The sequence below is a fragment of the Oratosquilla oratoria genome, chromosome 1 (genome assembly GCF_046742065.1).
Source record: "Oratosquilla oratoria isolate Oo_2021 chromosome 1, ASM4674206v1, whole genome shotgun sequence".
NCBI lineage: Eukaryota > Metazoa > Arthropoda > Malacostraca > Stomatopoda > Squillidae > Oratosquilla > Oratosquilla oratoria.
Window position 1 is genome coordinate 16936152 of NC_134777.1, and position 72089 is coordinate 17008240.

The 72089-nt window shown below is 38.8% G+C and overlaps 2 protein-coding genes across 4 annotated transcripts in view; both read right to left on the reverse strand.

Moving 5' to 3' along the window:
* Nucleotides 1-1159: 1159 nt before the first annotated feature.
* Nucleotides 1160-55076, reverse strand: LOC143032251 (4'-phosphopantetheine phosphatase). 3 transcript variants are annotated; one of them, XM_076196731.1, is made up of 16 exons: nucleotides 54776-55076; nucleotides 39263-39345; nucleotides 38736-38944; nucleotides 38431-38614; nucleotides 36807-36975; nucleotides 36373-36471; nucleotides 28449-28540; nucleotides 28066-28228; nucleotides 22334-22550; nucleotides 20229-20381; nucleotides 19291-19387; nucleotides 15230-15422; nucleotides 13137-13291; nucleotides 7526-7695; nucleotides 5548-5706; nucleotides 1160-2707 (listed from the first exon to the last, which is right to left on the reverse strand). In XM_076196731.1, the coding sequence occupies exons 1-16, from the start codon at nucleotides 54870-54872 to the stop codon at nucleotides 2623-2625; spliced, it is 2325 nt and encodes a 774-aa protein (XP_076052846.1). In that variant the 5' UTR covers nucleotides 54873-55076; the 3' UTR covers nucleotides 1160-2622. The 3 variants fall into 3 exon arrangements, with proteins under 3 accessions (XP_076052846.1, XP_076052839.1, XP_076052854.1); XM_076196724.1 differs by having other exon boundaries at nucleotides 28449-28549; nucleotides 54776-55074; XM_076196739.1 differs by lacking the exon at nucleotides 36373-36471 and having other exon boundaries at nucleotides 28449-28549; nucleotides 54776-55075.
* Nucleotides 55077-60995: 5919 nt separating this feature from the next.
* Nucleotides 60996-72089, reverse strand: part of LOC143032269 (uncharacterized) — a 77343-nt gene continuing 66249 nt past the window's right edge. Inside the window, exons 4-7 of the mRNA XM_076196742.1 lie at nucleotides 67453-67575; nucleotides 62109-62248; nucleotides 61788-61924; nucleotides 60996-61649 (exon numbers count right to left, since the gene is read on the reverse strand). Coding sequence (XP_076052857.1) covers nucleotides 61463-61649; nucleotides 61788-61924; nucleotides 62109-62248; nucleotides 67453-67575 — 587 coding nt within the window. The 3' untranslated portion in view covers nucleotides 60996-61462. The remainder of the gene's footprint in view (nucleotides 61650-61787; nucleotides 61925-62108; nucleotides 62249-67452; nucleotides 67576-72089) is intronic.

Sequence of the window (72089 nt, forward strand, 5' to 3'; positions counted from 1 at the left end):
ATGATCAGTATTTTTGTTTTTCACAAATTTGACAGTGTTGGTTTCGTGCTGTCCTACAATTAGTCAGTGTCAGTTTTGAGCCAACCTACATCTGATCTATGGGTCCTATTCCTTTCCTAATTCATGCTCTTCCTCCCCATTACCATTCATCCCTTTGTTCCCCTCTTATTTCTCTCAATTCACCCAACAACTCTATAACAAGAAACACCATATGAAGATGGAGGCTTTATTAGTACAGTATTTTGCTTGTTAGAGTTTTATCAAGTATTTGATAAAGCTCTAACAAATTAAATGTTGTACCGATAAAGTATATGTATGATAAAGGCTCTGTTCTCACATGGTGTTCCTTTTCATATCATACTTACATATATATACCAAAGGCTTTTTCCCCCTTACATGGGGGTAGCCAAAAAGAAAAAGGCATAGAAATCACTCCCACCCATTTCATTTCCCATATATTCCACTCCCCTCCCTCCTATCTTGGCACCTCCTGGATGACGGGTCATCCCTGCATCCTGTCCACTGCCCTGGGTCAGAAGCAGTGTCACAAGACACAGCACATCCACAGCAAGGCTGCTTCATAAATCATACATACATCAGGTATATACATGAGGGAACAAAGAGGAGGGTCGCTGATTAAATGAAGCAGCCTTGCTGTGGATGCGCTGTGTCTTGCTGCATTGCTTCTGACCCAGGGCACTGGGTGAGATGCAGGGATGACCCATCATCCAGGAGGAGCCAAGAAAAGAGGGAGAGAGGGTGGTGAATGGGAGTGGAGTAAGTGGGGATGAAATAGGTGGGAGTGGATTTATGCCTTTGACTTTGGCTACCTCCCATGTAAGGGGGAAAAAGCCATTGGTATATGTATGTATGTATATACATGCAAATGGACCTCAAATCCTTAATTTTATGAGGAGCCTGGCCACTGCTGGCACTCCATTTGTGGACTGGGCTCAAGATCTCTATCAGCTATCTTCCTTCCACCCTTTCAGTAATGAGTATTGAGAATGTGTGAATGCTCCCTTCCTACTGCTACCAATTGGTGACACAGAAACAAAGTAACACTAAAACAATGCAGACAACAATCCAAAGTTTCTTCCCAGCAATACCCACGGGATAGACCAAGGACTTTTTATGTGGGTTCATTCAAACTCAAAGCAGCAATTATTATTATTATTAGTTTGGCTCCAGGCATTACAACCTACAATGCTCATACCACAATGAAAACACACACATACAGACTATCACACACACAAAAAAAAAAATCCACTGTTACAAAGTAAAAAGAAACAAATAATTAATCCATGGAACAATGTCAGCTACTTTAAGGCTGCAGGTTTCTGGTAAGTAAAACCAGAGAGAACTGGTAAGGTATGGTACTACTCAGTCTAGTCTCCCTTCACAGGTAGTTTAAAATCCATTTGAAAATACGCACATTTAATTGAAACTGTAGAACACACAGATGGAGTGCAAATACAAATTGTTGAAGTTTACAGTTCACTTGGCATTGCACATGGAAACCAATCTTACTCAATTACTTCTTAAATATAATCCTTTTCTTTATTGAAGACCATGTTTCACACTAATTACTGGAAGCCCTCTCAAATCAGACAGTATAATTATGAAAATAGTTTTTCTAGCAGTGGTACACTGAAAACTTGAAGGATACCAACATAATGAAATTCATTCAGTATGCACACACACACACAAATATATATATATATATATATATATATGTATGTATTCAGTCTTCTTCTCTGCCCCATACAGCACCATGGGTACAATCACTCCTTCGCACAAAGTCTTTGCATTCATCCCCAAATACTTATTTCTCATAACACTTTTCATTCCACCAATCCACATACTTGTTTCCCTTTATTCTACAATTCACCTACACATCCATGTCTCCATTCATCACCACATGCAATCTCAGATATTTGAAAATTTGCATTTCATCAAATCTCCCACCCTTTACACATTCAACCTGCAATTATTATTTCTTGCATATTTCATCACTTGACTTTTGTCCACACTTATTCATAACTTACTTTTCTCACATGTCCTTCCAAACTTAGTCACCAACTGCTTCAGTCTATCCTCAGAATCAGCCACAAGCACAATGTCATCAACAAATAACAACCAGTTTACTTCCAATCTCCTATCATTCTCACCTACCAATTCCAAATCTCTGCTTAGCACTTTTCATTCACCTCTCATCACTCCATCCATACACACATTGAACAACCATGGCAATAGGTAACATGACAATTTCATTAAAGTACAATGAATCCCCTAAGTTCTAGCATATGGTATGAAATATCTGAAGTATGAAAGTGTTCTAAAACATACAATGTCTTGTGATACAAAAATGACTTTTTTTTTAAGATGATCAGAAAGATATGAAATATCCAATAAGTTTATCACAGTTTTTATTTATCAATGTAGAAACACAATTCAATAATTCAGGATTTAGTACCTGTTTTAATTCAAATTTGAGACCTCAATAATGCCTAAATTTTGAAAACTTATACTCAATAACTAAAACCCAATTAAAATCTACCCATTTACTATAAACACAAGAAAAAGGTAAAACTGTTAGAGGAAAAAATATATGGGATATCCTTATGATGAAGCACCAGAATTGGACTCTAAAGATGACTGGTCTGCTTCATATTTACACATGACAGCAAACATTTCTCCACCAAGCCTGCAAAGACAATACTGATTATTGTGGCAAGTCAAGATGAATGAAATACTGACATTAATACTCTTATAAATAGACAGATAAGGAGCTGCATATAGATTCATATCTTTCATAAAAATTCTTAAAGGATTTCCTAAAACATGCATACATACATACATATACAAAGGGCTTTTTCCCTCTTACAAGGGAAGTAGCCAAAATCAAAAGGCAAAATTAAACTTCCACCCATTTCATCCCCATCTATTCAACCACCATTCATCTTAAGACATACAATGAACAGAATATCCAAATATGATTAAGAGATGCAATATATATGAGTACTGAAAAAACAAGATTTGTATTGTTTATATTTTTGGATTTATAGCTATTATTACTGTCCTAAGAGAAGATTGTACGAAGTGTGGAAGGCAGAGGTGGATGGAGTGAACAGGAGAGGATGACCAAGGATGAGTGGATGGATTGGGTAAAAGGGGCACTGAGGAAGAGGGGGGTGTCTGTTGAGGAAGGAAGGGATGCAGGGATGACCCATCATCCAGGAGGTGCCAAGATAAGAGGGTGGGGGGGAGTGAAGTATGTTAGGGATGGAATGAGTGGGAGTGGTTCTTATGCCTTTATTTTTTGGCTACCTCCCTTATAAGTGGGAAAAAGTCTTTGGTATATGTATTTACCTAGTTGTATTTTAGGGGAAGAGGGCTCTGCTCATAGTGACCCATCTTTGTATCTTTCAGCATCAAGTTTGTTCTTAAATTCTTGTATAGTTTTTGCACTCACTGTTTCCTCATCCAATTTATTCCAGATATCCACTACCCTGTGTGGGAAACTATTCTTTTTCAGATCTCTTCTATAATCATCCTTTTTAAGTTTCTTTTCTTGTCCTCTCATTTTTCTTTTATCCCACTTTAGTAAATCATCTCTATTGAGGACTTCCATCTCTTTCATAATTCTGTAGATGGTCAGTAGATCTCCTCTTTCTCTTCTTTGTTCCAGGGTTGGTAGTTCGAGTTTGGACAATCTCTATTCGTATGTCAGTTTGGAGAGTGTTGGTGCCATCTTTGTTGTTGCTCTTTGGATTCTTTCTAATTTCTTTACAGTCTTTTTAGTACTGGGTGTCCATAGTGTCACAGCGTACTCCAATCTTGGTCTTATCAATGTAACTAATATTTTCTTTACCATTTCTTCATGTAAGTAGTCAAAGACTACTTTCATTGATCTTAGTAAATTGAAAGTTTATCTGACTATTCTGTTGATATGTTTGTCTGGTGCCATGTCATTGCTGATAATTACTCCTAGGTCCCTTTCCAAGTTAACTTTTTTAAGTTCCTTTGTACCAATTTTATATTGTCACAATATTCTATTTTCACTTTTTCCGAATTCCATTATACTACATTTCTTGATATTTAAGTTAACTTCACACTTTTGAATCCATTCCCAGACTTTATCCAGGTCTTTTTGTAGTGATTTACAATCTTCCTTGGTACTTACTTTCTTTAGTAGTTTCACATTATCTGCAAAGAAGTTCATATAACATTCCACACCTTCATCCATGTCATTTATATATATGGCAAAAATTATCGGAGCCGACACAGAACCTTGTGGGACTCCACTTATCATTTCTTCCCAGGTCGAGTTCTTGTCTCTAAGTACCACCCTCATTTTTCTCCTGTTCAAGAAATCTTCCATACATTCCAACAACTTTCCTCGTATTCCACCTATTATTTCAATTTTTCTTAGTACCTTTTTGTGTGTTACTTTATCAAATCCTTTTTTGTATGTATGCATGTATGTATTTACCTAGTTGTATTACTTAGTTGTATTTTACGGGATGAGAGCTATGCTCATAGTGACCCTTTTTCGTATCTTTCCACATCCAGTTTATTCTTAAAATCGTGTATAGTTCTGGCATTCACTGTTTCTCCGTTCAGTTTGTTCCAGAGATGGTATGTATGTATTTACTTAGTTGTATTTTGCGGGAAGGGGAGCTATGCTCGTGGTGTCCCGCCTTTGTATCTCGCAATGTCTAGTTTACTTTTAAACTCATGAATGGTTTTTGAGCACAATATTTCCTTGTCCAGTTTGTTCCAAGTGGAAAACTGTTTTTCTTCAGATCTCTTCTGGAGCTATGTTTTTTTATTTTCTTTCCATGTCCTCTTGTGCTTCTCCTGTCCCAGTTTAACAAGTCCTCTCTATCAAGTATTTCTGTGCCTTTCATGATTCTGTAGAAGGTCAGTAGGTCACCTCCCTCTCTTCTTTACTCCAGAGTCGGTAAATCTAGTTTAGTCAATCTCTCCTCATATGACAAGTTTGTGAGTGCAGGTGCTATTTTTGTTGCTACTGCATATATGTATGTATGGTATGGTATAGCATAGAAGGGGTTAATATTTGCTGGAAGAAAATATGATAATGCAAAAATTCAAATTTCTTTCTTGACTGAGAATGTTTACACTTGTAGAGCTAAAACATGTCAGTCAAAAGAACAGATGGAATAAACAATATATTTTCTAAGACATCCATTGTAAGCATGAAGGAATTCAAGGCCAGGTCAGTATCATTTCATATATATGTGGCCCACACCACAACCACTGAACAACCAAATTCTGACAATTACTCATAATTTAGCGAAGCTCATGGTGTACATACAATATATAATCAGGAATGTCTTTTGAATAATTTTCCTACCTTATATTAAAAAGCAACCTTATAATCTTCAGAATCACGTTGCTGAGATTATGAGCACAGATGTTACAACAAATACAACTAGGTAAATACACTATCTGCAAGTCACATGTTTCCTAATGGAAGAACGGTTGGATTAAATTATAGTTCCTCTATTTATGAATAATTACCTGTGTGCAAGCCATCTATTTTTTATGACTGCTAGCTTGAGGGAATCACACATCAATTTTGCATCAAGATTGGTGTGTATTGCTCTTCCCATTCCTTCCACTACCACAAGGTCACATCCCCACTGTATAAGTTCTTGCGTAAGTGATGCAGGCATGCGACTGAAAATTAATTACATTTATATACATTTATGCACACCAAAGCCCTAATAAAAATTTACCACACAATGGAACATAAATTATATATTAATACACTTGAAAGTATACATTCAAAACTACAATTACATAAATACAAGAATACCTATACATGTACACATACACAAACAACAAAATATCTGGAAACAAGAGTTTTCCTTAAACAGTTTTAGATTAGAGAAGATGGGGAGAAATACCTTCAGACTGAGCCAACATATCCATAAACAACCATTCTCCACTCACACCTATTCACTGCCTTCTCCCTTCCCTGCTCAACAGATATTTCCCTCTTGCTCAAAGCCCTTTTCACTCTATTCATCCATTTCATTCTTAGTCGTCCCCTCAAGTTCACTCTATCCATCTCTGAGTGTGCGCAGCAGAGGTGGATGGAGTGAACTTCAGGGGATGACCAAGAATGAGATGGATGGATTGGGTGAACAGGGGAATGTCTGTTCAACAGGAAAGGGAAAAGGCAGGGCATAGGTGTGAGTAGAGAATGGTTGTGTATGTATGGATTGTATGGTGATGCAGCCCAAAGTAATTTCTTCCCATCTTCTCTTTTTCTGATAAGGAGGGAGGGTTGCTGTGTAAATGAAGTGGCCCTGCTGTAGATGTACTGTGCCTTGCTGCATTGCTTCTGACCCAGGCAGTGGGCAGGAAACAGGGATAACCCTTCATCCATGAGGAGCTAAGACAAGAGGGAAACAATGGGTGGTAGGAGTGTAATGGGTGGAGGTGGGTGCCTTGGCTGGTTACCTCCCTTATAAGGGCAAAGAGACTCTTGGTATATAGACAATGGTATCAAAAGATAGGAAAAAGGCAGAACAAGAAACAGTGTAGAAAAACTAAAAATGGTATATGCTATTGGAGATGGTTTAATATCAGTCAATCAGCTCTTGCAGGAGACTCAGAGCTGCCAAGAAATCAGCCACAACCTCCAATTTAGCCCATAAGTCTCAGTGAAAAAAACATTATGTTGCTGTCTGGAAAAGGTGGGTATAGGGCAGCAGAACATAAGGTGTTCTGTGTTATCTGTTTGGTGGCTGAATCTGGGACAACTGGAGTATGTTTACCAGCCAGGATGTAAATCAACAAGTACCTGAAGGCAAATGAACCTGATCTTGTTTGACTGAGACCAAATTACCAAATATTCTTGATATCCAATTGGAAAATGGTCCACAACTGTTGCCTTAAGTTTCACTCCCGCAGATCTCTCTAGGAAGAAACTTTGGACTGTTGTCAGTGTTGTATCAGTATGGGACTGTTTCTATGTTATTGGCTCAAAGTGGTAGGAAGAAGAGAGCAATTGCAGACTGTCAGCTCTCCATGTGTGAAAAAATGTAAGAAATGTAGATGAATTTCACAAAAAAGAAATCTTGGTCCCAGTCTGGAGAAAATAGTGTAACCTGAAAGGATATTCTTGTCTGCTCCATAAATGTTTTAATTGGATAAGGAGGGGAATGGGGGTTACCATATAATGAAGTGGTCAGGGTAAACAAGCTCTGACAATCAGGGCCTGTTGTGATTGTGCTGTTTTGCTGCACTGCCTTTGACTTGAGCAGTGTGGTGACAGGAATGTCTATCCATTCATGAGGGTCGGACACTGATTGGGTTTTTGGATGAGTGTGGGATGGGTGTATGGCTTGACTCAGCCACCTCATCATTAGGGAAAAAAAAAAAAATGGTATATGCATATATAAATATAGGCACAATATTTGCTAAATTATAATAATATATGATAATAAAGTGATGCAATGGAGAAATATGATCTGTGAAACAATCTTACCTTAAATCTAAGCATGGTGAAGCTTGTCCTGATTTTCTAATACACAAATTTCCTTCTTTATAATGTTTGGCAAAGATTGGACACTTTTTCAACATTTCTTGGATTAAAAATTCAAGTTCTGTTGCAGTCACATCATTCAAAGCAGGTTTGCTGTTTGCACATAACACAACCTATGAAAAGAATGGGGAAAATTATAGTACATACATACATACATATACCAAGGCTTTTTCCCCCTTTCAAGGGAGGTAGCCAAAAAGGGAAAGGCATAAAAACACTCCCACCCATTTCATCCCTAAATACACTCCACACCCCTCCCACCCTCCCTCTCATCTGAGCACCTCCTGGATGACGGGTCATCCCTGCACCTTGCCCACCGCCCTGGGTCAGAAGCAGTGTCGCAAGACACAGCACATCCACAGCAAGGCCGCTTCATTTAATCGGCGACCCCACCTACATATAAGGAGAGGACGGAGAGAAATCCCTTCGGGCTGCGTCAAAACTTAATCACACATACTACCCCACCCCCCCACCCATTCCTCCTCATGCAATCACACATCATCCATATACAACCATTCTCCACTCACCTCTGTCTTCCGTCCTCTCCCTTCCTTCCTCAACAGACATTCCTCTCTTCCCCAAAGCCCCCTTCACCCCATCCATCCACCTCATCCTAGGACGTCCCCTCATGTTCACTCCCTCCACATCTGCCTTCCATACCTCTTTTACTAGTCTTTCTTCACTCATTCTTTCCATGTGTCCAAACCATCCTAATATCCTTTCATCAACCCTATCTCCCAGCTCCTTTTTCACCCCTGTTCTCGTCCTCACCTCCTCATTTCTCACTCTATCCAGCCTAGTAACCCCCACCATACTTCTCAGACACCTCATCTCAAACACATTCAAACTCCTTCTCTCTTCTTCTCTTATGTTCCACGTTTCTGCCCCATACAGTGCTGTTGGCACAATCACTCCTTCATACAGTCTCCTCTTCGCATCCATTCCTAAATGTCTATTCCTCATTACACAAATTATAGTACAAATTATAGTATAGTACAAATTATAGTATAATACAAATTATAGTACAGTAATTTTATATTATACAGTAATTTAATTTAATTTTATTTTATTTAATTTAATTTAATTAAACAGTAATTTAATTTAATTATAGTACAGTAATTACACAAATTATAGTACAAATTATAGTACAGTAATTACACAAATTATAGTACAAATTATAGTACAGTACAAATTATAGTACAGTAATTTTATATTACAAAGAACAAAATGCACATCACACATCTAACTCCATATATGGTTCTCTAACATCCCCTTCCCACAGCCTTTACAAACCATTTCTCTCTTATACTAATCACCTAGGTTTTTGTAATATGGGCAACAATTAGCACAACTGACACATTTTACATTCCTTTCATTGTTCCTACTGGCATTCCTTCATTTCTCCATGCACATATCAAAATACCTACTTTCTCCCCCTCCCTTACTGTATGGGCATTCTTCCATTTTCATTGATAACAATTCCCAGATACACACACACACCATGAGCATAGCTCCCCTTCCTGTAAACAACTAGGTAAATACAAAGAAATTGAGGAAGTGCATAGGATGGGAAAATACTCTAAAGAAAAACAATATAGGCCACTAAAAATCAAACTAAGGTCTTAAATGATAGCAGAAGTACTATCAAAAACAACAAAGCTAGCAAATAGTGAAAATTACAAAAATGTATGGATAAAAAAAAAAAAAAAAAATGATCGATGTGGAAAAAGAGAAAGAAAAGGCACTTAGAAGTGAAGCAAACAAAAAAGATTAAGAAAGAATGGAGACTGAAAAGAATGAGTTTTTTTTTTTGGAGAGTGCTGGACCTGAGGCTGAGAAAATGGTTTATCAAAAAAAGGAAATGTAATAGACAGAAAAGGACGAGAACATACATACATATACCAAGGCTTTTTCCCCCTTACAAGGGAGGTAGCCAAAAAGGAAAAGGCATAAAATCATTCCCACCCATTCCTTCCCTGAATACACTCCACACCCCTCCACCCTCCCTCTTATCTTAGCACCTCCTGGATGACGGGTCATCCCTGCACCTTGTCCACTGACCTGGGTCAGAAGCAGTGTCGCAAAACACAGCACATCCACAGCAAGGCCGCTTCATTAAATCGGCGACCCCCACTCTCCGTCCCCCCATGCATAAAAGGAGAAGACGGGGAGAAGGCCCTTCAGGCTGCGTCAAATTTTGCTCACACATATTATCTCACCTCATGCAATCACAACATCATCCATATACAACCATTCTCCATTCACCCGTCTTCTGTTCTCTCCCGTCCTTCCTCAACAGACATTCCTCTCTTCCCCAGAGCCCCCTTCACCCCATCCATCCACCTCATCCTAGGACATCCCTTCATGTTCACTCCCTCCACATCTGCCTTCCATACCTCTTTTACTAGTCTTTCTTCACTCATTCTTTCCATGTGTCAAAACCATCCTAATACTCTTTCATCAACCCTATCTCCCAACTCCCTTTCCACCCCCGTTCTTCTCCTCACCTCCTCATTTCTCACTCTATCTAGCCTAGTAACCCCCATCATACTTCTCAGACACCTCATCTCAAACACATTCAAACTCCTCTCTTCCTCTCTTATGTTCCATGTTTCTGCCCCATACAGTGCTGGTGGCACAATCACTCCTTCATACAGTCTCCTCTTAGCATCCATTCCCAAATGTTTATTCCTCATTACACTCTTCAATCCACCAAGGCATTTACTCGCTTCTCTCAATCTACATTCTACCTCCACCTTCACTCCACCTTTTCCTGCCACATTTGCACCCAAGTATCTAAAACTATCCACTTCCTTCAGTCGCTCTCCCTTAATGCTCACTTCCAGTCTACTGCCACTTTCACCCCTTGTACATCTCATCACCTTACTTTTACCCACATTTATCTTCAGCTTTCTTCTATCACATACTCTCCCAAACTCTGTCACCAACTTCCTCAGTTCCTCCTCTGATCCTGCCACAAGCGCAGTGTCGTCAGCAAACAACAGCTGGCTCACCTCCCATTTTTCTCCATTTTCTTTAACCATCTCCAATCCCTTGCCCACTACCCTTGCATTTACCTCTCGCACTACCCCATCCATGTATAAGTTGAACAGCCAGGGCGACATAACGCATCCTTGACGAAGTCCCACCTTTACCTCAAACCACTCACTCTCTCCATTTCTTATCCTGACACAAGCTCCACTACTCTCATAAAAACTCTTGACAGCTCCTAGAAGCTTTCCTCCTATCCCATATATCTGCATAACCTCCCACAGTGCCTTTCTGTCTACCCTATCATTAGCCTTTTCCAGATCCATAAAAGCCCAAAAAACATCCTTCCCCTTTCCTATAGCTTTCTCACATATTTGTCTTACCACAAAGATCTGATCTACACAACCTCTGCCCGTCCTAAATCCACACTGTTCCTCACCAATTACTCCCTCTGTTCCTCTCCTAATCCTCTCAATCAAGATCCTCCCATAAGCCTTCCCAACTACACTTAACAAGCTAATCCCTCTGAAACTACTACATTTACACTTGTCCCCTTTTCCCTTGTAAAGTGGAACTATACAGGCACTCCTCCAGTCCTCCGGCACTCTACCCTCTCTCCAGCAAACATTAAATAACCTCACCAGCCAGTCCACCATCACTGTACCTCCTTTTTTTAGACATTCTGCATGGCATCCATCCAGACCAGGTGCCTTACCTGCTTTCATCATCTTAACAACAACATAGACAGCATGATTTCAAGACTGAACGAATTAAACAACCATCTGGCATTAGAAAAATCAGACATATTGGGAATTGTGGAGACAAAATTAAAAAATCCTCTACCACCAAACACTGTGGGGCAAGGTCTATACAACCATTGGATGAAAAATAGAAAGGAGAAACAGGGTGGAGGAGTCATGCTTTTTACTAAGAAAGGCTTAAATGTAACAGAGATAACAGAAGGAAAAAATAATGTGGAACTGATTATGATAAAAGTTTAAAACAGTGACATGAAAAGTAGAAAATTTGAAGTAATGTATGTGACCCCTAAAACACAGTCTTGGACAGTGTGATCATTCAAAATGTTGGAAGACACAAAAAATGCACTAATTTACTGAAAGGAGAAAATATAGTAATTATGGATGAATTTAACTCAAAAGAAATATGTTGGGAAGAAATGACAGTGAAAGGTGGAGAAGACCTCTGGGGAAACATACTACTGGATATGACCATTGAATACACAATGACTCAATGGGTAAAGGAAAATACCAGATATAGAAACAATGAGGAACCATCGAGACTAGATTTAATACTTACGTCAGAGCCTGAAATTGTGGACAGAATAGAATACAAAACACCAATTGGGAAGAGTGACCACTTACTAATAAAGCTCGAGCTAAAAGAAGAAATTGATTCGAGAAGAAATGAGAAACATAGAAAAGGAAGACTAATGTACTGTACAACAAAATGGATTTTGAGAATCTGAAAATTCTTTCAAAATACAAATTGGGAAAACTTCTTAAATGAAGAAACAAAGATGGATGAGAAATGGAACATATTAAGAGAAATTTACAATGAGGGAATAAACAAATATGTACCAAAACAGAAGCAAGAAATGGTGTATATTTGGTACTGGTACAACAAAAAAATGTAGTGAGGCTAAAGATACATACATATATATATACCAAAGGCTTTTTTTTTTTTTCATATAAGGGAGGTAGCCAAAAAACAAAGGCATAAAAACCACTCCCACCCATTCCATCCCTGTCACACTCCACTCCCCTCCACCCTCTTCCCTCCCTCTTATCTTGGCACCTACTGGATGACAGGTCATCCCTGCATCTCACCCACTGCCCTGGGTCAGAAGCAGTGTCACAAGACACAGCACATCCACAGCAAAGCCACTTCATTAAATCAGCGACCCCCTCTCCATCCCCTCATGCAGACAAGGAGAAGACTGGGACAAATCCCCTCGGGCTGCGTCAATCTATTTCTCACACATACTCCCTCATCCCCCATCCCCCACCCATTCCACCTCATGTATCACATCATCCATATACAACCATTCTTCATTCAGAGTGGTGAATATCTGGAATAAGTTGGATGAGGAAACAGTGAGTGCAAAAATTATACAAGAATTTAAGAGCAAACTTGATGCTGAAAGATACAAAGAAGGGTCACTATGAGCATAGCTCTCTTCCTGTAAAATACAACTAGCTAAATACACACTGCTTCTAACCCAGGGCAGTGGATGAAGATGCAGGGACAACCTGTCATCCAGAAGGTGCCAAGATGGGAGGGAGGGAAGAGGGGAGTGGAGTATGTGGGGGATGGAATGGGTGGGAGTGGTTTCTATGCCTTTGTTTTTTGGTATATGAATTTATATATGTAAATACATACACACACCAAGGGATTCTTCCCCTTTATAAGGGGGTAAATAAAGTTTTAAATTTCATTCTGACTACCACCCAATGATCCCATTTTGCCAACGTGAATTAAAAAAATAATAATAATAAAAAAATAAAATAAAATAAATATTTCTAATAATAATTCAATAGCTTACCTTGGTATTCCTTGACAATAATTCTCTGATGAAAGGGAAAATGCCAAGCACCACATCACATCCTGAGTTGTCCAGGAACACTGCTGCACACTTATGAGGCTTTCCAGCTACTCGAGCTATCCATGCATCCAAGTCGTCGTGCAACCAAGGCCTTGCTGCACTCAATAACAACATAATCTTGTTAGAAAAGTTAGCTGATAATTTTTAATTGATACCATAGCTTGAGCAGAATGGTAAATTAACTATGGTCTGGATGAAAAAATTTCCTTAGAAACTAAATGCAAACTAATGATGATACCCAAACATTTAGTTGATAAAGTGTCAGGTAAAAATCATATTGGAGTTTATGGCAGAGATGTGTTTAAAGAGTCAATGAGAGCTAACACAGTGCTTATCAAAAAATCAAGCATAAGTGATGGTGAATCAAAGGGTGGTTGATAAAGCATGGACTATGTAGTGAAGAGTAGGAAGTTTCGGATGTCCATCTTCTTAGGGGAATATTAGATAATTTTTTGTTGGAAGATAAGTTGAGAGAGAGGAGGATAGATGGAGAAAGAGGAAAAGGGCAGAAGATAAGGTGGTGTTTAGAGTAAACTATTTAAATGAGAAGGAAAAGGAGCTGAAGTACAAGGAGAAGCTGACAAGTGTGGGAGGTGGTGAAGGATAGAGTGGAGGATGAATGGGGGTGTTTCAAGGAAGGAGTGACAAGGTGAGCAAAGATGGTATGTGGACCAAGGAGGGTGGGAGGGAATAGAAGGAAGGGTAGTGAGTGGTGGGATGATGAAGTGAAGAAGGTTGTAGTGAGAAGAAGCAACCATTCATGGACTGGTTGCAAAGTAGGGCAAGAGAAACATATGAGAGGTACAAAAAAAAAAGAGAAGTAAAACAAAATACAGGGGGCAAAAAGGAGACCAGATGTGAAATGGGGTAGGAGTATGCCAGAATTTTAAAAGTAATAAAATGATGTTTTGGAAGGAAGTTAAGAGAGAAATAGGAGGTGAGTCAAGTAGAGAAGAAAAGGTAAAAGAAGCAGATGGGAGATGATGACGGAAGAGGAGGCAGCAAGGGGAAAATGGGCACAGTATTTTAGGGAGCTCTTAAATGTAGAGGATAGGGGGGGATTGGTGGTAGCAGTGGAAGGCACTAAGAAAATGATAGTGATGGGTGAGGAAAATAGAGGGGAAATAAGGAAAGATGACATATAAGTAATCAAAATGCTGAGAGCAGGTAAGGCACCTGGGTTAGATGGGTGTCATGCAGTGTCTGAAGAAAGGAGGTACAGTACTAGCATTGCTTCTGACCCAGGGCAATGGGTGGAATGCAGGGATGACCCATCATCCATAAGGAACCAAGTTGAGAGGGAGGTAAGGGTGGTGGATGGGAGTGGAATGGGTGGGAGTTGTTATAAGCCTTTTGAGTTGACTACCTCCCTGAGAAGGGGGAGACACCTAATGGTATATAGATAAATATATACATGTCCCCATATATGTTTACAAAGAACAAACTAAATGGAGAAATAGTGAGTTCCAAAACTATACATGATTTTAAGAATAAACTGGATGTGGATAGATATGAAAACAGGTCACTACGAGCATAGCTCTCATCCTGTAAAATACAACTAGGTAAATACATACCCACAGTGGGGTGGGGACAGGGTCGATCTTTAATCCACAAAGAGCTACGATAAAAAGTACAAATGGATGACAGATGGGAGTGAGATTAATAGGTGTGGGTGCATGCACTGGAAGGATACCTCCCTTATAATGAGAGAGAAGCCTTTGGTACATAGATATAGATGTGAAATTCAAGAGTTACAATAAAGTACAAAATGCAATGTCCCCTTTAGATAGGCAGTTTTGATTCACAGTAGACATTTTCTGTGTGAAGATTTTCTTTAGTGGTTTGAAAGTGTAAATTAAACATCCAAGTGATGATATGCAAGTAATTATTAAGTAAAATGTCACTGGACATACTAAAACCTTTGGCCAAATATTTGTCCCTTGGACTGAGCAGTGAGTGTGGTCAGCTAACTTGAGGTTGTGGATGTCCCCTAAAACAGAGATTATATGGTGAAGAAACGTAAAAAATTCAACCTTGCAATTTTGCAGCAGCTTCCTTGAAACCAAGTCCTTTCTCCATCAGCTCCACCACTTCCTTGGCACCCCAGTCAAAGACATTACCAGCCAGGACCCCACGTACTAAAGCCTCTTGTTTTTCTTTCCATGGTAGGCCATCAATATACTGCAGGTGACACTGGAGCATCTTGAGAGCATTTTCATTTTCCATCTACAAAGAATTATGAAAAAAATGTTCTTACATACATTCATACATATACCAAGGCTTTTTTCCCCTTACAAGGGAGGTAGCCAAAAAGGAAAAGGTATAAAATCATTCCCACCCATTCCATCCCTGAATACACTCCACACCCCTCCACCCTCCCTCATATCTTAGCACCTCCTGGATGACAGGTCATCCCTGCACCTTGTCCACTGCCCTGGGTCAGAAGCAGTGTCGCAAGACACAGCACATCCACAGCAAGGCCGCTTTATTAAATCGGCGACCCCACCTCTCCATCCCCCCATGCATAAAAGGAGAAGACAGGGAGAAATCCCTTCGGGCTGCATCAAATTTTGCTCACACATACCTCACCCCGCATTCCACCTAATGCATCACAGCATCATCTATATACAACCATTCTCCATTCACCCCTGTCTTCTGTCCTCTCCTGTCCTGTCCTTCCTCAACAGACATTCCCCTCTTCCCCAAAGCCCCCTTCACCCCATCCATCCACCTCATCCTAGGACGTCCCCTCATGTTCACTCCCTCCACATTTGCCTTCCATACCTCTTTTACTAGTCTTTCTTCACTCATTCTTTCCATGTGTCAAAACCATCCTAATACTCTTTCATCAACCCTATCTCCCAACTCCCTTTCCACCCCCGTTCTTCTCCTCACCTCCTCATTTCTCACTCTATCTAGCCTAGTAACCCCCATCATACTTCTCAGACACCTCATCTCAAACACATTCAAACTCCTTCTCTCTTCCTCTCTTATGTTCCATGTTTCTGCTCCATACAGTGCTGTTGGCACAATCACTCCTTCATACAGTCTCCTCTTAGCATCCATTCCCAAATGTCTATTCCTCATTACACTTTTTAATCCACCAAGGCATTTACTCGCTTCTCTCAATCTACATTCTACCTCCACCTTCACTCCACCTTTTCCTGCCACATTTGCACCCAAATATCTAAAACTATCCACTTCCTCCAGTCGCTCTCCCTTAATGCTCACTTCCAGTCTACTGCCACTTTCACCCCTTGTACATCTCATCACCTTACTTTTACCAACATTTACCTTCAGCTTTCTTCTATCACACACTCTTCCAAACTCTGTCACCAACTTCCTCAATCCCTCCTCCAATCCTGCCACAAGCGTAGTATCGTCCACAAACAACAGCTGGCTCACCTCCCACTTTTCTCCATTTTCTTTAACCATCTCCAATCCCTTGCCCACTACCCTTGCATTTACCTCTCGCACTACCCCATCCATGTATAAGTTGAACAGCCAGGGCGACATAACGCATCCTTGACAAAGTCCCACCTTTACCTCAAACCACTCACTCTCTCCATTTGTAATCCTGACACAAGCTCTACTACCCTCATAAAAACTCTTTACAGCTCCTAGAAGCTTTCCTCCTATCCCGTATATCTGCATAATCTCCCACAGTGCCTTTCTGTCTACCCTGTTGTAAGCCTTTTCCAGATCCATAAAAGCCCAAAAACATCCTTCCCCTTTCCTATAGCTTTCTCACTTATCTGTCTTACCACAAAGATCTGATCTACACAACCTCTACCCATCCTAAATCCACACTGATCCTCACCAATTACTCCCTCTGTTCCTCTCCTAATCCTCTCAATCAAGATCCTCCCATAAGCCTTCCCAACTACACTTAACAAGCTAATCCCTCTGAAACTACTACATTCACACTTGTCCCCTTTTCCCTTGTAAAGTGGAACTATACAGGCATTCCTCCAGTCCTCCGGAACTTTATCCTCTCTCCAGCAAACATTAAATAACCTCACCAGCCAGTCCACCATCACTGTACCTCCTTTTTTTAGACATTCTGCATGGCATCCATCCAGACCAGGTGCCTTACCTGCTTTCATCATCTTAACAACTGCCTTCACTTCATCCTTCCTTATTTCTCCTCCATTTTCCTCACTCATCACTCTCATTTTCTTAGCATTTCCCACTGCATCTATCTTTCCCACCCTATCCTCCTTCACATTTAGCAACACCCTAAAATATTCTGCCCATCTTCCCCTTACTGCCTTCTCTTCCATTATCATCTCTCCATCTGCACCTTTTACCTTTTCTTCTCTACTTGATTCACCTCCTCTTCATCTCTTAATTTCTTTCCAAAATATCTTTTTATTACTTTCAAAATTTTCTGTCATACTCTTACCCCATTTCACATCTGCTCTCCTCTTTGCCTCCTTTACTTTTTGCTTTATTTCTCTTTTCTTTTCTTTGTATCTCTCATATGACTCCCTCGTCCTATTTTGTAACCAATCTGTGAAAGCTCGCTTCTTCTCTTCTACAACTTTCTTTGTTTCCTCATCCCACCATTCACTACCCTTCCTTCTATTTCCTCATGTCCTTCTTGTTCCACACACCATCTTTGCACACTTTGTGACTCCTTCCTTGAAACATCCCCATTCCTCCTCCACACCTAGCTCTTTTTAGTCCCTTATATTCTACATTTACAATCAATTTTTTTCAATTATGTGTCACAGAAGGAACATGATATAAAAATAAAAAATATATAAAAAATTCTATTAAGTATACAAATGAAGATAGTAGTATCCTGAAGAATCACATAACTGGGATACACTGTACTTAAAAGTATTTTCTAAATAATGTTTCCTTTTTAAATGGGGAGTTTAGAATTTTTACTATAAAAAATATAATATAATATACAGTATGTTCAAAGAACTTGCCAACTGAAGATGGCAAAATTTTCTGGTGAATGTCATTCGTTTTAATGTCACGAACCCCCCATATAAGGAGGCTAGGACAGCGCCCCTTACTGAGTACTATATACATACATATACCAAACGATTTTTCCCCCTTACAAGGGGGAGGTGAGGAGGAGAACAGGGGTGGAAAGGGGCTTTACAAAAGAGAGGAATGTCTGTAGAGGAAGGACGGGAGAGGACAGAGGTTAGGGGTGAATGGAGAAGGGTTGTGTATAGATGAGGCTGTGATGCATGAGGGGGAGTGGGTGTGGGATGGGGGGTGAGGAAGTATGTATGAGAAAAAAGTTTGACGCAGCCCGAAGGGATTTCTCCCCGTCTCCTCCTTTCCTGCATGAATTTATGAAATGGCCTTGCTGCATGTGGTGTGTCTTGTGACACTGCTTCTGACCCAGGGCAGTGGACAGGATGCAGGGATGACCCGTCATCCAGGAGGTGCCAAGATAGGAAGGAGGGTGGAGGGGAGTGGAATATATGGGAAATGAAATGGGTGGGAGTGATTTCTATGCCTTTTTCTTTTTTGGCTATCCCCCATGTAAGGGGGAAAAAGCCTTTGGTATATATACTGTATGTATGTACAAGGGAGGTAGCCAAAAAACAATGTCTGTTGAGGAAGGATGGGAGAAGACAAGATAGGGATGAATGGAGAATTGTTGTGTATGGATGATGCTGTGATGCATGAGGGAGAGTGGGTGGGGGATGGGGGTTGAGGGAGTACGTGTGAAAAATAAATTGATGCAGCCCAAAGGTATTTCTCCCCATCTTCTCCATTTCTGCATGAGGGGACAGAGAGAGGGGATCACCGAAGTTATGAAGCAGCCTCACTGTGGATGTGCTGCGTCTCTCGACACTGCTTCTGACCCACGGCAATGGGCAAGATGCAGGGATGACCCATCATCCAGTAGGAGCCAAGATAAGAGGGAGGGAAGGGGGTGGATGGTTGTGGAATGGGTGGGAGTGGTTTTTTATGCTTTTGTTTTTTGGTTACCTACCTTGTAAGGGGGAAAAAGCCTTCGGGATATATAATATGTATTTAGTTTCATTATGGTCAGCACAAAGTATTAATCTTTTCCCCCTGACATAACATGAACGAGTGATGAAAACATATATATAGTTACCTTTTTTTGTTGTAGATATGGATCTGGGAAGTCAAATTCATTCAAACAGTGTTCTCTCATATCCAGCAAACTTCTTACTGTCAGATTTCCATATGCACTGTCAAAATGATCAAGCATTAAGTTTTGATCATTACAATTTCATCATAATAAATAAATCAAATACATGTACACTTTGTGAGTATCAAAACAGAAACTTATCAAATTCAATCCAATTCTCTATTCATTTACACATCTAGACCATGGCTTTTACTAGCACATTACCCCTGGGACATTACAGAAATAGTGATTCATGGTGGGGTTTTGTTTCATTAGGGATGAGCCACTTCCCAACATTCAACACAATCCCTAGTTATAAAATAATCCACACTAAAAAGAAAGAAAAAAAAAAAAAGTCAACAGCAACACTTCAGTAATACACAGTGAATTTTTACTTCACATTTCTTGCCTTCACATCTCACTGTCAGTATATGTTGACAGATGTATGATATAGCCTTCTAAAATTTTATATAAGAAAATTCAAATGTAAATGTCAAGTAGAAAGCTAGGCTTATGCCATGTCCCTTTAAATAGGTACATCACCCACTTGAGATACTTTAGAAAATTAATCAAAAACAGTAAATAATGCTGTATGACACTCTTATTTCACCAGTATGCTGTGCATACTTCCAATTATTTTTCCACAAGTTTTTGCAAAATTGTAAAAAAAAAATCAATTTTTAGCATACTGACATCCTAATGAACCATGCATGCACAAACTCTTCAAGTTTTGGGCAGCAGAAATAAATAAAAAATAATTTGTGGAGTAGTAAGCCCATCTAAGCCACTAAGGTACCCAAAAACCAGTTCTGGCAAGGCATACTGAAAGCAGAGAAAATACTGGTTTTCATTAAAAGAAACCCGAGGCAATAGATGATGATTACATCTGAATGTCAACTTACAAAGGATGATCTTTCAGTGTGTTGAGGCGACTCAGATATTTTTCTCTGAACTTGTTTGCTCTCTCCTTTGCATCTCCACTGCTTGCTTGGGAGCGTATAGCTTGACCAACGAAACTTGGAAGGGAATCTTCAAAACATGAGAGCCAATAGTCCCTTTGGAATGATTAATGAAAACCTATGTCAAAATTAAATTCAAAGTACAAGATATAAATGAAACAAAATTAAAATTATTATAAAACATAAGGAATGGGAGAGGCCTGAGGAAGTGGAGAGTTTTAAGTAACGGGTCACATGTTGCGAAAAATGGTGGGGTGGACGTTGACGTCTATCTATATACCAAGGGCTTTTTCACCCTAATAAGGGAGGTAGCCAAGGGGAGGTAACCTTAGGACTTTTCCCCCTTATAAAAGAGGTAGCCAAAAGGGAGGTAAGAGAGACTAAAGCTAAGATGGAAGAGAAACAAATGGATGACAGATAGGACTAGGATGGGTGGAGGTGGGTGTATACCTTGGCTGGCCACCCCCTTTATAAGAGGGAGGAAGTCTTTGGCATATAGATAATGGACTAAATATGGAGGGATCACATTTTAGTGAGTTTCTGGACCAAATCCAGGGATCATGGCTGACACTCAATTTCTGGACTGGACCCAAGGTCTCGATCAACTTCAACTGTATTTTTTTATATTTTTTTACACATGAGCTGACAACTTGTGACTACTCTCCTTCCCATACAACTATCAGCTGTTAACATAGAAAAAGTACCACACCAATACAACACAGACATAAATCCAAAATTTCTTCCCAGAGAGATTTGTGGGAGAGCTCAAAGACTTTGCCAGCCATTGTAGTGTTGTGGATTTTCCACTTGGAAAACTCATGGCAACAATTAATCAATGAATTAAGTAACAAAAAAGAGACACATCCTATCTTGGTCAAACCTTGTATTGGGTGGCACTTTTTCTTATTTTTTTCTGGTTGATATCTGACTGTCTTACTCGACTCCATAGCACCTCCTCAGTAGCAAAGGGGTTAATACTTACAATCAAATTAATGAAATTCTGAAGTCTATATCATTCTTTAGACACCATATGGCAGTTAAGCAATTCCTAACCCTAATAAAGGTCAAAGACAATGTGAGCACATGCCTTGGCTGGCAAACTTCCTTATAAGGGGAAAGAGGACCTTAGTACAGTGAGACCTCTCATTAATGGATGTTAATTAGCTGTGTTTGCGGTGTTTTTGTTTTCGGTGTTCTTGGTGTTGTTGTTTAGTGCGTGCAATCACTATGCCACCCAGAAACCACTCCAAAACACCAAAAACACAGCAAAAACACTGCAAATGCGGCTATTTAACATCTGGGTCTCACTGTATATAGATTTTTTCTCTATGAAGAACATGATGTCATTTTCTTATGAGGTAAAATTGTGTCACAGAAATAATATCCACTCTTGTTATCTATTGGGGTCTGAATGCACCAGTTTACTTTAGGGGTGAATGGGGCAACTGGCTACAGCTACCTTGCTGTTGCTTAACTGGCTGCAGGAAACTTTTATTTTCATGAAAGTAGCAGTTTGCCAACAAGACTGATGAGTTAAACACCATGTGTATCACAACTATGTACTTGAAAAAGCTGTAATAAGCAAAATGTCATACAAATAAAGGCTCCTTCCTCACATGGTGTTTAACTGGCTGCAGGAAACTTCCCATGGCCAGTAGGCCACTGCAGACACATCTGTGATTGCATGCATAGACACAATTCTTTTGATGATTCATTCAGGTTATTTTTCACAAATTTTTTTTAACAACAGTTCTACTAATAACATAACTGTTCACAGATTTTTGAATTGGTATCTTTTATTATCTTGTTCAAATAAAGTTCTTTACAAAGAAATTTTAACCATCTTGTTTTATCACAATTTCATCAATTTTGTAAGTGGCTGCAAGTTGGCCACAGAAATTTATCTTAATGCTAAATTTGGTGGCCAGTGGATTGCAACAAGTTTCCCTCAGCCAGATCAGCAATGGCTAGGTGGCCGCAGCCAGCTGTCCCAGACCCTATCTTTGGGTAACTGGTGATGGATGAATAGTATGGCTGGTGGAACTAACCGAGCTTCTTTGTCCTTTGTTAGATCTACAGTGTCTGGAATATATTCCTCAGGATGAGCTAGAAGTGGAAAGAACGTCAACTGTTGATCACATCGGTCCATTTCAAGCTGGTCTATTGTTCCACCTGGCCAACCAGATGAAGTCTTCATTTGAGGCAAGGGAGACTGAAGACCTGAGGAACCAGCATAGTTCTCACCCCAGGAGTATTTGTCAGGATCTGTGGATAAAGAAACTATTTAAATTACCAGATCTACAAGCAAAATCTCATGTTTATGATAAGAGCACCTGTACCAAATTTCTTCCTTATTTCATTGGGGGAAAAAAAAAAAATAAATAAAAAAAAAAATATATATATATATATATATATTAGTCTGAATAATAAAACTTGTGTGAATGTATGAAGACAATATATATTATTATGTGGATATGTGCTTTGACAAGAAGAATGTGAAAAGCAGAGGAGGATGGAGTAAATTTGCTGGGAAGATCAAGAACAGAATGGATGGAAGGGGTGAGGAGAGGAGCATTGGGTGTAGGTGGGGGGGGGTGTCAGTCAAGCAAGGAAGGGAATGGGTAAGAAATACATGTGAGTGGAGGGTGGTTGTGGATGTGATGAAGTTCAGTGATGTAGCCTGAAGGGCTGTGGAGGTACTGTCTCTTGTTGTATTTCCTCTGACCCAAGCAGTAGGTGAGTGATGGGGTTGGCCCTTTATCCACAATGACCTAAAACATATGGGACAACAGATGGGAGTTGGATGGAGACAAGATGGGTGAAGGGTAGGTGTAAACCTTGGCTGGGTTACCCCTGTCATAGAGGGGAGAGGACCATTTAGTATATATGTGTGTATATACACACACACATATATATGAGGCCCCGCATGGAGAAGTGTCCCATGCGACACAATGGCTGGTTTTGAGTTACGCACATATAACACTATTTTGGCCCTTCTACTTCAATCCGAGCATGTCGGAAAGGACAAAACGTGACCTGCAATATGGTCGAAACGCTCCTAAAACAGAGTGGTAAAACCTCACGCTTGTTTGGCTAGCGCAAAATAGTGTTATATGTGCGTAACTCAAAACCGGCCATTGTGTCGCATGGGACACTTCTCCATGCAGGGCCTCATATGTATATGGCTGTCATGTGTGTATATACATATATATAGATGGGTGTCATGTGGAGTGTTTGAAGAAGGGAGGTACAGTAATAGTGGACTTTCTGATGAGGTTGTTTAATGTGTGTCTAAGGGAAGGTAGAGTGCCAGACAACTGGAGGATTGCCTGTATAGCCTCACTTTACAAGGGGAAAGGGGACAAATGTGAGTGTAGGAGTTTCAGAGGGATCAGTTTGTTGAGTGTAGTTGGGAAGGCATATGGGAGGGTTTAGATAGAGAATTAGGATAGGAACAGAGGGAGTAATTGGTGAGGAAGTGTGAGTTTAAGAAAGGTAGGGGTTGCGTGGATCAGATTTTTGTGGTGAGGCAGATATGTGAGAAAGTTTTGGGAAAAGGTAAGAATGTTTTTTGAACCTTTATTGATTTGGAAAAGGCTTATGATAGGATAGACAGGAAGGCACTGTGGGAGGTTTTGCAGATATATGGAATTGAGGGAAAGTTGTTAAAGGCAGTCGAGAGTTTTTACAAGAGTAGTGCCAGCGTTAGAATGGGAAATGGAGATAGAAGGTGGGACTGCATCAGGGCTGTGTCATATCACCATGACTATTCAATGTGTACATGGATAGGGTGGTGCAGGAGATAAAGGCAAGGGTAGTGGGCTGGGGATGACAGATTGTTACAAAAAATGAGAAGAGTGGGAGGTGAGCTTGTTGTTGTTTGCTGATGACACTATGCTTGTGGCAGATTCAGAGGAGGGATTAAAGGACTTAGTGATGGAGTTTGGAAAGGTATGCAATAGGAGAAAGTTGAAAGTAAATGCTGGTAAAAGCAAGGTGATGATATGTATAAGGGTAGAGGATGGTAGTGAGTTGGAAGTCTAAGAGGAGAGAGGATGAAGGAAGTGGAGAGTTTTAGGTATTTGGGATCATATATGGCAGAAAAGGAAGGAATGGAGGTAAAGGTAAATTGTAGATTGAGAGCGGCAAGTACCGTATTTTTCGGACCATAAGGCGCGGGCAAAATCCTTAAAATCGGCCAAAATCGGGTGGTGCGCCTTATCGTGAGGTGCAAAAAAATGCCTCGAACAGTGACGTACTATTTTGACACGTTTCGTAGCTAGCCTGCCGACGGCGACAGTGCATAGGCCTAGCAAAAGTTACAACCAAGTTATAACCAAGATGCATGTATCTTGACAAGAAAATTGCTAAAACTTCGACAGTTTTCGAGTCCATGCCACCGCATTCATTCACGCTATCATGGCTATGACATGATAGCGTCCACAACACAGCCATTTTGCATTGGTCTAGTCTCGCTCCACTCAGACTGTAGTCATCTGCATATTTTTTTAGTTTCGACCATGGGCGCAATATAGCAATATAAAATTATTAATTTTGTAAATTAAAATGTATCAACGTAATATGTAATTTTGTGGGCGGAAATGAAAATAAGAAATACCTTGCTACAAGCAAATATGCTAATGAACGAAGTCGGTAGCATAGGATTGGGACGCCAACGTCTCTCACGACGACGACAACGAGGACGAGCCGGATGACATTTGATTTGCAGGTAATGATTTATTAAACACAGGTTAGGTTAGGTTAGACGAATTTATCACCCTTTCATTTCTTCGACGTCGGCATCTATCATAACAAACATGGCGTACCATTCGTCCGACACGACTTCGTTACTTACGAAATCTGTTTTAGAACTTTTTTGTTTTTTATTTCCGCTCACAAAATTGCATATTACGTTGATACATTATAATTTACAAAATTAATAATTAATTTTCTATTGCTATATTGCGCCCATGGTCGAAACTAAAAATTTATCTTCATTTGTAATCTTGTGTTTTTAAGTGAATAGAGAATTCCAGGAATAAAACTGCTAATGTTGATTTCATTCCCCACAATTCCCGTAACGTGTTTATGTTGTTTTTTAGGGGTATTGGCAGGGCAGACCGTCCATGGAGGTGGTCTGATTTCACTGACCTAAATAAAAAAAATATATTTATTTTTGTAATTTTGCTAAATCTCAACCGATTTTTCTCATTCAACAACGAAAATGTTCAGTTCTGAATGCACTCACATATGCATGATTATCCGATGACGAGACCAGGTGCGCCTTATGGTCAGGTGCGCCTTATGTAAGGACGGGGAATAGCAAATTACGGGTGTGCCTTATGGTACGAAGCGCCTTATGGTCCGAAAAATACGGTAAAAGCCATGGGGTATTAAAAAGTGTTACGAGAAATAGGCAGCTGGGAATGGATGCAAAGAGGATATGAAGGAGTTATTGTGCCAACAGTATTGTATGGGCTAGAGACTTAGAATTTAAGAGAAGCAGAGAGGAAAAATTTAAATGTGTTTGAGATGAAGTGTCCGAGAAGTATGGTAGAGGTTACTAGGTTGGAAAGAATGAGAAATGAGGAGGTGAGGAGGAGAGCAGGAGTGGAAAAGGAGATGGCAGATAAGGCTGATGAAAATATTATTGGGACACATGGAAAGAATGAGTGATGAAAAATTAGTAAAGGATGCGTGGAAGGCAGAGGTGGAGAGAGTGAACTTGAGGGGAGGACCCAGGATGAGATAGATGGATGGGGTGAAGGGGACATTGAGCAAGGAAGAGAGAAGGCACGAGACACGGATGAGTGGAAAATAACTGTGTATGGATGATACTGTTATGCAAGGGAGGGATTGGGGGTTGGGGGTAGGGGGTGGTTATGTGTGAATGATATTTTGATGCAGGTTGAAGGGATTTCTCCATGTCTTCTCTTTTTCTGCATAAAGGGACAGAGAGAGGGAGTCACCAATTAAGTGAAGCAGCCTTACTGTGGGCGTACTGTGTTTTGCTACATTGTGCTTGAACCAGGGCAGTTGGGGGATGCAGGAATAACCTGTCATCCATGATGAGCTGAGATAAGAGGGTTGGAAAGGGTGGTGGAGGAGAGTGAAATGGGTGGAAATAGGTAGTTGCCTCGGACTTAGCTACCTCCCTTATGTGAGGGAAAGCTCTTGGTGTGTGTGTGTGTGTGTATATATATATAGGAGAAGTATGTATGTATATACATACATACTTATATATACATAAATACATATATATGTGTGTGTGTGTATTTTGACTCAGTCATCCCCCATATGAAGAGGCCTAAAATATTTAGGCAAAATGCAGGGATGACCAGTCATCCAGGAGGACCCAAGATAAGAGGAGGGGAGGGGGGTGAATGGGATTGGAGTATGTGGGGATGGAACAGGTGGGAGTGGACTTTATCCCTTTGTTTTTTGGCTGCCTCCCTTGTTAGGGGGAAGACAGATAGATAAATAGACTTTATTTGGCAAAGAACCAATATACATGATAATGACAAGAACACACAGTTCGAAATAATAAGAGCCTTTGGTATATGTATTTATATACCTAATTGTAGTATACAGGAAAGGAGCAATACTCATTGGGTCCCATCTCCTATTCTCTAATTTTCTAAATATACTTAGACTCAAATTCATGTACAGTTCTGGCTTAAACTATATCTTTGATTTCCAATTATCATATTTAGATTTCAACTCATGTATTGTTTGAGTTTGGGCTATATCACCTTCTAAGCATATTTATGCATCTATCCAGGAGGTGCTAAGATAAGAGGGAGGGTGGAGGGGAGTGGAGTGTATTCAGGGATGGAATGGGTGGGAATGATTTTGTGGCTTTTTCTTTTTTGGCTACCTCCCTTGTACATACATACATATACCAAGGCTTTTTCCCCCTTTCAAGGGAGGTAGCCAAAAGGGGAAAGGCATAAAAACACTCCCACCCATTTCATCCCTAAATACACTCCACACCCCTCCCACCCTCCCTCTCATCTGAGCACCTCCTGGATGACGGGTCATCCCTGCACCTTGCCCACCGCCCTGGGTCAGAAGCAGTGTCGCAAGACACAGCACATCCACAGCAAGGCCGCTTCATTTAATCAGCAACCCCCCCTCTCTGTCCCCCCTTGCATATAAGGAGAGGACGGGGAGAAATCCCTTCGGGCTGCGTCAAAATTTGCTCACACATACTACCTCACCCCCACCCCCCGCCCATTCCTCCTCATGCAATCACATCATCATCCATTCAACCATTCTCACCTCTGTCTTCCGTCCTCTCCCTTCCTTCCTCAACAGACATTCCCCTCTTCCCCAAAGCCCCCTTCACCCTATCCATCCACCTCATCCTAGGACGTCCCCTCATGTTCACTCCCTCCACATCTGCCTTCCATACCTCTTTTACTAGTCTTTCTTCACTCATTCTTTCCATGTGTCCAAACCATCCTAATATTCTTTCATCAACCCTATCTCCCAGCTCCTTTTCCACCCCTGTTCTCCTCCTCACCTCCTCATTTCTCACTCTATCTAGCCTAGTAACCCCTACCATACTTCTCAGACACCTCATCTCAAACACATTCAAACTCCTTCTCTCTTCTTCTCTTATGTTCCCTTGTAAGGGGGAAAAAAGCCTTGGTATATGTATGTATCAGGAAAACTGTATTTCTTTACATACTTTAGACATGTGAATATATATATATATATATATATATATATATATATTTATACACACACACATTTCTGAAAGCAAATCAATACTTACTGCATTCTTCAGTTCCTCTTAGGAAAGCTCCAATTGCCCCCAGGTAACCTTCATGTCTGAGGAAAAGAGCTTGTACAGCTCCTCGACTCCAATAGTTGATAGCAAAGCTGATTGTGTGCATACTCAATGGGTGATTACGCAAAAAGTAACCACCAAAATATACCTGAACATAATCAATTATGACAGCTTGGATTGTTAGGTAAATTAATAGATTTGAGAAAAAATATATATATATTGAGTGCAATGAATATAGTATCTATACTAAGAAATAAATGTCATAAAAAGTCTGTATGAACATGGTACTCATTTCATAAAATCACACATCATGATAATAATCAATTATTGTTATCTGACCTTAAGAACAAAGACAATTATGAATCTACCTTTTTCAGTCCATGTAACAATGCATATAGTGAGGCAATCTGACCAATGTCATTACTAACAGTAAACAGCAGACTCCTTGCAATATCTGCCTCTGAAAAGGCTGTAAAGATATAAACACTATAACATGGTAAAGTAGCATATAAAAACTTCAAAAGTGAAAGCTTTCTCTAGTTCTAATGCATTGTAAAAAAAAATTTAAAAGCTATAATGAATCATATTAATGTCAGTGGTATAACCAGCTTTAATAAGCTTTCCATGTTGATTTTCAAAGACCAAAATTATTTGCTATCATAAGAAATTAATTCACATAACTATCTATACAGCCTAAAATGGATTATATACCTAAATCACCCATTCAAGCTCCTTTACATGTAAAGATGTTTTAATACTGGAAAAAATCACACTAAGACATGCATGATAATACATATGCAGGCAGTTACAAAGGCAGACAAAGGCATGATTGTACTAATCCTCCACTGTACTTACCTTTGTTTAGAGCAATGCACATGGCCTCTGTCCATCCTCCACACTCCTCCTTTTCCTCATCATCATCATCATCACCAATATCATCACCATCACCAATATCATCATCATCACCAATATCATCATCATCATCGATATCATCATCTTCATCTTTTTTTCAAAATCACACCTACCCCTAGCTCTTAACCTACCTTCAGTATATCTGCTCCCTTTTTTCACCATCCAGCACTAAAACAGTACCACCACAGAAAAGGCCTGGCTAAAGAAACTGCCCCATATACAACCATCACACAGAAGACACCAAACACATCATCTTTTAGTCCCACCCAAGCCATACCTAGACAACACACTATTTCTACTCAAACATCTACAACATCCTACCACTTGTACCACACAACATATCTACACAAAAATACATTCATACTAAGGTCACGAAACAAACTCTTCAGGAATGATTACCAAAGATCCTACTCCATTGAGTCCCCCAGACATCATCCTCACAGATAAAATCGCTCCTAAGAGAACCATATACCACACTAGCATACTTACATTCAAGTTACTATCTGGGATTAAGACAGTACCAACACATAATAGGTCTGGCTACAAAAATAAACTACTCCAAATGCAACTATCACACAGAGGACTGAACATATCTTACTCTGCCCCACCCTACCCATACCCAGACAACAACACAATATTTCTTTCTTGAGTGACATGGGCCAATCGGGTGGTTGTTACCAATTACCTGGGAGCCATGGGTCTCCTGCAACAGATTGATTGATTGGTGATTGTTAGTGATTATTTATATTCTTTTGTTTTCACAATGAAAGGTATCCATTGCCTCAGGTCTCTTTTATAGGTAAGTTGATGAATTAATTGACTATATCTTACTGCCTTAGAGCGACTGTATTTACCTAGTTGTATTATATGGGAAGGGGAGCTATGCTCATGATGACCTATCTTTGTATCTCGCAACATCTAGTTGGTTCTTAAATTCTTGTATGGTGTTTGCATGCACTACTGTTTTGTCCAATTTGTTCCAGACATCCACCATTCTGTGTGGAAAACTATTTTTTTCAGATCCTTTCTATAACTATCCCCTTTTTGAGTTTCTTTTCATGTCCCCTTATTTTTCTTCTATCCCACTTTAATAAGTCTTCTCTGTCAAGGACTTCCATACCTTTTATGATTCTGTAAATGGCCAGTAGATCACCTCTTTCTTTTCTTTGTTTCAGGGTTGGTAGTTCCAGTTTAGACAATCTTTGCTTGTATGTCAATTCTGAAACTGTTTGGGCCATCTTTGTCATTGCTCTTTGAATTCTTTCTATTTTCCTTATATTCTTTTTTTGTACTGGGTGTCCATAGTGTCACAGCATACTCCAATCTTGGTCATACCAGTGTGACTACTATATTTTTTACCATTACCTCATCCAAGTAATTAAAAGGCACCTTTACTAATCTTAGTAAATTGTAGGTTTCTCCAACTATTTTGTTTATCTGCTTGTCTGGGGACATGTCTTTGATGATTGATGATTATTACTCCTAGGTCCTTTTTATATTATCCTGATATTCTTTTTTTACTTTTTCCAAATTCCATTATACTACATTTCTTAATGTTGAAGTTCACTTCCCACTTTTGACTCCATTCCCAGACCTTGTCCAGGTCTCTCTGTAGCAATTCACAATCTTTTTCCATACTTTCTTTAGTAGTTTTGCATTGTCTTCAAAGAAGTTCATGTAACATTCTACAACTTCATCCATGTCATTTACATATATAGCAAACATTATCAGAGCCAACACTGATCCCTGTGGGACTCCACTTATCATTTCTTCCCAGGTAGAGTTTTTATCTCTGAGCACCACTCTCATTTTTCTCCCATGCAAGAAATCTTCCATTTCAATAGTTTTCCGTGTATACCTCCTGTTGTTTCGAGTTTTCTTAATAGTTTTTTTTGTGTGTGGTACTTTATCAAATGCCTTTTGTAAGTCCAGGAAAGCACAGTCTGCCCATCCATCCCTTTCTTGCAATTTATCTATTAACCTTGAATAGAAACAGATCAAATTTCTGGCACATGTTCTTCCCTGTCTAAAATAAAATTGTTTTAGATTTTGTATATTGTTCTCCAGATGTTTAGTCCATCTACTTTTGACAACTTTTTCACAAATTTTAGCTATTGTACTTGTAAGGGAATCCGGTCTGTAGTTTGTTGGGTCTTCCTTATCTCCCCTTTATATATTGGCATGATATTGTCATTTTTCCAGTCTTGCAGTACTTTTCCTTCTTTGAGTGAGCACTCTTATATATTTTGTCTGTTAGTTCATCAATACATTCTTTTAGTATCCAGTTTGCAATTCCATATGGGCCATGTGATTTTCTGACATTAATGTTCATTATTTGGTCCCTTATTTCTTTCTGTGTCACAATTATTTCTTTCATTGGGGGGATCTTTCTCCACTTCCTTCATCCCAATTGTGTATGTTTTCTATTGTGAATACAGATTTGAAATGTTTGTTCATAATTTCAACCATTTCTATATCTCCTGTATATTCTATATTACCTTGACATAATTTCCCTATTTCCTGTTTATTTTTAGTTTACCATGATTAAACATGTCCTACTGGAAAAGCACCCAGCATACTACTTGCATCAATTCTTAAGGGAGTCCTGCTTTTTACAGATGGATATTTGCCATACCTTTAAGAATATATCTTTTGTAATAAGTGAGGGGTGTTGTATTTTATACTATACATACTGTAATTTCTTCATAATGTGATACAGTACATTCATACTTCTACTCATACTAGTCTATTGTGAAATAGCCCTTACATGCTGTATCTACGATACTGAAAGGCAGAAAACCATACCTCGAGACAATTTTGCTAGGTGACATTTCATGCATTTATCTTCTGCACATGAAGCCATTAGAGAAAAGAAACTGTCATTCATTTGAACAAGGATTAGCACACTTAGCATCTAAATCAATCTCTATGCATATCTCACATTCCAGGCAATAAGCCAGTTTAACAGTAACCTCTAAAGCTGAATGAATGATAATTAAAATAATGTATAAAAATCAAATTCCTCTCCTAGATCATCTTATGCCTTGACTTCTCATAGGATGAACAGAGAGCAGGATCCCTAGTCCCATCACTCTGGCAAATAGGGCTGATCGATGATATGTATCTCCAACTCACTGCACACCTTCTCCCCTTGTACATCTCATCACCTTACTTTTCCCCACATTTACTTTCAGCTTTTTCCTCTCATATACCCTCTGAAACTCTATCACAAACTGCCTTAGACCCTCTTTTGTCCCAGCCACAAGCATAGTGTCATCAGCAAACAACATCAGGCTCACCTCCCACTTCCCTCCACTATCTCTAACCATTTCCAAACTCCTGTCCATTACCTTTGCATTTACATCCCATACCACCCCATCCATGTACACATTGAACAACCATGCTGATACACAACCATGGTGCAGTCCTATCTTTACCTCAAACCTCTCACCTTTTCCAACCCTGACAAAAACTCTACAACTCACATAAAAACTTCTAACTATCCAACAACTTTCCCCCTATTCCATACATCCAGAATACCTACCACAGTGCCTTCCTGTCAACCCTGTCATAAGCCTCCTCCAAATCCACAAAAACCCAAAAGATATCTTTACTTTTTGCCGGACAATTCTCACACATTTGCCTTACTACAAAAAATGTATAGACACATACTCTTCCTTTCCTAAACTCACACTGTTCTTCTCCAATTACTCCCCTATTCTCTTATTCCTCTTAATCAACACCCTCCCATAAGCCTTTCCAACTACACTCAACAGATTGATCCCTCTAAAACTATTACATTTATATTTGCCCCTTTTTCCTTTGTAAAGCAAAACTAAACAATCATTACTCCAGTCCTCTGGTACATTCCCATCCCTTTAGCACATATTAAACAACCTCATAAGCCAATCCACTACAACTGTTCTTCCACTTCACACCCATGTAACCCAGGTACCTTACCAGCTTTCATAACTTTCAATGCTCTTTATATCCCGTCTTTTCCAGTAGTCCTGTAATTTTCTTCCAGTAGTCCTGTCATTTTCTTCTAGCATCTCCCACTGCCACAATCAGTCAATCACTATCCTCTTCTACATTCAACAATTCCCTGAAATACTCTATCTTCTACAGAACCCTTATATGCCTAAATGCTGCCCTGGGGCAAAGTTCTCAGTGACACCCCCCCACCACATCACCAGTTCCCATCTCCACCATCTCTTACTACTTATTTTAGCTGTTGGCTTGTGAAATAATCAAACATATTTTGACATCTTTATTTAATGTCCTTACTGCAGAAGGGACAAGGGAAAAAAATTCATATTTTGTTGATTCTAATGAACAAAATCATTGATTATGGTAAAATATTCAGGGCTTCTTTGACCTCTTCTTTTATTATCATTATTTTGTCAGCCTTGTGGGCAGCAAGTCCAGGCTAGAATTTCTACAACCCTAGAAGTGATGCCCCCAGGCATATGCCCCCCCCCCCCATGTGAGGGCCCTGATCTTCCCTATACCACCTTTACTCCATTAATATTAGCTCACCCTCATCTTTTACCTATTCCTTTCTACCTAATCCACCCCTACCTCTTTCCAATATTATATGTATATATACATTGCTTGATATAGGATTGGTCCACCAGGGCCACAGTGGACCAATGTTGAAAATGGAAACATCTTTAAGGGGAGTGAATTTCCACACCATTTGAATGTACCACCTACCATTGTAGTGTTGTGGACAGAGCTAATCATACTGCCAAAAACCAACATGCTCAGCGGTTGTCTTGCCATCGTGGGGGGAGGATTTGTGCCGTGAGTGTCCCATGTGTCACCACCTCTCGACCCCCCGCCACTGCAACTTCTACCACCCACCCCCCAGTGTTGTGAATATGGGCTCTAGTAAGGATTTATTGCAGGAAACCATTGCCTAGATTGTAGCCCTAAAGAAATTCAATCTTACAACGAAGGAAATATCTGAACAGGTTGCCATGTGTTCACAAAGAGTTAGACACTGGGTTGCCAAGTTTCATCAGGAGGGTGGCCTCTCCATTCCCACTCAAGAGGCCTGGATAGGCACTGAAAACTAGTAAAAGGCCCAAGACAATTGTAAGACATCAGGTTGAGTCTAATCCATGAGTGACTGCAAGGAAAATCAAGAAAAGTAACCCTGAACTGTTTGGTGAGTTGTCAATTTGAACTGTGAATTGTAGGATCACGGTGCTCGGGCACAAACATGAGTCAGTGACCCATCAAGAAGCCTCTTCTCACCCTTAAACAGAGGCACAATAGAGTCGCTTTTACCATAAATATAGCGGTTGGGATAGTGACAAGTGGCTGAGTGTGCTGTGAAGAGATGAATTCACCTTTACAGTGTTTGACAGTAGAGGTAGAACTGAGTATCTGCAGTCCAGTACCAATCCACTTGATCCACCCTACATCCAAGCTACTATTAAATGCCCACACTCACTTATGGTATGGGGTGCATTTACTGAGTACAGCACTGCTAAACTTCAAGTGTTTCCTAAATACCAAACAGTGAACCTGTATGTATATCTACAGCTGTTGTGTGACCATCTTCCTGATGCATTTGACAGTAAACAGGCAGCCATCTTTCAGCAAGATGGGGCCCTGTACACAGGGCCAAGTCAGTGAGCAAATGGTTGGATGATTGTGCGATTGAGTATATCAGAGACTGACCTGGTAATAGCCCACACATAAATCCAATTGAAGACTTGTGGAAATAATGAAATGTGATTTACAAGGGAAAGACATCTCTACCGAACTCAAGCTAGAGAAGAAGATCCTAGAATCTTAGGCAAAGATACCACAGCATACACTTCATAAACTTCCCCTTTCTGTCCACTTCATAACCTTACCCTTTCTGTCCCAAAACACCTGCAGGAGGTTATCAAGAGGAAAGAGTATCCTACTAAATATTAATGGCAAGTGAAATAACCAAAGTTATTATATTTTCTATTTTTTATTAATATAAATTTGACAATGCTGGTGCATTTTCTATGTTTTTCAACTGGGCGGACAATACTATGTTGAGCACTGTATATATATGTGTATATACATATATATATATATACATATATATATATATATATATATATATATATATATATATACAGTACTACCTCTCATTAACAGACATTAATTAGCTGTGTTTGCGGTGTTTTCGCTGTGTTTTCGGTGTTTTTGGTGCGGTTGTTTAGTGCTGTGCAATCACTATGCCACCCAAAAACCACTCCAAATGAACGGATTATTCCCATCAACGTACACCGTTACCCCCTTTTAGTCCATTAATGAGAGGTAGTACTGTTTATATATATATATATACACATACATACATATACCAAAGGCTTTTTCCCCCTTATAAGGGAGGTAGCCTTTTAAAAACAATAGTATAAAATCCACTCCCACCCATTCCATCCCCACATACTCCACTTCCCATCAACCCCACTTCCTTCCTCGTATCTTAGCTCCTCCTGAATGATGGGTCATCCCTGCATCCCACCCACAGCTCCAGGTCAAAAGCAGTGTCACAAGACACAGGATATCCATATATATATATATATATATATATATATATATATATATATATATATATATATATATATATATATATATATATATATATATATATATATATCATACATATTTTCTTGGTTTGGGAAAACTTCAAAATCAATCTCCTGCTTATTAAAAGTATCAACTGCAGACATATATAACACAGCATTTAAACAAACATTCTCTGCAATGGATTCTCTATATGTACACTGGCTGTCACTCCTTGAAATGTTAACACTTTGTCATACATGTCTACAGTCCCCCCCACCCCACACTTCATTTCATCATAAGATGCCATTAAGAAAAATTATACAAAGATATGAGGAAAGTGTTATAAAAATCTAAAGCCAATGAAAATAATTCAAAATGTAAATGCAACAACATTAAGAAATTATGCAATTATGTTGCATATCAGAGCAAACTGAAAATATTCATGCTGTAATAGTTTGGTTATTTGAAAGCAAGATGAGTGGCCTAAAGCTTAAAAAAAAGAGAAAAAAAAAAAGATGGGTTTCTGTTAAATGGTCTGAGTAAATTGGAAATGAATGCAAAGCATTATACAGGAGGATGAGGAGGAAGAGAGGAGATGAGGGACGAGGAGGAGGAGGATGCAGAGGCAAGAAAAGGAGGAGGAGGAGGTGAAGGAAGCAAGGAGAGGAGGAGGAGGATAAAAGACTAAATTGTACTCAAGGTGCAAGAAAAAGCAACTAATTTAATCTAATATCAAGCTACGGTAATTTGCACGAACTGTGGCACCATGCAATCAATGATTTCATATATGGGTGAGAAAGCAGTAATTTTCCAATGGCATACCAGGTCTGCCGTCGCTCATAGTGTGGCCATGATGCATAGCCTTGCCAAAACTGGAAGCAATGATGTCTCCAGTAAGACCAAGAGCACTGTAATCCCCACCTGCCAATGGATAGCATATGGAGCTTTCTAAGCTATCACACATGTGAGCCAAGGATGCTAAGTCTTCCTTGTAACTACAGTACAGTTCTCGGGTATATTCATAACCAAAAATACTCAATTCAATTCTTGACAATATGACAGAAATATGAAACATGGAACAAAAATTATGGTATTGCTATTGATAATGATTCTTAATTGAATAATGAATTAATTTACTGATATAAAGAGATGGGAGAAAACTACCTGTGAAGAAGATGTACAATGTGAATTCCAAATAATAAAAACAATACATGTAATTCCCAACAGAAATAAAACAAGAGAAACAAATACTCAACCATAAATGTCCTTGACGAGCAAGTCTACATTGCGATGATCACCCTCACTTGCCAACTGCAGCAACTCGTCAAACCCTTTAGCTTTCGTCAGTAATGACCCAAGGCCCCAAAATGTCCCTCCACCAAGACTGGTGCCTCCTATTCTTGCATATTTGTCATCATCTTCAACCTATGAAAGCAAGACATCAGCACATCTCAATACCTTTCACAGTCAAATTTTTTCATTTATATAAAATCAAAGATAATCTTACATTATAAAACAAATAAAAAGCAGCTTTGTATAAAAGAAAAGTAACAAGGTGCAATTTTCACATAGTTTAACCAGAAGGAGTGTATGGAACAAAAGTGATGGGAGTGACAGGGGTGAGGATAAATGATGCAGGTAATAAGGAAGCAAGAGGAGGAACTGCTCCACCACCAAGCACATTTTTCAAAACTTGTGCCTTTTCAAAAAAAATTCACAATGCTTAATTTTGTTATCATTTTATGTTTAAAATTAAAATAATTAAATAACACCAATGTTTCTATCATGTTTTGAGATTTATGAGCTTACTGTAAAACTTTTTATTATGTTTTAATTTCAAATACAAAATAACAATTATGGACAGTACTTCCTTTAAAACTGTATCTTCCTTGTGTTTTGATTTTAAATACAAAATTAAAATGTATAATGAGTTAAAAAAAAATTGGTATGTATCTCAGGACTTTTTTTTATGTGCTTGTTTCTCCTAACCTTAGAGCCTGGCTATTCCCCTGGTAAGGATCTTCCTCTCCCATGCCTAGTCACCTTGTTTTGGTAGTAATGGTGTATAGGATGAGAAAAACAAAACTCTAATAGACCATTAAATTCTATATTCCATCATATTTCCCCAGAAACCAACCCAGAAGAGAAGTCTCCCGACACCAACAGCAGTTGCAATGACATGCCAACATTCAGCTCACCACCTTGCACTGAAACAGTGCCAACAAAGAATCAGAACAGCAACAGACACAAATTGCTCAAGACACAACCACCACAGAAAAAACACAGAAAAAATTAGAAGAGACCTCTGACACAGACCAGTTCCCATCTACAGACAGAGCAGTGGATGAGATAGCAGAAACCATTCAGAAGACAAACAAAAAATACATTCCAAGAGGCTAGAAGAAATACAACTCCAATAACACATAGGAGTTCTATCTATCTATATACCAAGAGTTTTTCTCCTCATAAGGGAGGTAGTCAAGTCAAAAGGCAAGTAACCATTCCCACCCATCCACCACCCTTTCCTCCCTCTCATCTTAGCTTCTCATGGATGACAGGTCATCCCTGTATCCTCCCCAATGCCCTGGGTCATCCAACAAGTGCTGGAGATTTTCAACAAGAAAGCACCACCAGAATCCATTGAATTTTCACCAAAACGTTAGATTTCTCTGTACATATCAGTCAAAAAAAAAAAAAAAAAAATGTCATACCAAATCATTAGTTAAAATTTTTACAAATATTAATTTTTCAAACATTTTCCTGAAATTTAATTTGTATGCAAACACAATATTGTGACAAATGGAAGAAGTTATATGCTAAATAAATTTTACATTAGACTGAATTTTTTATAAAAGTAAAACCTTCAACATTCAAACAAACCTTCATTATGCTAACTCCAGATCCAATGTTAACTAGCAGGTATGGGAAGATATTTGGATCACTACTAATAAAATGATATTCTGGGTCACCATGACGACAATAAGTAAACTGTTCATCTGGGATATTGCGGAGTAGAAAATTACATCCTTTAATGAGACATCCAATCTCATCTTCCTTTTCCACTCTGTTGAATAATAAGCTCAGTATGTAGTATACCTTCAAAGAAATAAAATTAATACTGATATCACTAATACGACATCATCAGAACAACCTAAATATCAACTACAACATGAAAACAACATTACGTGAGACCAAGTTTGTTTTGAATAAGTTCAGCATATTTGTATGCTCCTCCTCCTGTTGCCTTGATGCTCTTGCCAATCATTGATTCTTTGGATGCCACTAAATGCTTTCGAATGAAATCCAAACATTGTTCTATGTATTTTGTTTCAAATTTAACAAAGTGAAGTCTTTCTATTTCAGAACTTTCATACTGGAAGTCAGATGCATTTCCCTGAAAGAAAAAAAGAAATTGTCTAAATGAAGTATGGACAGAATTCACAAGTCATCATAAATTTCATTGCCAAGATATATATATATATATATATATTAAATATATATATATATATATATATATATATATATATATATATATATATATATATATATTAAATATATATATATATATATAATATTGCAACAATATATATATACAGAGAGAGAGAGAGAGAGAGTAACAGGGGAGAGAAAGGAGTGCAATATAGAAGAGAAAGAAAGAGAGCAACAGGGAAGAGGTGGGTAGAGTGGGGGAAAGAGGGTAAATGATACATACCATTTTACTATCTCCATCTTTTGTGTACAAAGCTTTTCTAAAGGAAACTGTTGAGTAATATGCAATCTTTGTAAGTGATCCCCCTGAAAAGATAAGACATGTAAATCTAAACATGCAGTTCCTAACTCATTCAAAAACACAATATGATAAAAAAAATATATCAAAGTACAACTGCTACCCCAATTGCATTCAGTAACACCAAAATTACTTAGTACAAAATAATTACTATTACATAGTTTCATTTACTTGAAATCAGCAACCACACACCACCTAATAATAGTTCTTGGGGCATCTCCCAGATTTGTCTGGAAGGATGCTTAGTGTAATGGTGGCATATATTTTATTAAACAATTGTTAGATTCTTAAATTCTTTATTTGAATTTCTAAATCATTCTCACATATGCACTTTAAAGTATATAGAGCATATATAACTTCAACGGACACAATAATTTTGGACTAGAGTCCAATATTCTTTTTAATCCAATAATACATAATTTTAAGTAGTGTAACCACTGAATGTATTGGCACTAAGTTTGAATCACCAGTTTCTTTTAATCATGTGCACGGGCTACCTATATGGTGTCTGCCAGCCATAATACGCAAAAAAAAAAAAAGATTACATCCACTTATCCTGCACATTTGTATACCTACTTACTAGTATGGATGGGCAACTTTAGGCTTCTATCCTTTTCCCTATCTCTAAATTTGTACCCAGGCTGCAGTTAGTGATGCAGGCCACACTGTGCTATTCCTAATTTTACCATTAATATGTATCTGAAATGTTTGTGTGGGGGCCTGGACATTGGGGCTTTGGCTCTCTGACCAATCTGTTTGGTGATGTGCAGGCCATAATCATAACACATTGAGAGAGACTTGGGAGTTCTAGTGAGTCCTGACCTTAAGTCCATGAAACAGTGCATTAGTGCCAGGAATAAAGCTAACAGAGCATTAGGTTTCATTGCTAGGATGGTTATGAAAAGAAGTGCAAAGGTAATTATCAAACTCTATCTGGCATTAGTTAGACCCATCCTTGACTATGCGGTACAGTTTTGGTCTCCATCTTATAGAATGGACATCAATTCACTAGAATCAGTACAAAGGAGAATGACCAAAATGATACATGGGCTCAGAAATTTACCTTACAAAGACAGGCTTAGGCACTTTAACTTACCCTCTCTGTCAAGACGCAGAGTGTAGGGTGATCTAACAGAGGTGTTCAAGTGAACCAAAGGCTTTAACAAGGGTGATGCAAAGTCATCATATTAAGAACAGGGCAGGACTTGCAGTAATGGATTTAAATTGGACAAATTTAGATTTAAGAAGGAAATAGGCAAGAATTGGTTTACTAATAGGGTGGTCAATGAATGGAATAGACTTAGTAACCATTTAGCAAGCACTGAAATTATTGGTTGTTTTAAGAAATGGTTAGACAACTTTATGGATGGTGATGACAGGTGGTAATGGACATGAAACTGCCTGGTATAGGCCTTATGGTCTCTTGTAGTCTCCTTCATTCTTATGTTATGTAATACATACTATTATATCTAAGACTTCTCTATATATGTATTTCACACATATCCAATATAGACACAGAGAAAGAAAGAGGAGAGATAAAAAATACAAGAAGACAAAAACTTTCTAACCTGTTCAGCAGTGATGCACAGGCCATAATGCTCCCCCGCTTTCTGGCTATGCTAGCTTGCCCTGACCAATGCCCTATTCCTTACTCTGACCACAACTTAATATTCCCAATCCTGTATGTATCTACATACCTAAGCTGATTTAATTAAACTGTGATGTTTATAGCAACATATATATATATATATATATATATATATATATATATATATATATATATTTATATATACACAGATATACATATATATATATATTGAGGTGTGAAGACAAAATTAGTGGTAGGGTGGTGAGTTTAAACGCCAAGAATCCGTTGAAGTTTTATTTCTGACATTTCGTCCAACTAGGACTTCTTCAGAGTATACACAAGTAGGACAAAGACAACTTATATAATCGCACACCTCACCCCATTCCTCCCCGGTCAATGCTGTTGCCATCTCGCTTTCATCTTGCCTTGTGGATAATTAGGCTGCTTGCTACCCTCGCCAACTTGACAAAACCGTCCTGATGATTGCTGCATGGGAGTGAGGTAATATATGCTGCCTCAATTGTCTTCCTTTCCTTTTTGTTAAGTCCATTATGGAGCACTTCTGTTTTTTCCCAATCCTGCAGGTGGCCAAAGTTGTCGATGTGTACCACTAATGAGTTGGATGTCCGATGGGCTTTGATGTCATTCTTGTGTTCAATCGTCCGCTTGTGAATTCCTCTGCTAGTTTCGCCATAGTAACTAGCGAGGCAGCTTTTGCATGGAATTCTATAAACTAGATATTTATCTTCGTCTTTGATCTTGGTTCTAATTTTATTTCTCACAATGTCTCCTATTTTTACTCCCGTGCTAAATGCCAGTTTCAGGCCTGCCTTGGTGAGATTTTGTTCTATGACATTTGAGCACTTGGAGTTGGGTACGGACAGATACCCACGGTTCTCATCATTAGCCTCTTTACTTTTGCCACCCCTGTTTCTTATTTGTAACGCCTTTTCTTTGTTTCTATATAAAAAGCCTGTTGGGTAATATTACCTCACTCCCATGCAGCAATCATCGGAACGGTTTTGTCAAGTTGGCGAGGGTAGCAAGCAGCTTAATTATCCACGAGGCAAGACGAAAGCGAGATGGCAACAGCATTGACCGGGGAGGAACGGGGTGAAGTGTGCGATTATATAAGTTGTCTTTGTCCTACTTGTGTATACTCTGAAGAAATCCTAGTTGGACAAAACGTCAGAAATAAAACTTCAACGGATTCTTGGCGCTTAAACTCACCACCCTACCACTCATACATATACATATACATTTATATATATATATATATATATATATATATATATATATATATATATATATATATATATATACATATATATATATATAACTCCTGTGTGATGAAAAATAATAATTTTTTAACTTTTCACCTGAATGTGGAATTATTGTAAAAAGCTAAGGTGTGGGCCTGTCTTCTTGATTTCGGACAAGGGCATCACCCATGCTGGGCATGGCTTTTCACACAGAAATGTGAAGGGTGTGGCAGAGGTGGAAAGAAGGGTCTTGTTTATAAGAAGCAAGTCACATAGGTAACCAAAGAAGGAGGGAGAGGGGTAATGCCTCACAACCTATGACTATTTGGAGCTATAATTGAATCAAATTACAGATATCCTATATAATATGTAAATGTAGACATATATGAAAAAACTGAAATTTCAGCATTACACATATCCCTTCTCCAGGGCACAAACATTCCTCATCATTAAATGAAAGTTTTTCTTTCTTAAATTGACATCCCAAAAGCAAAAACCTTCCCCAACCTGAAGAGGTCTATCATTTGAGCAGGTTGTGTTGACCACCCTTCCTGCATACCTCAGAAGGTTGTTTGTCTTTCTCCTTGGTGTTGAGAGGGATCCCAAACCAGTCTCAGTCCCTGCCCAATGGATATGGCTGCCTACATCCAAGCTAAACCCAGGCTCTCTCCACAGGGCTCACTCCCCAAAGGATCTTCTCAGACATTCCAACTTTTACCTGCAATCATTTCTTGCACCTTTCCTTCCATTCACATTTTCTTATTTCATGCATGCTCTAACTTTCACTTCCCAGCTTCCTTTCCAGGCAAACTGGTGATTGCCCACTGGGTCCTGAAGTAACTACCCCTGACCAAGTGTACCAATTGTCAAGGTGAGCACACAATTTGCTCAAATTAAAGCGCTTCCCTTGTATTCAACACTAAAGGAGGCATGGCCAGTCCACCTGAATCACACTCCACTACTTCCATAACTCCTTGGGTGTCGTACAACCATCTAAACTGACCATCCGCCAAAGTTAGGATCAGTATTCCTACCTTCCTTTAACCCAAACTCTAATTCCTTCACACAACTAATGCAAAACCTTTGTAGAACTTAATCCAAATAAAATAAAAATTACAGTAATACAATAATACAACAATAATAATAATCCACTAATAATAATACAATATTGATATTACTCTAAAACAAAAATGACATCCAGGTGAACAAAACTTTGTAGAAAATAACATGGCATCCTCACACAATTACATAGTTACATAATAACTAACATAATAAACATTATACAAAGAAACAAACATTCTTGCACAAATACTAAAATATTTTTTATTGTCATTTAAAAAAAAAAAAAAAAACACTTCACAGAAAAAAATAAATGAATAACAAAGCATCACTGTTCACTTGTGGTGGCAATCATTCATTCACCTGGTTCATTTTGCACTTATTCACTATGGTTCTACTGGCCATTTTTCCCACACTATGATAGGCTGTCTCTGTATCACACTCCTGGCAAATGGCCTAGGTACAGGGCAGGCCACTGATTCTCATCACTGTGTTAGTCAGCAAACTCTAATCTTTGGGTTCCATGCTCTGCCAGGCTCTGCTTCAGGGCATCCAGAGTGTATGCATATCATGTATGTGAAAGGGGGGACCTACACCAAGCCATCATAAGGACTACATTTATGGCCTATCACTAACACTTCCTATATACAATTAATTCACTCATAGAAAAAACAGGCTTTGGATCACCAAAATTAATGTAGGTATCCCACTGCTGCCACTAGTGTAATGGTGGCATATATTTTATTAAACAATTGTTAATTCTTATATTCTTTGAGTTTCTAAAACATTCTCATGTATACACTTTAAACTATCATAGAGCATATATAACTTCAATGGACACAATAATCTTGGACTAGAGTCCAATATCTTTATAAATCCAATAATACATGATTTTAAGTAGCATAACCACCAAATGTATTGGTACTAAGTTTGAATCACCAGTCTCTTCTAATCAGGTGCATGGGCTACCTATATGGTGTCTGCTGTCTGCAATAAGCACAAAAAAAAAAAAAAAAAAAAAAAACGAGATTACATCCACCTAACCCATGTCAGAGTGAAAAGCTATCCCTCTAATATTTTGGATGTACTTAGAAATTGATTCATCATCCAGCTCTAATATCTTTAAATTACTATTGTAATCATTAACATTAATTATAATGAAATCCATAAAAAGGACATTATTCGTCAACAAACACATGTAAAAAATGTTACTATGTCAAATTATACTCCTTCTCTCGCTATCGGACAAAATGGATCAAAAACGTTTTCGATGTTTTTCTTACGCTCACGTGGTCTGAGAGATTGAAAAGATGCCACATAAACTGCAAGATGGCCTAACAAAGATATTAAGGTCATCTTCAAATTGTCCCTTTTAAAAGGGAACTAGTCTGGTCTCAGAACTAGTCTTGGAACTAGTAGGAGACCGAATGGGAAGGAAGTTCTCAATTCCCTCCCTTCCCCGGTCTGGGAAGCTTTTGGAATAATGTTGGAAGAATAAACTAACCCAAGAAGGTCGAGTTTCCTTTCAACCAAGAATGGAAAGCTGGAGTAGGACCCATATACCCACAATTCCCATGTTCTACCAGACGACTAACCGGCAGTACAGTACTCCTCATCCTTCGGTTTGTGTCATTGGAAGTCAAGGAGTAGCGGAATAATGATCGCTTCATCCAGAAGATGGGTGGCAATCTGTAGCATCTGAATTGTTGATATATATACATATAATTTTTTTTTCTTTTCTTTTTTTCTGTCACGGTTTGCCGTGACACCCACACAATCATATACCTACTTACTAGTACAGAAGGGCAACTCTAGGCCTCTATCCCTTTCTCTATCTCTAAATTTATACCCAGGCTGCAGTGGGCAATGTAGGCCATACTGTGCTATTCCTAATTTTACCACTAATATGTATTTGAAATGTTTGTGTAAGGACCTGGATGTTGAAGCTTTGGCTCTCCAACCAATCTGTTTGAAGGCGATGTGCAGACCATAATCATAACATATCATAATACACACTATTATATCTAAGACCACTCTATACTGTATATGTATTTTGCATATATCCATTATATACACAGAGAAAGAGGAGGAGAGAGAAAAAACACTAGACAACAAAATCTTGCTAACCTGTTCAGTGGTGATACACAGGCCATAATGCTGCCTGCTCCCAGGCTATGCTAGCTTACCCTGACCAATCCCCTATTCCTTATTCTGGCCATGACTTAATATTCCCAATCCTGTATATATATCTACATCCCTAAGCTGATTTAATCCAATTGTGATGTTTATAGCAATATATACAGAACTCCTGTGTGATGGAAACTAATCATTTTCTAACTTTTTGCCTGAATGTGGAATTTTTGTAAAAAGCAGGTGTGGACCCATCTTCTCAATTTCACACAAGAGTGTCACCCATGCTGGGTATGGTTTTTCACACAGAAATATGAAGGGTGTGGTAGAGGTGGAGAGAAGGGTCTTGTTTATGGGGAGCAAGTCACATAGATAGCCAAGGAAGAAGGGGGTACACCTCACAACTTACGACTATTTGGAGCTACAATCGAATTGATTTCCAGATATCCTAAACAATATGCAAATACAGATATATGAAAAAAACATATTTTCAGCATTAAATTAGTACAGTTATCCTAACTGTAATACAGTACATTATATTTCATCATTTATAACCATCACTTCTATCTTTGGGGAAATTAGCACACCAAAGAGGTGGAGTTAAAAAGGTGGTAAAGAAAATATTCAAGGAGAGTAGCAGGAAGGAGAAATAGTGTGAAAAGACGCTTAATGAAGAAATATTGTTGTCTAACTATAACTAGGGTGGGGCAGTGTATGATGAGGTGGTTGGTATCATCTGTGGGCTAGTTGCATCTAGGGCAGTTTGTTTCTGAAGCCATACTTACTCTGTGCTGGATAATGACCTGAATGAAAGTATAGTGTGGTTCTTACTTCTCTTAAGAAGGATTTTTCTGTGGGGCTGATGTCTGGGGAGGTTTGATGGAGTAGGGAGTCTGGTGGTCTGTCTTAAAGAGCTTGTGATTTGATTGTGAATGTATTTTCATGTGGATGTATTGTATGGTACAGGAGGCAGGTTGCTGTAGATTTCTGAGTTGGATACCACTGGTGTAATTTCTTTGTTACATTCAGTTGGTTGTGCATGTAAGATGTAATGGATGGGTGAGTAGGGTTGAGAACATTGTACAGAATTATCTACCTAACATTTTCATGGTATATCTTATATTGAAGATTTTGATTCATGTGTACAGAAATAATAATAGAAAAGACAAATGAATATCACATACTCCTCTGTATGGCATTTACTGACTCCAAGAAAACTTATTCAATTGAAACATCAGCAGTATTATAAATTCATAACCATGGAACTGAGGGTTGATACACTGATGTTCCAAGAGATATATACAGTGAAGGTACTGTTATAATCAAAGTAAAAAAAAAAAAAAATCTATCAATCTATTTATCTATATACCAAGAACCTTATTCAGCCAAGGCATGCACCCACCACACCTATCCTACTCACATCTGTCACCAATTTGTTTACCTTTTATCTTAGCTCCTACCAAAATGGATGTATGCCAGGAAAACATCACCTCTCATTAACTTTTTAAGGCATGTTTAGAAGAAATATCAAGGAACATGAGTGGAACAACTTTGGCATAAACCTCAGTAATTAATAAACTAGGATACAGAGATGATATAATTCTGCTTTGTGAATCTGAAAAAGAACTCCAGAAGATGATCAGTGAACCAGATAAATATTGGGAATGAAACATTCAAGGAAGTAGATGAATACATACATTGGTAGATGAATGAAAATATATGTCAGTGTTCTTTGATCATTCTTATCTGCCACCTCTTTTTTCACCCTTGCTCTCTGCCTCACTTCATTTCTCATTCAACCCATTCTCATAACCCCCACTATACTTTTTAAACACTTCATCTTAAAGCGATTTTGGTTTTGTCTTTCTGCTTCCCTTAAATTCCAAATCTCTGCCCCATATGGTGTCATGGGCACAAGCACCCTTTCATATAATTTCTTTGTATTCGTCCACAGGTAACCATGTCTCATGACAGTTTTTATTCCCCAAAGACATTTACTTGCTTCCCTTACCCATCCCCACTATTCCATTCCTTTCTACAAATGACCATAATACTTTATCCTTTTATAGTGGAAAGCAGATATTAGTGAATTTAGGGAGCAGGTTCTCTTCAATGCATTTCTTATTAAATAACACAGCAAATTGGGCATTAGTTATCTTTTTATTGAGACTTTCTATTCTTCTAATAACTTTTCTCTCTGAAGGAGGGAGAGGGTATACAATACTTCCAAACCTAATTACCCCATACATCCCCACTACCCATGCCCTTCGCTCTACAGACAAATTCAAAGATATCCTTAGAAATACTACCCCTCAAGGAATCTTAGCTTTGTTAGATGTAGAGTTTATTCTCTTTCGTGCCTGTGGATGAAATCTCTTCCACCATGACACTTTGCCCCCACCTAAGGTACCACACCCCGTCCCTGAGGACATGCTATGTGCCTGCACAAAAGAAGCACCCTTTAGATGCCCTTCAAATAAAATTCATTTCTAGGTTAATGGTGTTGCAATGGGTAGTCCATTGGGAGCACTTTTTGCCCAAGCTCACATGTGCTATACTGAAAACTCCATCTTAAGTTCCATCAACCCTTCACCAAAAATGTATTTAAGGTACATAGACGACATCTTTGTTGACGTAGAAGGAGACGAGTAGCTTGATAACCTTAAGAGGGCATTGGAAGAGAACTTCTGCCTACGATTTACTATTGAAAAGAATGTAGAGAATAAAATTCCTTTCTTAGACATGTGGGTAGATGGATCAGATGGCATTTTCACCACTGATGTTTACAGAAAACCTTGTGATTCTGGGAGGTGTCTAAACAGGATGAGTGAATGCCCTTCTAAGTATAAGAAAAGTGTGGTATGGGCTTTCATTACAAGGGCCTTCAAAATTTGTTCAAATTGGTCTCTTTTTTACCAGAATTAAACAGGATAAAACAAATCTTAACTAATAATGACTTCCCGATGAAAGACATTGATAAAGAAATAAAAATTAAAATGGATTTAGCCAACACCACCGTTTTGGATGAAAGTAAATTCAATAATATTAACCTTTACTACCAAAACACAATGTCTTCAGCTTATAAAAAAAGATGAGAAGGTTCTGAAAGAAATAATAAAAAAGAATTGTAAACCTACAAAAGAAGGGGATAAGCTTAATTTGATCATTTATTACAGGAACCCCAGAACATCATCCCTAGTCATGAAGAATAATTTGGCAGCACAAAAGGATAAATTAAAACAGAGCAATGTTGTGTACAAATATACTTGTAATTTTAACAAAGACGGTGTGCTTTGTACAGATGAGTATATTGGGTACACAACACAAACACCACAAAGACTCACATACCACATGCAGAACAGGGCGATAAAATCACATGAGAGCAACATATTAAGAGAACACCTAAACAAGAACACAATGATAATTGCCATGAATAATAATAAAACAAAACTAAAAGGCATGGAGGCAGTGATGATCAGAAATTTTATGCCACTTATTAACATACAACAAAATATGTGCAGGACCCTAGAATTGTATGGGTCACGAATAGCGGGCTGACAAGGATGAACTGTCATAGTCCCTAGATCTCTCCCAATGTATCTATCTTTGTAATATATCAGTATGTAGCTTGTCTGAATAAATTACCAGATGATGCCTAATGCATAGGTGAAATGTCGTAAAATGTTAGTTTTCCTACCCAATCATGGACTCATTTGGAAGTATTGTATACCCTCTCCCTCCTTCAGAGAGAAAAGTTATTACAATAATAGAAAATCTCAATAACAAGATAACTAGCGCCCAATTTGCTGTGTTATTTAATAAGAAATGCATTGAAAGCAGATATATCTGCTTAAATTTTTATTACCATTAACTGAGAAAAGTGGATTTACCCCACCACTTTGAAAAAAATTCTTCTTATGCTCCAAGAAGTGTAAATTGTTTCTGCTTATTGTACATATCAAATATGTTCTGCAATATAATATTTCTTAAAGTGTATAATAATAAATGCCTGGGTAAGCCTGTGAATATGTGTTGCAAAACAGTGTTAGCCATTCTCCAAAAGCCAATGTTTCTTGTGCGCTGTAAATAATTATTTTTTCAAATATTTCATCAAATATCTATTTACAGAGTGAGAATCAAACAATTCTAGTAGATACGAAAATTTTACCCAGAGAAGATAATGAAAAAGTAGAATATATATACAGACGCTCCTCTACTTACGTTCATTCGTTTTACGTTTTTTCGATTTTACGTTTGGACTGAAAAAAAAAATTGTAATTTTTTTATTTTTATTTTATTTTTTGAGTTTAGCACGCTCTCCGTAGTACGAGACATTCAAACGATACTTACGCATGATGTTGCGTCCATTGTTTACATGGCACAAACGACAGACTGAACGTGCCTTGCCTCCTCCTCCCCCTCCTCCTTCTCCTCCACCATCTCACTTTATGTTGCTTGAATTTAATTTATTTGAAATTAATGTTATTATTTTACAATGTTATGTTTATAATTAATTATTTAGGGGTGTTTTATAAGGTACAGTAATAGAATTTATGGATGTATAGTACAGTATGAACGGTCATACATTACTGGAACGTACAGTAACAACTTACGTTCATTTTCACGTTACGTTCGGCCATTCAGAACGTAACTAAAACGTAAGTTGAGGAGCGTCTGTATATATATATACATATATCTTTTTTTCTTTCTTTTTCTATAATGAGCATCATTATCAGAATGACCATGAAATTTAATAACACAATAAAAAGGTTAAAGCTCTTCACTTTCTCCAGCCTCCTTGCTTTAGGACTTATCTCAAACTCACTGACACCCTCTCCCCTTGAGTATCTCATCACCTTAATTTTACTCAAATTCTATTTTCAGTCTTCTCCTTTCACATACCCTCTTATACTCTGGCCTGATGCTGCCACAATCACAGTGTAATCCACAAACAAATGGCTCACCTCCCACTTCCTTCCACTTTCACTTAGCACCTCAAAACCCCTGCCCATCACCCTCACATTTATTTCCTGTACCACCATTTCCACATACACATTAAACAACTAAAGTGACATTATACAATCATGGTGCAGCCCCACCTTCATTTTAAACAATTCAATCTTTCCATACCCCACCCTAACACAAGCTCTACTACTCATGTAAAAAAAAATTTACTGTCCTCAACAACCTTCCTCTATCCCATACATCTGCAACACATACCATACTGCCTTCATGCCAACCCTGTCATATGTCTTTTCCAAATCCATAAAGGGCCAAAAAGCATCCTTATCTTTTGCCAAACAAATTCTCATATATCTGCCTTACTTAGAAAATTCTATTCTTGCACCCTCTCCTTTACCTAAACCCACACTCTTCTTCCACAATTTCTCCCTCTGTTCCTCTCTCCATTATGGAATTAATTATGAGTACCTGCTTGTTGTGGTTCTGCAAGATGGTAGTGGAGGTATCCATCTTCACAACCAGTCAACCCCTTCAACTATATGAAGTGGTGAAGCCCTAAGTGGTTGACATTCAGCTCTGGACTGGGCCCATGATCTCTTTCTACTAACTTTAACTGTATTTCTTACACCTTTTCACATACTGAAAGATAACAACCAGCAATTGCTACCCTCCTCCTACTTTCAAATGCAAAGTGGAGACTGTATGAAGGGGTGATTGTGCCAATTACACTGTATGGGGCAGACTTGGAATTTAAGACAGGCAGAGAGGAAAATTTTAAATGTGTTTGAGATGAAATGTCTGAGAAGTATGGTATGGGTTACTAGGTTGGATAGAGTGAGAAATGAGGTGGTGGGAGGACAGCAGGAGTAGAAAAGGAGATAGCAGATAGGGCTGATGAAGATTATTGGGATGGTTTGGACACATGGAGGGAATGAGTGATGAAAGATTAATAAAAGAGGTGTAGAAGGCAGAGGTGGGGGAAGTGAACTTGAGGGGATGACTGAGGATGAGATGGATGGATGGAATGAAGGGGCATTGAACACGAGTGAGAAATGAGGTGGTGGGAGGACAGCAGGAGTAGAAAAGGAGATAGCAGATAGGGCTGATGAAGATTATTGGGATGGTTTGGACACATGGAGGGAATGAGTGATGAAAGATTAATAAAAGAGGTGTAGAAGGCAGAGGTGGGGGAAGTGAACTTGAGGGGATGACTGAGGATGAGATGGATGGATGGAATGAAGGGGCATTGAACACGAGGAGGAATGTCTCTTGAGCAAGGGAGAAAGCAGGAGACAGGTGTGAATGGAGAATGTGATTGAATGATATTGTTATGCAGGGAAGGGGTAGGGGTGGTTATGTGTGAATTATATTTTGACACAGCCTGAAGGGATTTCACCCCATCTTCTCTTTTTCTGCATGAAGTGATGGAAAGGGGGGTTGCCAATTAAGTGAAACAGCCTTGCTGTGGATGTACTGCATCTTGCTGCAATGCATTTGACCCAGGGCAGTTGGCAGATGCAGGGATGACCCATCATCCATGAAGAGCTGAGATGGGAGGGGTAGAAAGGGTGGTGGTGGGGAGAGAAATGGGTGGGAATAGGTACATGCCTCTGACTTAGCTACCTCCCTTATAAGGGGGAAAAAGCACTTGGTATATAGAGATATAGTTCCACATCACAACACAGACAAGTCCATAGTTTCCTCTTGGAGACATCTCTGGGAGGGTCTAAGAACTCACCAGCCATTGTGAGGCAATGGCAACAATTATCATTATTATTCCTCTTAATTAACACCCTCCCATATGCCTTTCTAATTCCACTTAACAGATTGATCTCCATAAAGCTACTACATTCATATTTGTCACTTTTACCTTTGTACAGCTGGACTATACAAACATTCTTTCAGTCCTCTGGTACATTCCCCTCCCTTAGGCACACAACATATCTTTTTTCTTCTTCTGTACCTCACATATGCTTACCTAGTTCTACTTTGCAACTAGTCCTCTTCATCTAGCTTCTTTTCTAACACTGCCTTCATCTCTTCATCCCACTTTTTACTGCCCCTCCTCCTGCTCCATCCTATCCTCTTCATCCTATACATCTTAGCACACAGTGACACTTCCTTCTTGAAATCTACTATTATTTTCCTGTTTCCCTCTCCCTCACCACCTTCCACACTTCTCTCAGCTTCTCCTCTTTATCCTTCTCATATAATTTGTTTACCTCCGCATTTCTCTATATACCTCCCTTTACCTCTTCCTCCACTCTTAATTTCCTAATACAGAATATGAACAACATGAGACTACGAGGAAAAATTTACATAAGATATCTACAGCATACATTAACTTAAGAATGAAAAAGACAGAAATTTTTATCCTTCTTTCACCATCACCCAAGACAGAAATACTTTCAAACCCAGTCAGAAAAATGATCAAAGATCCACATTCAATAAGGTCTTGAATTATGCACTGGATTTATGAGTGACAGATATTACTTACACAGATGAAAGCTCTCACTCATATATATATGTGTGGCTCAACCTATAGGCAATACACAAAACTGTGACCTTAATCACACACACACATATAAACCAACAGCTAGCCATACAAGTGGTGCCAAATATTAGAAAAAGATCATACAAAAACCACCTAAAATATCCTTTTGTTTCCCAATTACAAAAGAAAGGAAGACCTGATGCAGAGCATCAACCAAAATGGTTCCTAGCCTTGTCAGTAAATCATACATGAAGAGTCTAGAAACACTAGAACTACTAGCATCTTAACTGTGGTGATCTGGTCATTGAAAAGTTTGGACAAAACTGAGAGACATCTCTTAGTTTGAGAAAGAAGGGTATCACAAGGTCATGGAAATAAGTTGAAAAAGACCACATGTTTGAAAGATATAAAGAAATACAGTTTCCTATACAAATGTATAAACTCTTGAAATACCCTGCATGATAGTGCCTAAGCTAGAACCACATATGAATTTAAAATTAAATATGATGATAATTAGAAAATATGAGACAGGAGCCTACAAACATAGAGCTTCCTTACTATATACCAACTGTTGCCTCAACATTTACTAACTGGAAACCTGCAGCCCTATAGAGGCTGGCAACAGTCTTTGGCCCTCCCACATATCTGTCTGGGAAGAAGCTGGATTACTGTCTATGTTGTGCAATATAAGAGCGTGATTCTCCATGTCACCAACTGAAAGTAGTGCGAATGGGACAGTCACCAGTAGTCAGCTTTTCTTAGGTCAGAGGTGGAAATGCAGTTGAAGTTGATGGAGAGATCAAGAGCCCTATCCAGAGATCAAGTGCCAACCCCTTGGGCCCACACCTCCAGATGAAGGTATTGATGGGTTGTATAATTGAGCAGCAAGATTATTCTTTTTGCCGTTTATTTTGCAGGACTGCTACCAGCAGGTACCCATCATGGGTTAAGCACAATTACATAGCCACAGATCTTTTTTAATTTAAAGATAATTTATGGTACCATTAATTGACAATATTTTCATACTAAATACATCAAATTGAGATTATATTACCATGATTTCCTAAATTTTCTGAGTTCTTTGGAGAGGTTATACTAGGATAAGTATTGCCAAATATTGGTTGGGATTTTCAAAATACATAATGACAAAGAACTGATCAAACATAGTGTGTTATTTGCATATCAATGGCAATATCTTTGTCAATATATCTATTCATTGCATTAATTTACCATAAATCTTAACTAATTAAGAAATAATGGCCATGAGCTATGGACACAGATTTAACCTCAGAGTAGAATTTTGCCAATTATAAAGTTAATGTAATTATTTTCTTGCCAATAGTGAAATTTAGCATTTGAAAATTTAAATGCATTAAGCATGTTCAATATGCACATACATAAGTGGCACATTATAAAATAATAGTTTGTTAACTACTTATTTTGTTTGCCTGTTTAACGTGCATGTTTGGATGTTTGTTTTTCATTATTTTTTCTGTATCTAACCATGTCATGAACTTAGAGGTCTACTATCATCATGTTGTCACTAGATCTCAAAGTAACTTTGGTTACAGTTAAGTGACTCCTGGCATGAACTGGAAACAAAAAACATACATATGATACACTAGGGGAATGCTGTCACAGACACAGAAACAGTGTATCATTATAGGTGACTATTACTTGAACAATAACCACTATAACTTCATGGTTCACATATCAAGGTGGTAAAGATTACCTCTTAATAATAGACAAACAACAAACATTAGCCCAACACCAGGAACCTTATGTTACATAGAACAATGACAACTCTTCTTAATCTATGCCAAAAAGATTCTTCTCATGTGACATCTAGAAGTCTGCCATCATTGTTTGGCAGACACATTGTTGAAATAAAATTTCTAGGGGGTAATTTTAATTGTTCATGATTAATTCTAAGATCTACATACCTATATCGATAGCAAATCTCTTGGCATTTCTTATATTCCTAAATACAATTTCTGTATCAGGAAGCTGGATACTCCCTGCGTATTTCTGCGAATCCATGGAAAAAAGTTTTTTTTTTTTTTTTTTTTTTTAGTCAGACAGGAGAGGACGAACTCTTGAATGACCGAAAATGAGTTGTTTACATTGCACAGCTGATCAGAAATCTGCGTACGTGCACATACGCAAGTGAACTTTGCTCCTCGGCGGGAGGGTCACATAACTGATAATACAATAAAAGGCGATAAGCGATGGTCGTTAGGTAAGATTTTGTACATATCCAAAGATGGCGATAACCTGAAATTAGGAAAACAATAAGCACAAGGGGAAATAAAGTAGAGTCGCAGACTTTTCTAAAGTAGTTCAAACAATTACATCCGAACACTAGGAAGCATGCGATCACGTGTAACTTTCCTAGAAACAGTTGATAATTTTGAACATAAAAACTGCATTCGTTCAGTTTTTATTATCACTGGTTTATCCAGTCCTTTATCTTGGAGTTTCTTATAAGTTTCTCTGACCACCCTTCACTATCGAAGGGGTACGATACAGGAGAATAAAATCGGCTGATAATTATTAAATGAAATAACGATAACCCATAGGATGGAAGTGGTCAGCCGAGGTACATTCAATCAGTAGATAAATAGCCAATAGAACAAGTTGGTTAATCTGGATACAGCAGATGGTTCTTATTTAGATAGAGGGTTATTCAGATTTTAATGAAGTTAGTGAAAATGGACCGTGGACTGCCGTGTAAGAACCTTTTGCCAGCGTTTCTCAACCTTTATCTCCGTACGAAAACCTTTGAGATAGTTTGCATGTAGTGTAGCGAAACGAAATGTCGCTTTGTTGTAACATTTCGAATGTGTTCAAATTTCAATATCTTTACCATAAAAAATTACTCCGGTGTGGTGCCTGTTCACTGAACATTGGTTTAGTGGAAGGCTCCCTATAATGTCACCGGTTATTTCCTGATCTCCCAACTCCCTTTCCACCCCTGTTCTCCTCCTCACCTCCTCATTTCTCACTATATCCAGCCTAGTAATCCCTATCATACTTCTCAGGCACCTCATCTCAAACACATTCAAACTCCTCCTTCTCTCTTCCTCAGGTGGTGGGTAAAGGGGGAGTAGAGGTGTAGATAGTTCCATGTTTCTGCCCCATACAATGCTGTCGTCACAATCATTCCTTCATATAATCTAGTCTTGGTATCCATTCCCAAATGAATATTTCTCATTACACTTTTTAATCCCCCAAGGCACTTACTTGCTTCTCTCAATCTATATTCTATCTCCACCTCCACTCACCCTTTTCCCGCCACACTCGCACCCAAGTATCTAAAACTATCTACTTCCTCCAGTCTCTCTCCCTTAATTCTCACTTCCAGTCTTCTGTCACTTTCTCCCCCTGCATCTCATCACCTTACTATTACCCACATTTATCTTCGACTTTCTTCTTTTGCACACCTTCCTAAACTCTGTCACTAACTTCCCCAGTCCTTCCTCTGATCCTTTCACAAGTGCAGTGTCGTCAGTAAACAACAACTGGCTTATCTCCCACTTTTCTCCATTTTCTTTAACCATCTCCAATCCCCGACCCATAACCCTTGCATTTACCTCTCGCACCACCCCATACATGTATATATTGAACAGCCAAGGCGACATAACACATCCCTAGCGAAGTTCCACCTTTACCTCAAACCACTCACTCTCTCCATTTCTGATTCTAACACGAGCTCTACTACTCTCATGAAAACTCTTGACTGTTCTTAACAGCTTTCCTCTTATCCTATATATCTGTAGTACCTCCCACAGTGCTTTCCTGTCTGCCCTGTCATAAGCCTTTTCCAAATCCATAAAAAAAAAACATCATTACTTTTTTCTAAAGCTTTCTGACATATTTTTCTTACCATAAAAATATGATCTACGCAACACCTGCCTGTCCTAAACCCATATTGTTCCTCACCAATTACTCTCTCTATTCTTCTCAGTCAAAACCCTTCCATAAGCCTTCCCAATTACACTTAACAAACTGATCCCTCTGAAATTACTACACTCACACTTGTCCCCCTTCCCCTTGTAAAGTGGAACTATACAGGCACTCCTCAAGTCCTCCGGCATTCTACACTCTCTTAAACAAACATTAAATAACCTCACCAGCCAGTCCACCATCACTGTACCTCCTTTCTTCAGACATTCTGCATGATACCTATCCAACCCAGGTGCCTTACCTGCTCTCGCCATCTTAACAACTGCCTTCACCTCATCTTTCCTTATTTGCCCTCCATTTTCCTCATTTATCACGGTCATTTTCTTAGCGCTACCCACTGTAACTGCTTTTCCCTCCATATCCTCCTTCACATTTAGCAACTCCCTATAATACTTTGCCCATCTTCTTCTTACTGCCTTCTCTTCCATTATCATCTCTCCATCTGCACCTTTTACCTTTTCTTCTCTATTTGATTCGCCTCCTCTTCCTTTCTTAATTTCTTTTCAATTTTTTATCACTTTCAAAATTTTCTGTCATACTCTTACCCCATTTCACATCTGCTCTCCTCTTTGCCTCCTTTATATTATATTTTACTTCTCTTTTCTTTTCTTTGTACCTCTCATATGATTCTTTCGTCTTGTTTTGTAAACAATCTGTGAATGCTCGCTTCTTCTCTTCTATAGCCTTCTTTGCTTTATCATCCCACCACTTACTACCCTTCCTTCTATTTCCTCCCGTCCTCCTTGTTCCACACACCATCTTTGCACACCTTATGACTCCCTCCTTGAACCATCCCTTATTCTCCTCCATTCCTACTTCTACTCTATCCTTTACTCCCTCCCACTCCTCTCTCAGCTTCTTCTTGTACTCCTCCTTTTCTTTCTTATTTAAGCAGTTTATTTTCAGCACCTCCCTAACTTCTGTCCTTTTCCTCTTTCTCCATTTATCCTCCACTCTCAACTTAACTTCCACCAAAAAGTGATCTGATATTTCCCCACTCTCTCCCCTTAAAACATGTACATCCTTAACTTTTCCCCTTGTTACCACTTGTCCGTTAACGCCCTATCTACAACCCTTCCATCCACCACCCTCTTCCATGTGTGCTTATGCTTGATTTCCTTCCTAAACACTTTCTAAACACATATCCACCATCAATTCTCCACTAAATGAATATATAAATAGATAAACAAATAATTATACGGATGGTAAACCCCGATTTCAGTTTTTTTTTTTTTTTAGAACTGATATCTTATTGATCATATAGTTTCTCAGAGTGAATATTTCATGTATATCACATTAGCGTTTACATATATCATTTATATAATTTTGTATCGACGAATGGAATAAACTTAGTAACCATGTAGTAAGCGCTGAAACTATCAGTTGTTTTAAGAAACGATTGGACAACTTTATGGATGGGGACGACAGGTGGTGACGGATACGGAGCTGCCTAGTGTAGGCCTTATGGTGTCTTGCAGTCTCCTTCATTCTTATGTTTTTATGTTCATGTTTACGGACACAGTAATCTCAAAGCGGTGAATCTCACAATTGTCTTGGAAATACTTATAATTTACTATCTGTTAAACAAAGAAATACCTTTACCTATCATGCCCAAGGCAAGCTCGTAAGTCCTAAGATGAGTACAATGGCATAGGTGAGCTCTTGCTAGAAATATCAAAGAGTGTGTCTCAAGATGCTCTTTCTTTTTAATCTTAAGGTAGTGAGGATTTAGAAGAGAAAATCCTGAAAGGAAAGACGGGAGAGAGTAAACGGAGACTGCACTCCACACTGCCTGTCTCAGCCCTCCCGCATAGTGTCGTCAACGACAGCTATCACACTGGAAAAGACGCTCTGGCTCTGCATTCTTCTGTGCCAGTTGCCACCACTCCAGTCATATATCCCCCATTTCAATTATCACTTTAATAATATTTTCTTCTTCTTCTTCTTCTTCTTCTTCTTCTTTATCTTCCTCTTCTTCGTTTTCCTTCTTAAATCCTTTTTCTTTTCACGTTTATCATTACTATGTATTTAGGAGTACAGTATTTGAAATTTGTGGAAAGTTTTGAAACAATTTTAACTATTTCATTACCACAGGAATTATAATTACATATCAATTAATATTGTCTTAGTTATTACTGTATCTTTATGCAATAAAGGTTGCAGACAAGAAGAAAGGTTTACACGTTTTATGAACAAGCGTAATCATTGCTTTATGTATTATACATCATACGCATACTGTACAATTTCAATACCCTGAAACACTGTGACATACTTGGATTTTCGTGTGATGGTCACTACTCGATTTCATTTCAATCAAAATAAATAAATAAAGAATTTTAGTTTGGCTGCCACCATAAAGATTATTCTGACTGATATTATATATATATATATAATTTGCTGAAGAATAGTTTCCAGTGTTGTTATTGTTTTGACTGCGGCTTTGCTCTATTTTTTTTTTTCCCTAGATAATGTGTTTCGTAGCAACTGTGTGGTGTGTGTATAAGAGAGAGAGAGGAGGGAGAGTACAACAGTTCCTGCAACAACGTGAGTAGAGACGAACGCGTGATCCACGTGGCTGTGTTGACATTTACTACCCACCACGTTTTCATTGTTTCCCCTTGGTTTCCTATAGCCTACAGTTACAAGTGTTCAAAATGTCAAGAGTCCTTGACCATCGAAACGGAAGAGGGCTGCAATAGTGAAGGGTAGAAAACCAGGCATAAGTAAGTGAGGAAGCGCGAAGATGAGAGAGAGTTAGTGCTGTTACTCCTGGCCCATTTGCTGTTACTGATACACACACCAGCTCACACCACTGACACAACCCACGGCTACACAGAACTTCCGGGAGTCAAGTGCGACAAAGAAACAGAAAGAAGAGAAGAGGAAGAACAGAAAAAGAAGAAGCAAAGGCAGCAGCAGCAGAGAGAACACGTTCATTTCATGGAAGTAAAGCACCAACACTGAAGCTGACACCTATCCCCTCCCACAACACTATGAAGATCAGAATCAATGTTGAAAAGGGCTTGTCCCTCAAGATCAAGGCAGTGTATAGCAGACTAACAAAAGAAAGCCTCCTAGGAAGATGCTTGCAGGGCAAGACCCAGAATCCTAACAAGTCTATTCACTGACGAATCTGGAAGCTGTGCCCAAAAGTCAAGACCCTGGGCAAGGTTACTTTTGACTTTGCTCTTGCCCAGGCTGTACTCAATGAAAATATTGGGTACAAAGGAGGTATTACGAACGCCAGAGTACTTCGCTACCTGAAGAAGATGGATGAAGAACGAGAACAAATACGTCCATCAAAACCTAGGAAGGTGTTACTGTTACAGTTGAACGATCCTGAGCCCCAGTATACTACAGGAGACTTCTAGGGTGCTGGGGATTTTAGCTAGGAGCAGTACCTGCCCCTGGTAGAACAAAACCCATGCCAGCGTCAGATACAGTTTCCAGACAGCCCAAGGGGTGCGGTCTCTGTACTGACAAAAGGCTACCAATCTCTTTAGAAACACTTTGGATGCCTTGATTTATTTCAACAATGAATTATGAAATAACTTACTTACATATGTCACCAATCACGCCCATTGCAATGATGTCTGGAGTGTAAAAACGTCAAGGTAAACTTTGAAGCCCATTTTCTCGATTCTTTCCCAAAATAATGTCATTCAAAGTACTACTATTTTGACATTTTTTTGCCTTTGAAAACTGACACTTTGCTCTACATTTTGAATTACTTTTATTATGATGTGTTGAATATTAGACTTACTAGAAGGATTTGTGTTATAAACAGCTGAAAATTTCTGTAAGGGTAAATATATCAGTAGAGCAAAAAATAACCACTGAACTTATACATGTCTATTGTGTTGATCATTATAACCATCCCAATACTCTCTTTGAAAAAATACCAAGGCATAACTCGAAATAGTTGGGGACTAGTAGTGTTTTGAATATTGATTATTATTTTTGCACAATAAAATGAGTTTTTTATTGTGTAAGTACACAATATCTATTGACAGACTTCAATGAAACTCTGAATGACTACAATGAATGACGTCCTTGCATCCTGTTGATGTGAATTTATTGTTATAGGGTTTCATGCAAAACTATGGCAAATATAGTGTATATGTATATATATATATATATATATATATATATATATATATATATATATATATATATATATATATATATATATATACATACATACACACACACACTATCAATAGGGTACAGTGAGAGAATTTACTTAGTTTATAGGGGTCAGTGATATATTTTTTGTTAATAGGAATCGGTGAGATAAGTGGTTTTGTTTATAGGGATCAGAGAGATAATTTGTTTTGTCAGTATGGATTAGTGTGATAGATTATTTTTTCAAAAAGGGTCAATAAGATAATTTGTTTTGTTAATAGGAATCAGTAAGATAAATTGTTTTGTTGATAGGGATCAGTGAGGCAATTCAATCCATTCAGTCGTCTACGCCGTCGGCCACTTGGACAAGAATGATCTACAATTAAACAGCAAACCCCGATGAAGTATGTCACAGTGCTTCCGAAGAGGCCATCCCTTTTAGCACGGTAATCCCCATTTAAACAACATTAACATATAACATGAGTTGACTTTATTGAGCTGAGGGATAAGCCACTGTAACAAAGGGGTCCAATTGTCTTCTAGCTCGAAGCTGGCCGCACTAGTGTGAAGGGGAGACTGGCGCCCCAGGGTAGGGCCGCAGGGGTAAGTTCCTCGGGCACTGCTGGGGAAGCGCCCATGGAGAGCGCTGCAGCTTCGACTCCCAGGGCGGCGCACTCGCTCACGCCCTTCCCCTTCAGCATGCCCGCGATGAAACCAGCCGCCAAACTACAAGCATAATGAAAATGGTGATGGTAACAATAACAGTAGTAGTAGTGGTAGTAACAATAATATGGGTATGTATGTATGATTATTACAGTCATAGTAACCGAGTGGTCACCAACATAATACCAATACCCAACGTACCAGTCACCCGCCCCTGATACGGATACGATGTGGTCCATCCTCTTGGCTTGGAAGTGAAGTCCGACAACGTCGCCTCCAGCGTCGACAGACGTCAACAAAGGGGAGTCGACTTGAGTCTGCTGTGCGCGTCTTACCAGCTGAAACAATAAATAGGTCGTGATTTTAATTTGGACAGCTTCGACGTTGGCGATACGAGGGAATTGCATAGATGGAGTTCTTTTGCATGTCCTTTAATTTATTTTTCTCCTAGAGCCTTCAACTGATCTTCATCTTATGTATAAAAAAAAAAAAAAAAAAAAAAAAAAAAAAAAAAAAACTTACCAGGAAGCCGTGGGAGCCAAGAGTGACCATGAGAGCGCGCATATTTTCGAGAAGAGGCGTGGAAGCTTCCAGAACTGATCTCAGCACTTTGTGTACTTCGCTCCATTCGGCTGAAGCTGCCGGCAATGGAGGCAATGGTCCTGAAAAAGTAAAGTATTTTAGGGCTAAACAAGTGGTTGTGGGCCCTTGGAGTCCTTCACGACCACTTGCAGTTTTAAGGAACGATGCAGGGAAGTCTCTCTCTCTCTCTACGCAAATGATTATTTTTTTTATCCAAGTACTTATGGATAAGCATAATTTCTAAGGAAAAACAACTAAAATTCCTGCCACGAAGATTTTCTGTATACTTTCCCTACAAGTACTCCAGGCTTTGTCTCTTGATTTTTTACACCGTACTTGATCTGTCAGACTCTCCAAAATACATCTAGCCTGCCTGTCAGAGGTTGTTAGATACAGAGTCCAATACCTGTACCAGAAGCATCTGTACAAATAGTAAAGGGAAGTCTATAATCTGGGAATGCCAATACATGCGATTCAGTAAGAGTATGCTTCAACGAATCAAAACTCTCCTGATGAATATCACGCCACTGGATGGAAGTATCCTTCTTGAGAAGACAAGTAAGGGGAGATGCAATTAAAGCAAAATTCCTAATAAATGCACGATAGTATCCTGCCAGTCTAAGAAAGGAACGTACATGTTCAATTGACCTACTGTAGGTGTAGGGAAGTCCCTAAGTGCTTTGACTTTATCATCTGTGGTGTAGATCCCATGTTTGTCTACAACATGACCTAGGAATTGGATGCTAGACTTAAAAAAAAAAGAACACTTGGGCAGATTGAGTCTCAATCCAGCATCAGCAAAACGTTGCAAGACCGTAGACAACTTATTGAAGTGGCTTTCCACATCCTTGTAGACCAAGATTAAGTTGTCCAGTTAAACAAAAAGTCCGTTCCCCACTAGGCCATGGGAAATTGAGTTAATCAAGCGCTGGTATGTCAAGGGAGCATTCCGTAACCCCATGGGCCAACGAAGCCATTCATAATATACTGTTGGAGTCGAGAAGGTCGTGATCTTACGAGACTTCTCCTCCAAAAGAATCTGGCAAAAGCCCGCCTTTAAGTCTAAGGTAGTGAACACCGTATTTCTTGTTCCAATGGACTGGAGAAGATCACTTAACACAGGCAAAGGGCAATGGTCTGGAATTATGACCTCATTAACTCGCCTATAATCAATGACAGGGTGAAAAGATCTATCTTTCTAAGGCACCAGGAGGAGCGGTGAGTTCCACTCTGAGTGAGACTCTAGTACAGCGTTTCTCAACCAGGGTTCCGCAAAAGGTCTGTAAGGATTCCGCGAGAACAAGTATGACAAGCTAATGCACTTTTGATTATTTATTGAATTTCATATACGGAATATAATTAAACACGCACGACATATTCTTGTTTATTGTATTAATGTAATATAGACATCATCCTATCTAACCTATTATTACGATGAAAATAAAATGAAAAATATATAGTATATATGTTTTTATTTATTCATTTATTTATTTATTTATTTATTTATTGATCTATTTATGCATTTATTTGTATATTTATTTATTTGCGCAGGGGTTCCTCGAGACATTCAATTTATTTTGAAGGTTATGCAAAGGTAAAAAGGTTGAGAAACGCTGCTCTAGTACAACGCCTTCACGTAACAAGTCGTCAACTAAGGACTGCGATACAAGCCTACGAGAGTGAGGAAACCTGTAAGAGGGTACGTAAACAGGTCGAACTCCTGGCTGAAGATCAATGCTATGAACAACACGATCCGTAACTCCTAATGGATCACCAGGTAAAGCCAAAGCTTGACGGTGGATCACTAACAGGTCAGTGAGACGATGCGTCACCTCTGGGAATTCAATCTCACCTACAAACGTTGCATACTGTACTACCGACGCTTCTATGATAGGAGGCGAATCCTGGAAAGTATCAACGTCAGCTACTTCAAAGAACCTAAATGACTGTCAGGGGAGAGGGTGATAGGAACAACAGTGACGTTGGTTGCAATACCTGTGGTTACATGATCTTCACTAATAGTGGAGAGAGTTCCTTCCAATGTTAGACGACGAACTCGAACAGAGTCAGGCTGATAAAAGACGTCAGAACCAATTGGAGCACCTGAAATGCGCACCGGGACTCGAACTGAACTTGAAAGTCCAATATAATGCTCGCCTACAACAACAGCAGCACAAGAAATAATAGGAGAGTCAAAATGATTAGAACCATTTGAAGACAGCTGTATGGTCTGATCCTGCACAGAAGGGGAGCTACATATGGAAACTGGTCTATCCGTTACAGAAATAACAGAATGATGAAAAGTCACTACACAGCATCTAGGAGATATATCTATGCCATGAGCTGTAAGAGCATTAATGCCTAAGAGGCAATCATACATGAGAGCAATTCCAGAAACAACAAAAGTAACATGGAAAACGGTAGCATGAAAGGAAAATCTTAAGGGAATGCGAACAGACCCAAGACTGAGATAGGTGTGTTCTCTGTAAAAAAAAAAAAAAAAATGAAAAGCGAGTAATTGAGAAGATTCAGGAGCCACCAAAGGGATGATTTGAGACCGGCTATTACTGGTCAATCCCTTGGTTTGTGATATGTGCGCTGGTGAAAATCGGGCTGAGTTTGCCTAAGTTAATGAGAGCTCTCTACCTTAAGTTTCAGAATCTTTGAACACTGATCAGTCGAATGTTTACATTGACCATGGATATGACATTAGCTAAGTTTATACTGAAGCGTTACTGTAGAAAGGTCATGTGTCACGTTAGAAGAGTCATTAGAGTAATTCGTACGGACAGGAGACTGCTTTGACAAGTGCTCGTGACGCTTACGGAGAAAGCAAAAAAGCACTTGACTGACCTGACTTGTTACAATAGGCACATGTAAGTACAGGTGGTGTAAATGTAGACGAAGGAGTGTTATGTGTAAGTTCTAATGACTGAGGGGGTGGAGGAGAACTAGGAACATCGGCATGTTGTGCATTGCTAATACACAAAGAACCATAAGGCACTTCCTTTAGTTTACTTGAAAGCCGTGTTGCAAAAGATAATAAAGAGTCGCCCGTCCTATAACTGAGAAAAAACTGCTTTCGTCTCAAAAGGCACCAATAATAGTATATAAAAAAGAAATTCCAAAATAAGGCGGAACCTATCCAAAAAGATAGCATCTCTATCTACCCAATCTGAATGAAACAATGACTCTAAGGCATCAACAGCAATCTTGTTGGGCTGGGCTTGAGCACGCATATAGTTAAGAGTACCCAATCGGGACATAAAGACATCAGCTAACTGAAAACACTATTGAAATTTGTCATCTACAGGGGTATCAGAAAAGATTTTGAGGAAAATAGCTCTAAAAGTATCATAATTATAGTTCAATGTTTTGGGGTCTAGACAAGAGGCTGCCATGGTTTCAGCTGCCAATGAGTTAGGAACAAGATGAGATCTCACGAATGAGATTTTCTTAGACCCACTACTGACCTTAGTATTGACTATATAATCTTTCCATTGTTGTATGAATTCTGATGCTATATAATGTGGATCCTGAGCTGAGATTTTAACTATAGAAAGATCTTGATGCAAAAGAGTAAATGTATTAATCATCTTCTGAGATGGAGGTTGGGGACTAAGAAATGATGGCAGCTTACTCTTAGTAGACATTGTTAAATAATATGATAGCTAAAAACCACTTCTAATTAACAATAATGCGAAAAATATATATTTTTAAATACATTCAGTAATTATTGCGACCTCTTACAAAAACACATGCCCCACGAAGAAAAACGTGAGCTAGCAACCGTAGTCTTATCTGGAAAAATGTAGACAATAACACAAATCCTCTAGACAAGAATAGCTAATGAAAATGGCACCGCGAGGGGTGACTATACACAAACAAGATGAAAGCAAAATGGCTTAGAGAGGGAAAAAAGTAGAGAAATATGGCCGCCTGATGACATAGGCAACAAGACTTCAGATACATTTTTGAAGAATTTTTTTTTTTACACTATGACATAAAAGGGTTTACATGCACTATCACTGAAACTAACTGAATATATAGTCACAAGGTTGTCAGTTAGCAATCCAACGTAATCAGTCTCTTCAAGAGGGAGCGTGCAGATGGGTGGCTAGGAAGCCGGGAATCCTTCACACAATCTATGCGGGTCCAGTTATTCTTCCACATCCAGGCATCAGATTAAAGCTGATACATGCAGGAATAATAGGCGAACATTCCATGAGTACAAATGACAATAACAAAACCACAAATCCAAACAGGAAATGCTAAGCTGAAGACCACATGGGACGAATAAAAAATCACATGGCCCACACTTAGAATACACTGTTCAAGAGCACCATCTTACAAATAATTTCAAAGGTCACTAGCAAACTCCTGGCTGAAAAAAGGAAGAAAATAGGGATAGAAAGAAAAAAACACAAACATATACGTAATATGCTGGCCAGCCAAATTTCACTAAAGTTTGTATCACTCGAGAATCGTCCAAATGTTAACAAATGGGCAAAAGAAGCAAAAATTTACTTTACCGCGTGCCACCACATGTAGTAGGGTGGATAAATAAAAGCCTATTAACAATGTAAATAGGTGTATTAAATCACAATTCGATAAAGCACTACAACTGATAATTGCGTGCGTATACTTCGGAGGCGGAATTACAACTGGACGCCACACCTTGTCTTGGCGCCAACCATGCAGGAGCTCGCTTGGCTCTCCATACAGACTCGTGTACAAAAATACAAAATACACAATAACAATTTTAAAGACTAACAATATCCCAAACATAATTATACACAATTACAATATAAATTATACAATGGGGAAATCATACAATTCCCAACTGAGCAATACGTAAGTAAAACACACAACAATAATTGTACCATGCTACAACGTACCACACCAAGAGATGTTGCTGGCCACACCCATGTAATACATATATCGCATAGTACGCTTCTTGTACCCAGGGTAAATTGAATAAATTTTATATTGCGGGGATCGAATGAGCTGCGTTCACAAGGTGAATCTGGTCTGATGAGGTATGGAACAACCCAACTTACACCAAATCACCACCGTGAGCTCAAATGGAAACAAAACGAAGGACTGATCTAACTATATGTTTATTTATTTTGATTAATTAATTAATTGATTAATTTATTTATTTGTTCATTTATTTGTTTGTGTATTTATATATTTACATTAGTTAATTTATCTATTTATTAATTAATACTGATTAATTTTTAGTATTCTATGGTATCTTTATATTGGTGGTTTTGGTACTCACCCTGTCCTAGGAATGTGGTGACATTAGAAAGCTCCTGCAAGTTCGGTGAAGCGAAAGCAGGAAGTGGGTTCGAGCTCCGCCATGGCAGGCTAGCCTTCTGTACATCAGTCGGCTCGTACCATACTGCCGGAAACAAGATATTATTCGTTTGATACATGCTAATAATAATGATAGTAGTAATAATAAAGATAACAACAACAACAATAATAATAATACATACATACATATACCAAAGGCTTTTCCCCCCTTACACGGGGGGTAGCCAAAAAACAAAGGCATAGAAACCACTCCCACTCATTCCATTCCCTCTGACGATCTGTTAAGCTGATCACTTAAAACTGAGGAAGACTTTTTTTTTTCCTCATTATTCAATGTGGAACAGAAGTTTCCCATATTCATCTGAGTACCAGTATCTGCAGATTTCGAGGTCTCTTACCTCTTCTTCAGCTGGGTGGAAATAGTAAATATGCTAATAATCTGAGCTTATATGTTCATAGTTGAATGACCTCATCGAGTGTGGCTTCTGATCTAATGTCCGTGACTGATGTGACTAATCTATTACTATTTTTTTTTTAGAGAAGTATTGATCTATTCTGCTGTGTATTTAAAGGTGGTCTGAGTTTTTCGATTAAAACAGTTTTTGCTATTTGTAGTCTGTGGTGATCATTTCTTTGGTAAATGATGTATGTATTATTTCTCAAACCTGCTGGCCAAGGCCTAAGCATGTCATTTGTGTAGGGTGTCACATTTTATGAATCTGCATAGATTATGAACATTCGTTAAATGTGCAGCACCAATAATACATTCGTAATTGGGCGTACAAATAATGAATCCATTAGATGTGCACACATTTATGAACCTAAACTTTTACGGATCTTCATAATATGTAAATGTCAAATGGATTCGTTATTTGTGCTTCCAATTATTAAAACATTATTGGTGCTACACATTTTGGGAACATTCATAATGTGTGCAGATCCATAATATGCGCGTTACATAGATTACCTAGGCCTACAGTCTATTGGCGGGGGGGGGGGGGTCCCTTGTCCGTGGAACGTTTCCTAAATTACTCCTCAGAGTCATGAACTAGACAATGAAAGATGAATAAAGGATTTTGGGTAGACTTTTGATACCCCAGCAATTACTGAGAAAATTACGTTTTTTTATGTAGCCCTCTTATATCCAAAAAGACATAACTTGTATGAACGTATGTAGATGAAATTGGCATATAGTTTTGCATAAGGGAAAATTAAACTAGAATTACCATTTTGAGATAAAAAAAAAAAAAAAATTATGAGAAAAACATTGATTGTGACATACAAGGGTCAAATTGGGCTATTGAATTGTGTAACCAAAAAGCTAAGAAAGAAATCCTGTATCTGCGATATGCCTTGTTGAATATCCTGCAGTCATAGAGGGAGGGACTTTTATACTTTATGTGAGAACCTTCTGCATGAAAATTGTTGTATATATATATATATATATATATATATATATATATATATATATATATATATTCAGTGGCGACTCCGGCCGTCAGGCTACTCGGGCTTAGCCCGAGTATTAGATTTTCTAAAATGAACATATAATTACAACCAGTTAGCTCGGGCTCCATTTATTTCGCCTGGCCACAGTTCATATATTTTCGTTCAGCGTCTGGGATTCGTCTACTCAAGGTGGGCTGTGTCAGAATATAAATATTGCTCCTATATAACGCGCCTGACTCGTCACCCAATGATAGTCGAGCTGCTTCTAGGCTCGGCCAATCAGAGCTTTTCCGGATCCTGCCTCCGCCGCTCGGGCTCAAAGGCCTTGTTGTTATCTATAATTGTAAGATTTTAAAAGTAATTCAAATTCAATGTTTCCTTGAAACAATAGATTTCTACAGAGCTTAGGATTTAAATTCCAATGTATGAAAGATCTCAATTCTACAATATTTTTAAAGGAACGGAAAACTGTCCAGTAACTCGGGCTAATACAAATTAGCTTGGTAAGCTGGGTAAAAGACTAACTGGCATCTCTTGAGTTGATGATGCGCTCGGGCTCAGAGCTTACCGGCCCAGGTTGTTATCTATAATTGTAAGAAATAAAAGTAATTCAAATTCAATGTTTCCTTGAAACAATAGATTTCTACAGAGCTTAGGATTTAAATTCTAATGTAAGAAAGATTTAAATTATACAATATTCTTAAAGGAACGGAAAACTGTCCAGTAACTCGGGCTAATACGTATTAGCTTGGTAGAGGTCTACGGTAGAGATCTACGGTGTGCATTACGTCTCTTACCTTCATTTATGCATGTGTCTTAGGCGAAATCTGTGATGAGCCCGAGTGACGTTGATGACCTGGAGGCCTCTGATTTTTCCAGCTGCTACAATGGCTAAGGGATCTTCGTACATATGCAGTAATTGTTGAGATCTTATACTTTTGTGGGCATTCACTCAGTCCGTTAAGGCAATGTCCGGAGTTACTAGCTTTGGTGTAAACTGAAGTATGAAAAGATCCTTCCCCCTGTTCCACGAGGACATCAAGGAAAGGGAGAGATCCATTTTCACTGTTTTCGATGGTAAAGTTAAGACCTGAGGCTTCTATTGTAGTGCTACGATTTGCTCGTTATTTTCCGCTTTTACGAAAATATCGTCTATGTATCGACAGTATATTTGCGGTTTCTGTACTTTACCGAAGACCTCTTCTTCGATACTACCCATGAAGAAGTTAGCAAAAAGGACTCCCAAAGGAGATCCCATTGCAACTCCATCTATTTGGCAGTATTTGGTACCTCTCGGGCAGGTGAATGGGGCTTCTTTAGTGCAATTTTCTAATAGTTTCTTCATCACTTCTTCTGGGATGTCGCATTTGTGGTAGCTGTCGTTGTGGTAGACTCTACTGATTATATATTGGATCGTATGATCTACCGAAATATTCGTGTAGAGGCTTTCTGCATCTAACGAAGCAATTACACCTCTAGAGTTGTGGTTGGTCAGGATATCCAAGAAGTCGGTAGGGGACCTGACACAGTAGGATGACGGCACATACTACCTATATTGGCATGACCACCATGAGGCTCTCGCGTCGTCTGTCATACCACCTAAACTCAGGAGCACCTAAAAATCATCATAGCGAAGTCCATCAAGCAAAGTTAAGAAGAGAAGACCTAACCCAGAATACGGAGATTATAGATCACAACAAAGACCCAAGACGTTTACCCATGTTAGAGGCTTTGTATATTAAGGATCTATCCCCGGGAATGAATACCCAACTCGAGGACTTAAAAATCCTACCAAGTGTGAGAAGATCATTCCCCAATGAAAACGAGACAAAAAACACAGATGCACGCCACCCTCCAACCTACAGGACGACACGGAGCTCCGGCGACGCCAACCAGACAAAATCCCACATCGTCGATCAGACAAAATCTCACACCGACGAATAGACAAAATCCCACAGCCTGTCCCATATATACCCACACACACCAGCCCAGCCCTTAGATTCGCACCTGCCACTGAGGAAGCACCAAGAGGTGTGAAAACGCGTTTTGGCTTTTTTCATAAATTATGTATGTTATTCCACAACATGACATACGGAGATTTATTAAGGTTACTGCCTACAGAAGGCAAGATTACTCTAAGAAAGAGAGAAAAATACGACAAGAAGCTCTGTCATAACAAGCTTGCCATTCATTTTAATGATATATATATATATGTGTGTGTGTGTGTGTGTGTGTGTGTGTGTGTGTGTGTAATCACCTCGGATCTGCTGCAGCCTCTGTCGAGACAGCCAGACACCACCCTACGGCAGCGAGCTCAGAGCTCATTATTTGCCGATCTCTGGGTAGGTCTGAGACCACTCACACACCACACACCGGGACAGCAAGGTCACAACTCCTTGACTAACGTCCCGTACCTATTCACTGCTAGGTGAACAGGGGTTACACGTGAAAGGAGACAAACCCAACTTATCTCCGCCCGTCCGGGGAATCGAACTGCGCGCGTGTGTGTGTGTGTGTATTACAACATTATATATTATAAGGGAGCATCCCCGAAATATCAGGAATAGGACGAGAGCAGATCAGCTGGTGCTACAAGCATAGTCTAGATAATTTATTAGATTTTCGCACAGCTATTCAATGTTTAATAACACGAACAATGCCGTGTAAATAGTGATGGTTAACTACTCATACGTCACACATCCGAAGATTACTGACGATGGCTGAAACTGTTTTCGGAATGCAGGCGATTTGTTCAGTTGAAAAATAGTGTTTTATTACCTAAATTAAAGTTCAACAACAAAAATGTTTTCTAGTAATAGTCGGAAATGCTTTATTATTTATTCTGCTTGGAGTTTTGAAGAAGAAAAAATCACCCGATGTGCATTGTGACCTTTAAACGAACCCTCCCTCTTCCCCACTTTTTTCACTTACACGAAATAATTTATGAAACAAATGAGACATTCCTTTGGGCCGCGTCACCCCCTTGGAATCCCCCTCCATTTAGCCCTGAGTGTCGTATAGGCCCTTCCGATGGCTGTTGTTTATTACTTGTGAGACGCGAGTCTCATGAATGAGAAAACTGGTGCAAGGGATTGAGTAATTGTTAACATGAGTTGGAACGATATATGAATTTAAAACCAGGTTAATTAG

What these genes read in the sequence shown, in the direction of transcription:
- LOC143032251 (XM_076196724.1), bottom strand. Translation starts at nt 54,872, where the DNA reads ATGGATTCGCAGAAATACGCAGGGAGTATCCAGCTTCCTGATACAGAA. An exon ending in CATATCTACAACAAAAAAAG is followed by an intron (nt 15,423 to 19,290) that starts GTAACTATATAT and finishes AATTCTTTGTAG; the next exon opens with ATGGAAAATGAAAATGCTCT. An exon ending in AATAGATGGCTTGCACACAG is followed by an intron (nt 2,708 to 5,547) that starts GTAATTATTCAT and finishes TTGTCTTTGCAG; the next exon opens with GCTTGGTGGAGAAATGTTTG.